At 39.8% G+C, this 72,089-nt stretch overlaps 3 protein-coding genes across 6 annotated transcripts; all 3 read right to left on the reverse strand.

The window, feature by feature from the left end:
* Positions 1-5,040: 5,040 nt before the first annotated feature.
* LOC127438422 (procathepsin L-like) lies at positions 5,041-9,486 on the reverse strand. Its single transcript, XM_051694005.1, has 8 exons — positions 9,423-9,486; positions 8,994-9,134; positions 8,638-8,760; positions 8,358-8,510; positions 7,507-7,731; positions 5,806-5,974; positions 5,556-5,673; positions 5,041-5,439 (listed from the first exon to the last, which is right to left on the reverse strand). The coding sequence occupies exons 2-8, from the start codon at positions 9,120-9,122 to the stop codon at positions 5,340-5,342; spliced, it is 1,017 nt and encodes a 338-aa protein (XP_051549965.1). The 5' UTR covers positions 9,123-9,134; positions 9,423-9,486; the 3' UTR covers positions 5,041-5,339.
* Positions 9,487-14,841: 5,355 nt separating this feature from the next.
* Positions 14,842-35,102, reverse strand: LOC127440073 (uncharacterized). 3 transcript variants are annotated; one of them, XM_051696451.1, is made up of 5 exons: positions 34,976-35,102; positions 17,331-17,651; positions 16,587-16,702; positions 15,621-15,653; positions 14,842-15,314 (listed from the first exon to the last, which is right to left on the reverse strand). In XM_051696451.1, the coding sequence occupies exons 1-5, from the start codon at positions 35,058-35,060 to the stop codon at positions 15,147-15,149; spliced, it is 723 nt and encodes a 240-aa protein (XP_051552411.1). In that variant the 5' UTR covers positions 35,061-35,102; the 3' UTR covers positions 14,842-15,146. The 3 variants fall into 3 exon arrangements, with proteins under 3 accessions (XP_051552411.1, XP_051552414.1, XP_051552412.1); XM_051696454.1 differs by lacking the exon at positions 15,621-15,653 and having other exon boundaries at positions 14,843-15,311; XM_051696452.1 differs by lacking the exon at positions 15,621-15,653 and having other exon boundaries at positions 14,845-15,314.
* Positions 35,103-35,771: 669 nt separating this feature from the next.
* Positions 35,772-59,379, reverse strand: LOC127440072 (palmitoyltransferase ZDHHC23-A-like). 2 transcript variants are annotated; one of them, XM_051696449.1, is made up of 6 exons: positions 59,044-59,379; positions 55,786-55,860; positions 55,491-55,684; positions 54,102-54,743; positions 42,945-43,112; positions 35,772-42,834 (listed from the first exon to the last, which is right to left on the reverse strand). In XM_051696449.1, exons 3-6 carry the CDS (start codon positions 55,610-55,612, stop codon positions 42,561-42,563), a joined length of 1,206 nt encoding a protein of 401 aa, XP_051552409.1. In that variant the 5' UTR covers positions 55,613-55,684; positions 55,786-55,860; positions 59,044-59,379; the 3' UTR covers positions 35,772-42,560. The 2 variants fall into 2 exon arrangements, with proteins under 2 accessions (XP_051552409.1, XP_051552410.1); XM_051696450.1 differs by lacking the exon at positions 55,786-55,860.
* Positions 59,380-72,089: the final 12,710 nt, after the last annotated feature.

The following is a 72,089-nucleotide window of genomic DNA, read 5'->3' on the forward strand; positions in this document are numbered from 1 at the left end:
GCTCAATCTTCAAAGCCAAGCTAAGCAGCGTTGTATCAATGCCTCAGCATGTAACCTTTCAAATGTTGTTGAAGGGAAGCAGCAAATCGTTTTTGTGAAATCTGATCTACAAAACATGATTTTCATAGACATATTCATGACAGCACACTCAACCACTGGAGCTTATTGTGATCTTTAATACATCTGTACTCAAGAGTGCCATCACTTGTTTATAAGTAGTATAAATAATAACCTGCTTCAGCCATTTTAACTCTCAAGCTACTACATAGTCCACCATTTATTGCAAATAAATGTAACCAATTTATTTTATTTAATTTTTTTCATAAGATAATCTTCAACTCTCCATCAGCATTGGAGGCAAATGTAACCTCAACTATTTCTGATGATGACCACTGTTCTGTTCGATGCAAAAACAATAATTTTTGCAGTTTCTTTTCAAATATTATGTGGAAGTTGACAAAAAGCTAATTAATAAATAGGCTCTTCCGTCTTCTGACATAACTTTGGATGCTCCAGCTCGCACCAAATAATGGTCGAACGAGTGTTGGCAACAGCAACGTCTAGTTTTAAATAAATAAACAATGTAACAAGAATTGTTTAATGACAATATTCTACCTGTTTTACCAATTGGTTAGATTTCACATGAACGTGCGCGTGCACACTTTGATGCCAAACGTTTCAGGTTTAATTAATGAACTGTTGTATATAAGCAATAACACACTCACAATCGTGCTATATGGCCCTAAATCAGCACTGCTGTGATTACCTACAGCCAAATCACAGCAGTGCTGATGTAGGGCCATATCGCACTCTTGCTTGTGTGATATTGCTTATATACAACAGTTCAATGAACAAGTACATTTTTAAAAATTAGGAAAAACTGAGTACGGTCATAAAAAAATGCATTTGTGCATGGAACAACTTTCTTACACGACAGATCAGAATCTGCCATTGCTGGTTCAAAACAAATGATGCGTCCAAGCCTTTTTTAGTAATTCAAAAATGTCACTTTAGAACTAGTATCATGGCTTGGGCTGTTTCTAACAAGTTATTGGAGAAACAAGGATGTGTGTGTGTGTGTGTGTGTGTGTGTCCAGGTATTCCCTATGTCGTGGGGACCAATAAAATCTGAAATTTTTGACATTGTGGGGACAATCAGTTGGTCCCCATGAGGAAAGCAGCTTATAAATCATACTAAATTATGTTTTTTGAAAATGTAAAAAATGCAGAAAGTTTTCCGTGAGGGTTAGGTTTAGGGGTAGGGTTAGGGGATAGAATATAAAGTTTGTACAGTATAAAAACCATTATGTCTATGGAGAGTCCTCATAAAACGTGTGTGTGTGTGTGTGTGTGAGAGAGAGAGAGAGAGATGGCGCGTTTGCCATCATCTGTTGCCACTCCCAAGCAGAGATACTGTCAGCTTTCTCAGTGGAAAAATAGCCATCCAGCCAGGGGTATTCCTCTCTATTTCGCGGTAGCCAGTGCGCAAGAGTCTTTCACTATAGAAACCGCAATCTCCTCCAACATTTTGAACAGTACATCCTCTCCAATAAGTTTCGGTAAGAGGTAAGCGCCTTGCGTTTGAGTAATTAATCAGTCTGTTGTGTCTCTCAGTGATGAGCCTTAATGCTGAAGTTGTTAATTTAAAGCCGTTTAAAGCTATTTCCTAGCTTTAGTAGTGTAGTAGTAATACGAGCGATCACATAGTGCTGTTGAATATAAACACTGAGTGATGCTGTCACCTAACTGGCATATATTACACACAAAAATGGTCTTTTGCCGTCACCTGCTGGCTGAAATATGTAATGTCAAAAAAACGTATGTAAAGAGACACATACAGTAGCTCTTAACACATCTGGACTGCTCTTACACTTTAGTTAAAAACAGCATAAACACATGTGGAGGGATAAACACGGTGAAGCGTCCAAGTGCTGATGGTGTCAGACCATCAGTACTCATAGAACGTCTCTTGTCCAATCAGATTCGAGGACTGGAACTAACTGTTGTATATTACAATATCCACCTTTTTCACTAGCAGCGAAATTTCTCATTATGCTTAGCGTGTTCTTCCAACGCGGATGCTACAGACTTCCGCTTCGCAGCTTATTCCCATTACCATGCACTGAAATATCACTAACAACAGTCAAAAATGAGTGAACAGTCCGTGTTTACTTAACGTAAATCCCTTTCTCACTAAAGGCCGTGTGTGGACTTTCGGTTTCGACGGCAGTCCCTGAATAGATAAGTACACAATCACACACATTTACATGGTAAAGTTACTGGCTCTAGCGCTCTCTGCACGCGCCCTGTATGTGTGTGTGTGTGTGTGTGCGTGTGTGTGTGTTTGAAAGAGAGAGAGAGAGAAAATTAACATATATGATGCGCTAGATTTAATTACGTTTTTTGTTTACTAGTTCAATATGAAAACAGCCAAATTGCGGACATTTAGGGAATTTAGAAATCCCTACTGGTCTCTTTTTACGGTTCGAAAAATGAGGAAACATCTATCAAAAGAGGACGTATGGTCATAATAGGTTCCATTTAAAAATCTTGATCTGAGGCACGTGCCTTTGCATTATTTCTGCATTAAAAAAGTGCCGCATTCTCACGCACTCTGCCGAGAACAACTTGGTCTCTCCCTCATTCACATACACTCACAAGACAACACGAGATATGAACCTTGTAAAAATGATTAATAAAACAAAGGCTTGGTTTAAATGTTTTTCATCTTTATCTTCCAAAATGACAGACAGTATTTGGAATTATGTCAATTTTTTTTTTTTTTTTTTTTTAAATGCAAGTGACGGAGAATTAGGTTAATGCAACCTCTGATTATTACATCTGGTTCAGCTTTCAGGGGGCTTATCGTTGTGTCCAGTGGTTTTTAAGCCCCTGTTACTTTTTATAACACCCTAGAACAGCGCATAATTATCCAGTCCCTTCGCTGCTCGCCATCACCAGTCACGTTAGTCTACCTGCTAACAACTAAGCGGTGTGGAGCATCCGAGAGGAAGACTCTCGCCGCAATGGCGCCACCCATGGAGAAGTCAGGAAAAAGGTGGATTTGACGTAAATTAAAATCAAGACACTACTGGCTTTCAGTACAAAATTGAATGGTCTTGGACGAAACACTGAGGTAAGAGGTAACACAGTGAAAGTAATGCTGAGTCATTAAATGCAAACAATATATATATTTTATATTTTAAATTAATAAAAAGTTCAGAGTAAATGAGATTAGTGTAAGAGTATAACAATATACTGGTCTTCCAATTGGTTGAAAACTCAATTTTGTAGGCAAAAAAAGGGTTAAAAAGTACTACTAGTTATGCAATCAAGAAGCTCTTCTGCATACAGGGCCAGCACATCCTGGAGGAAATTTCTTGGATAAATCTAAAACAGAATATTGGTGTTTAACAGTTAATTCTAGTCAGTTTTGTTTTTAAATTGCTAAACTCATTTTCCTTTTTGTAAATAGAATGGGAAAACACTGGCATGGAAGGACTATCCTAGTTCCATCCAATGAAAACAGCAACAGCCCAATATTTAGCATCTTGATTTAGTTAGCCTTAATTTGCTGGAAATACTTTCTACACTGTTAAAAGGATGGTTCACCCAAAAATTTAAATTCTCTTACCCTCATGCCATGCCAGATTTGTATGACATTCTTCTGCAGAACACAAATGATTTTTAGAAGAATAATTTAGCTCTGTTGGTCCATACAATGCAAGTGAATGGGTGCCAAAATTTTGACGCTCCAAACAGCACATAAAGGCATCATAGAAATAATCCATATGACTCGTGTTTTAATCAATATCTTCAGAAGTGATATGATAGGTGTGGGTGAGAAACAGATCAATATTTAAGTCCTTTTTTTCCCTTCTCCCTGCACAGTAGGTGAGCTGCATGAAGAATGTGAATCACTAAAAACACAAGAATGTGAAAGTGATCCATTTCTCACCCACACATATAATATTAGCGTCTGAAGACATTGATTTAACCAGTGACTTAAATTCGAGTCTTATGGATTACTTATGCTGCCTTGATTTTTGGCGCTTCCTAAATTTGTGCACCCATTTACTTGCATTGAAAAGACCAAAAGAGCTTAGAAAGTCTAAAAATCTTAATTTGAGTTCAGATGAAAGTCATACAGATCCTGCATGACATAAGGGTGAGTTCATTTTTGGTTGAACTATTCCTTTAAAGAACCAAATTTAATTGTGCACAATAGGGGGAGTTAATCAACAAGAACAGTTAACCTGCACCCACATTAAAACATGTATTTTCAGGAATGGGTTGCATTTACAGAAGTCACTGACTAAAGACAATCTTTTTTTACCTCTACTTTTCACATGATTATATGTGCAGGGACCTTTATCACATCTGTGTGGTCTTTCAAAGACACTCCAAGGAAAATCAACACTTCTAATGACATGGCATTTCTGGCAAAGGTAACCAGCTGCACCAAATACTCATGAACGGCATGTGAATGCTGCTCTGACATCAGGTCATCCCATTCAAGTTTACATTCAATCAGTCTTGCATCAGACCAAGTCTCTTAGAAATATGCCAATCAGCTAACCAACATCACATTAACCCTAAAAAGTCTTATCCCAGGGTTTACGAATTTAAGAGGCTGGGGGAGGAGCAATGAGTGAGTTGGTCATTTTCTGTGGGAGGAAACCCCCCCCCCACAAAAATGGCAGAATTTAAGACAGCTGACCTCAGTGAAAACTCTTTTCAGTGGGGATGGTCATGTTTTCTACAAGCTATAAAAGATGAGAAAAAGCAATATTTTAGAAAAATTGTGGGCCATAATTTGTTAATAGAAAAGCAATTATTTCCAGATGTTGTCCTTTTTAGGGTTAAAATGTCACAGAAATAAGTCACTTGTAACACAGCACAATGATTAGTTATGGGTCAGTGTATCCAAGAAGTGCATTGAGTGTCACGTACCCATCACCTGCTGAAAACCACATGGTTTTAACAAGTCAGTTCACACAGAGCCTCATGTCAAAACCAATATTTAATATTCATCCATTTACAGGTCAAGTAGAGCAAAAGTAGATCATTGCAACACTGTGATCCACATTTAAAAACACTGTGCATGCACAATAGAAAACGGTTTCGGAGTATTAATGTAAACAGAAGTGCACTACAAAGATGCAAGTATTTGTAGAAAAGTCTTAAAGAACAGCCAAAATTTACACTTTTTAAAGTCCTAAAAACGCATTTAAAAATTCAAGCCGCAAGTATAGTCAAACTAAAACCAGCAAAAAATAAAAAAAAAAAAAAAAAGTCTCTTCCTAGCATTTCCAGAATGCAGAGAACTGTCAGTGGTATTACACCAGGGGATAGCTGGCTGATGTTGCAATGCCACAATGGTTCTTTCGGTCCTTAGCCATGAAGATGTAGCCTTTGTCACCCCACTTCTCAGTCCAGCTAAAAAATAAAATAAAATTAGGAGGCTGTGCCCTTGTTTTTTGTCTTTATTAGACTTGCACACATGCAATTACTCTTCAGGACAATGGAAATGCATCTCTGAAGTAGGTTCATACCTGTTCTTCACAATCCAGTATTTCCTTCCTGTAACATCAGCACCTTCATATCCATAACCAACCACCAGGACTCCATGGTCTAGCTCTTCACTGCTGCACTCCTTTTCATAATAGATGCCTGGGGGGATATATATATCTATTTTTCAGGTCCTGCAAGTTGAGACATTCCTAGCAGTGCATACAAGGCTTAGCCAAAAAATGTCTTATAGATAATTTAACATCTTTAAACTTGCAAGGCCAAAATTCTCACCAGATTGGTAGAACTGGAAGGATTCATGACCAGCATCAATAGCAACAGCTATAGGACCAATAGCCGCAACAGCCTTCATCAGAGCATGCTCTTTACCTCTGGGAATGTCCACAAATCCAGTGTCATTAGCAGCACTGTAACTGGGGTCATAGCGGCAAGGCTGACCATCCTGAAAGCACGATAAAGAAACTGTGCAGTAAATTATATACCTCATATGAAGTTGCCACTTCAAATGGAGTGTAAATGTTAGAAAACAAAGCATCTGATAGACTTAATGCACAAGTTACAAGATCGTCCTTCTAATGATAGGAATCTTAATAATTCCCTGACCACAGCATGCAGCAATACAACCCATCAATCAAGGGCACACCCAGGGGCATAGCAGCCGCAGGGCAGACACATTCCCCGCACCTTTAAGAAGGTGACTTTTCTCCTGCACTTTTCCCAAGCTAAACCCATACGGAGTCCAAATGGTTGGTTGGTATGCAGTATTCTTTGCGTCGTTACTTTGTGCTGATTGAGCGACCATCCAGCAAATCACAGGGAGTTTCATGTGCCGAAACGGTTACATAATAGGCCGTCAGACAGTCTAGTCAACAGCAACTTTGTAGAAATGAACGGAGCTTCCAACAATGCTCATTTATCCAGGTTTTTAAAATCAGGCATTGATGTTGATCTAAAAATCAATCTAGACATGAGGAACACACAAATGAGTTCATTTTCAGCATATTCTTGATTGGCAGCATTATGTGAAATGCACCACAGAGGGGGAAAAAAAAAAAAACCTCCTTCCAAGCACACTTTGCAAGTGGAGTTTACATCAGTGCAGGAGTCTTTAAGTTATGCTTTTTACATCATGTTTGGAGGTAATAGTTTGATCGGTTGTTTTTGCAGACTACTAGATCTGCGTTAAATATGTAAAGCTATTTTGAATATCAGCTCCTGTTTTTTTTACCTCTATGTTGGTGCAGTTGACAAACTGTAAGAAAGATAGATCTGCTGTGTTCTTAGAACACTTAGGCATTTTACTGAAGTGAATAGATACATAGTCACGCTTCTTTATACATCTCGCACACAAATTGTACGAACCTTTTTCACCTTATTGAAACTCAAGGCTATTATTGTTGTCTTTGGCAAGTCATTCTCAGCAGCTCAAACTGTAGGGAAATTATAGATTTGCTTTGTTATAATGCTCAAAACCTCTACTAAACTCTTTGTAGGTCAGTAGACATACAAATTTTAAAAGGATTAAAAATCCTGATCGCTGATTCAGTGACTAATTTCACACAAGATACTCATTTGTCACCACCTTCTGGCATCACCAGAAGTGGTCACCGAATCATTAAATGGATCTGAACGAATTGGTGAACAAATCAAACACTCGAGCCACTTGGATACATTTAAAATCCCACAATGCACAAGCACAGAGTAAGAAAAACAATTGTGCACATGCACAATCGTCATTATTGGAATTGTCATTATTGTAATTCAATTATTAAGCTCAGGACCAGCTTGTGCGCAGTCTTTTGACGCGTGTGTGAAACAGAAGCTAGTGCTCCACAAGATGCCCTTTTTGCAAAACTTGAATCTTTAAAATACTACAATATTTAAAAAAAAAAAAAGAAAGAAACCTAATACATTAATACTGAACTGTAAGCGTTAGGTCTGTGCAAGCCACCTACTGACAGCTCTCTCTCTCACCATTGCAAGGTAGGGGTAAGACTCCTCAGAATCAAGTCCATTGTTGTCCTGTACATACTGGAAGGCCTGGTCCATGAGGCCTCCATTGCAGCCTTGATTGCCCTCTGGCCTGGAACAGTCCATCAAGTTCTGCTCACTCAGAGAAACCAGCTTACCCGTTTTACGGAACAGCTGGCCCTCCAAGGCCCCTGTAGAGCTGAAAGCCCAGCAAGAACCACACTGACCCTAGAATCAAACCAGCACCAAGTTACCATGTATGACTTACAAATATTGACAGATCCATATTTGCAAAAGGAAGCCAGAAACTTAAGTACACCATAAAGTTACCTCTAGAAACCAGTCTGATGAAGGTTCATGTTTTGAGCACACTGGGACGGTTAAGGCTAATAGCATGTACACTGAACAAAAATATAAATGCAACATGTAAAGTGTTGGTCCCATGTTTCATGAGTTGAAATAAGACCCCAGAAGTTTTCCATATGCATTGATTAGATTAGGGCCTAATGAATTTATTTCAATTGACAGATTTTTTTTTTAAATGAACCAACTCAAAATCTTTGAAATAGTTGCATTTATATTTTTGTTCAGTATATAGTTACAGCAGATGCAATTGGGTTACAAGCTAGCATACGAGTGACATTGATAAAGCCATCATTGGCTACTCTTTGAAGTTACGATTAAGTAAACACACCTTAGAGAGGAAAAAAAAAAAAAAAAAAACCCTGCACAACTCAGTATAGGCAAATTTCTCACCAACATTTTGGCAATCAGACTTTTTCCAAGGTATACAAGGTACATAAGGTATATAAAGCCATCATTGTTATCACAGGAGCTCTCTGCTGTAGTCATACCTGGTCTTTGACAGGGGTGACATAGCCTTTCTCCCTCCAGTCAACCTGTTGGGGAGCCTCAAAAAAGCTGGGCTCCATAAACAAAGAACCCCTTGATTTATGGCTGGGGTTGTGCTTGTAACCATTCATTGCCTGCCTGAACTCTTCATTTGTCTGCGAGACAAAGACAGAAACAAGAAGCTTAATGAGACAGATAAACATTTAAAGGGTAATGTTCAGAGGCAATTTAGAATGAAATTTTGAAAGAGCAATAACCCAGCCATATTATTAAGGAACTCACTAGATCACCAAACTGGTTCATGCCCAGTCGGTAGGTGTGTTTGCCCACAGAATGCTCAAGGTTGTGCAGCTCAATTTTAATAAAGTTCTTCTCCCACACCATTCTCCTCCAGCTCTCCTCTTTCTGAGAGAGAGAGAGAGAGAGAGAGAGAGAGAGAGAGAGAGAGAGAGAGAGAGAGAGAGAGAGAGAGAGAGAGAGAGCCCATCCGTCCTTTGTGCAATCATATTGTGTGCCAAGACAAGACAGATTCCATTTTTGTTACCAGATTAATGCTCGGTTTAGCTCTTCATAAACTGCAGATTAATACAAATAGGTAGCTTAAACTTGATGTTTGGTTACAGACTAATGTTAAAGACCTCATTATATTTCTTTCCATGCCAGCTCTTCCACAGGTGCCAGTGGTCTTCTAACTGCTGGTCTAATAAGCTTGGAACAGTGAGCACTGTACTGATGCATAGCGTGAGGATGAAACCAAACATCAACATCCTGGTACACAACTGTTGATAGAAGAAAACAAGACACTAATTGAAATTGTTTTTCATTTTACATTTTTCTACACCAGAAAACGTTCACATACACCGCTCCGCTTTAGGTAAAGGTTAAAACAAACTGTGGGCAATGTATATTATCATCATCTACAGAAAGAGCTGAAATCTGTGTAAATAATATTAGAACACTATGCAAGCGCCACAACTACCAAAACAAGAACAATATACTCACATCCAACCGGCGGGTGAAATGATTATTATTGTTTACAACCGAGCGGCTTTTAAAGCGTGCCTGACCTTAGATGCGGCCTCTGATTGGCTGAGGGTGATGACGAGCCACACGTTTTCAGCCAATCCTCTCTCCTATATATGACAGAGAAGAATCTCATTCACTCTTGTTATCCAGCATCACAGCTCATCACTGGAATACAGTGCTAATTTTGAATACCGAGTTTTAAATTGATCCAAGAAAAGCTTTTCCCCTTTATATTAATAGCATACTTATATAAGCTACTATACGTTTATAATATATGATGGGAAAAGTAAACTATACAATTGTACCTAATTAACATACTTAAAAAAAATATGCTCTGCTGGCATTGCTGAAACAAATCGGTCTTAATTTATTTCCTTATGTTAAGCTTATTATTTATTAATAATTATCGCATTTCTCTCTTCTGTGTTGATTTCCCATTTTTATTTTTAATGTTTGTCATTCAAGTAGCTTAATACATCAGATAAATAAGCATTGCCAATAAGTGACCAAACTAACAGTTTGAAACTAAAAATCTGGGAAATCAAAGTGAAAACATGTAACCTACTGAAAGAGAAAATTCTCCAACTAAGCACTATAAAGAATAATTGGTGGATTATGTTTCATATGACTCTTTGATTTGTACAAGTATATGACTAAATATAGCAGACACTGTGCTTCTTGGCGTTGGATAAAAGCTGCTGATATTGGCGTTGTAATTTCAGAGACCACATGTGACATTTGGGTAATTTGTCTCACATAACAGTTTAAAACCTTGTTGCTCAGTTAAGAGCAACAACAGATGCTGACTATTAACACACTGCATGAAAGTAAAGTTTGCACAGTTTGATCAGAAGTCAGATGTAAATTGCATTATGTAGGTTAATGGTTCTGAAAATCACATCAATAATCAGTCTCTCTCTGTCTTCCTTTACAAATGCTTACTTATATACAGTATTTTATATTGACTTTAAAAAATCTCATTTTCATTATCACTGTCCTCAAAATGATAGTGTCTAAGGTTTATACTGTAAGGATTGTTCTGTAAGTGAGTCATATTTACATATATAAAAGGGTTTCATACAGCATTTGGATACTGCAGGACATTACTTATTCAACATAAACCCTCAGAAGTTACCAAAACCATAACACACCCACTGATATTTCTTAGCAGACAATACAGTCAATAAAAAGGGAAATAGAAAGGAAATCTGTGGTCTGATCTGTGGTTTGATTAAGTGACAACCATTTTAATGCCATTTGTAATCAGTATATACAGTTTTTAAACAGTGATAAAACCCTTGGCTAAAAAGCACAATTCTATGTATATGTTTCTGTTGGCATCATATGTAATTCATTTTATTCTGTAGCTTTGTAAGATATCTCTGTATTCATATCTTTACATGACTGAATAGGAAGTAATGATGTGCAATGTGATTATCAGTAGTAAGTGTCAATAACTCCATTTTGTGAATAGACAGTGTATCATGATTAATCTGGTCACTCAGCAAATTATGTCATCGGGACTTGAAAGCAGCTAGAACAAATGATTTTGGAAATCAGATTTCAGGCGAAAGCTGCAGCCCTTAGAATCTTTCAGATGATGCAAATTAAGGTTTTAATAAACCTCAGTTTTACTGATGACATTTTTAATCAACAAAGAGCACTCAGAAGTCAGAAAGTGACTTTCTTGTGGTGGACTAATCAGAAATTTAGTTAAATGTCCCACATTTTATTAATTATGTAAATTATCTCAAAAGGTAAGCTCATTGTTTTCTTACAAAGTATGTTGTTAAGTTTCATCTTTATCTTCAGCACAACAGGGACCCTTAGCAACATGCTTTATTCATCAGAAAACAAAAGCATTTATTTTATTTAAATAGAAATGTATTTTATGTATTATTTATTTTATGATTGTGTTTTGTTAATGACAAATTGTAATGTTTATTTTTGTAAGAGTTCTGAAAATAATGTACCAATGTGCATGGCTTGTCATAGATGTTCTTTTCTTGCACACTGCCATCATCTGAACAACAAGAGGCAATGCAACTTTGTAGCCTGCCTAAGACCAACTCAATGACTGAAAAGAAGAAGAAAAAAAAGAATCTGTGCCTTTTAGGTAAGTATCTTGCTTTGGGACACAGTAGAAGATGTTACTTGTTACTGTGTATAGTTAGACATTTAAATGCAATATTAATTTAGATTTGGCTACATCAAAATGTAATATACAGTATATATATATATATATATATATATATATATATATATATATACACACACACACACACACACACACACATTGCAACCTATTTTTAAGATTTACGCATTTCAATTTTATAGCAAAATTCCATCAAATTAAATTGTTTAATTTTGCCAAAAATAAATTAATAACATAACAAATTTGATTACTCAATTCAGTTTGATGGAATTTTGTCATAAAATTGAAATTCATATTCAAATTCAAATTATTTTTATTATTTTTTCCATGAAAAGTGTAAGGGCCCATTTAATTGTCAGGGTTCATTTTATTGATGGATAAAGGTCACATGATCAGTATAAAAAAAGTATTTTTCTTTCTTTCTTTCCTCCAGCCCACCCCATGTTATGATGAAAAAAAAAAAAAAAAGCTGCTTAAAAGCTTCTTTTTTCTTTTTTTTGTGTAAGTGTGTGTGTGTGTGTGTGTGTCCATCAACCAGTCCACAAACATTCCCAGTTTGTGTGAATGTTTCACAGTTTCTCATAATCCAGTGATTCATCCCTTGTATGGTATTCGGGTCTGTGTTTTTTTATCAAAATTAAAATGATACGATTAATTATTTTTTCAAACTTAGACTCATTGGCCTTGGCTCATTTTCTGTGAAGAACATATATCAGAACACATTTTCAATGACCACACACTGTACACCCCCCTACACATTTATATTACATACAGGATGTTCGGGTCCATTGGACCCGGGGCTAATAAAAGTTGTAGGTCCTGCTCACTCTGTCCTCCTCCTGTCTGGGCCTGCTGTTAGTGTGTGTGTGAGAGAGAGAGAGAGAGAGAGAGAGTGTCAGTGTAAGTGTGAGTTTTGTGTTTCTACCACTGCCGTTCCAGCACAAGGTTGCAACATTGTTGCAAAATTCAAGCACCAACACTGTCTGCTCTCACATTCCCGCACATTTTACCCTCTGTCTTGCGGGAACCAATCTTTATTTTCTCATACTCAATCCCAGCTGCAAATTGGGGGCGGGACACAGTAAATATAGCTTTGCCAGTGTGGTTCCTTATCACAACTGATCAAGATGGCCAAAAGATTCGCTGCTCAGAGGGCCTTGCAATTGATTTTGGAAGAGAGAGAAGCTTTTGATGATGTAGAAGAAGAGGTTTCAGAATGTGAGGATCACAGTGTCTGACAGTGACTTTGAAGAAGAGGATGAGATTAAGCATCAGCTAGTTCCAAAACGAAGATGAGCCACAGGACCAGCCTGTCAGCAGCCAGCTCCAGGACCAGCCCGTCAGCAGCCAGCCCCAGGAAAAGCCCGTCAGCAGTCAGCTCTAGGACCAGCCCGTCAACAGCCAGCTCCAGGACCAGAACAAGCCCGTCAGCAACTCGCAAGTGAAGAAATATGGACGTCAAAAAATTGTGAAATTGAATGGTCTTCTTGCCCAAGAAATGAGCCACCCCGCATGGCTGCCAATGTGATAAGGATGCAACCAAGGCCAACAGGGGTGGCAGTTATTCATGTGCAGGACATCAAGTCTTCTTTTGAGCTTTTCATCCCAGATTCCATCCAGAAAATTATTCTGGATTGCACTAATTTAGAAGGAACACGTGTTTTTGGAGAGAGATGGAAGGAGATGGACCAAACTCATTTACATGCCTACTTTGGGTTTCTTATCCTTGCTGGAGTTTTCAGGTCCAAAGGGGAATCCACAGAATCCCTGTGGGATGCAGAAACTGGCAGAGAACTTTTCCATGCAACACTGTCTCTGGAAAACTTCCACATAAATTCAAGGATTATCCGATTTGATAACCGAGACGACAGACCAGCTCGATGGCAGAGAGACAAGCTAGCTGCCATCAGGACAGTGTGGGACAAGTGGGTGCACTGCCTCCCCCTGTTTTAAACTCTGGGCCTAATGTCACCATTGATGAGCAGCTGATGCCATTTAGGGGCCGCTGCCCCTTTAGGCAGTATATACCATCTAAACCTGCAAAATATGGCATAAAGATCTGGGCTGCCTGTGATGCCACTTCCTCATATGCTTGGAACTTACAAGTCTACACAGGGAAACTTGATGGAGGAGCCCCTGAGAAAAATCAAGGAATGAGAATTGTCCTGGACATGACTCAGGGACTAATTTTTTTACCTCGCACAAGCTGGGACAGGAGCTCCTAAAGAGGAAGCTGACCATGGTGGGAACGATACAGAAAAACAAGTCTGAGCTCCCACCCCAACTGCTGACAACAAAGAACAGGCCTGTCAAGTCTTCCAAGTTTGTGTAAACGGCTGACATGTCCCTGGTATCCTATGTGCCAAAGAAAGGCAAGAATGTGGTACTCATGAGTACACTGCACAGGGATGGGAGAATCTGTGGCCAGGAGCATCAAAAACCAGAGATCATCATGGATTATAATGCCACAAAAGGAGGGATGGACAACATGGACAAGCTGGTGACTGCCTACAGCTGCAAAAGGAGGACCCTACGCTGGCCACTGGTGATATTCTTTGACATATTGGACATCTCAGCGTACAACGCCTTTGTCATCTGGATGGCACTGAACCCAGAGTGGAACAGAGGGAAGCTCCAGAGGAGACGCCTCTTTCTCGAGGAACTGGGAAAGGCACTGGTGAGACCTCAAATCCAGAGAAGACAACATGTTCCAAGAACCCTAGCCTCTGCAGCCATCATGAGGAGGATTCAGGAGGAGAATGCTGGTGCCCCATCCACCCGACCTACAGAACCACCATCTGCAGAGCCTGAAGTGAGTGTGTGATGCTGTTGCAGTATATGTCTGACACTCATGCCTTGCGAGAGAGAGTGGTGTTAGTAAAATTCCTGATCTTTTCATTATTCTAGGTTGCAGCCAGTAGCAAGAAAAAGAAGCGCTGCGAAGTGTGTGGACCCAAGATGGACAGAAAAACACAATATACATGCATCAAGTGCAAGAAGTACATATGCAGCACACACACACAGTAAAACTCTGCCCCTCGTGTGTTGTATAGGTTGGTATGAAAAGGCAATGTGTTCAATGGGGCTGATGTGTCGTCTAGACTGACATGGTTACTGAATGTGTTCAGCTTGTGTTGTGTAAACTGACCTGAATGGGTTAAATTTCTAATGAAGTTCAAATAAATAAAAATCAATAGTTATGAAAAACCTTTGTTTCAGTAAACATTTGTAAATTTGTTGAATTTTTTCCACTCATATCTTGATTATAATTGATTTTCATTTTTTATTACATTTTATTAAAAAAACAAACAAAAAACGAGTAGCACTATAATTCATAAATGTGATCTAACAAAGGTAAAGGGCAAATATTAACCAATATGCTGTTTATATTGCTTGTAATTGGGATGAAGTAAACATCTGTTGAGTATTTTAACATAAAATTGTTTGATTGTGTTGAATTAAAAACCCAAAAATGCAGCAGGTCCACCAGACCCACGAACACTAGCTGAATAACAAAAATATGAACACCACACAAGGGTTAAGTAAATATGAAAAGCCATCCAGCTGCATCCAAATCAAATAGTATCAATTGCAGGTCCAATTAGCAAGCTTAAGGAACATTTAGGTAATTGCCATCATCATTCTCCACCTCTTCTTCACTCTGTCTGCGTGTGCTACTGGGCTGGTCTTGATCTATCTGCAGGACTGAAGGTTGACTATAAGGACGGCTTCCAGAATGCAAAGCAGTGTGCACTGGGTTTTGCACCTTACTTCTCTTCTAAAAGGAGAGACAGGGGTCAGATTTTCCAGGGCAAATGCATGAAACCTGGCTTAATTTATTTAGAGTTTATTAGTTCTTCGATTAAACATCACTGTAGGTGTGCATTCTCAACATGGTGAACAGTATTTCTGAGTAATACGATTTTTTTTCTTGATTTACTTAATTTACCATTAATAACAAAACAGTCTGCTTCAATTAAATTCAAATTTAAGTAATAAAACCCCACAGATTAAATGTTTTATTACACCTCTGCCCCCTCATAATCATATTGTACATTGGGGCCCAGTGGCTGTTCTGACTTACTTGGTGCCTAAGCGAGATCCAACGTGGTGCCCCCTTTAATATCAACAACAACAACATGAGAAACAGATCAATGTTTAAGTCCTTTTTATACTATAAATCTCCACTTTCACATCTGAAAGTCACATTTGATGCCTGACGTCTGAAAGTGTAAGTGGAGATTTAGAGTAAAAAGGGACTTAAATATTGATCTGTGATGATGAGAGAATTTTCATTTTTGGGTAAACTATCCCTTTAAATAAAAATAACTAAACAATGAATATAGAAATGAAGTAACTTATATATATATATATATATATATATATATATATATATATATATATATATATATATATATATATATATGCGTGTGTGTGTGTGTGTATATACTGTATATATATATATATATATAAATAATACTGTTGATCATGATTATCTTATGTTTGTTCAGAATATAAGAATACATTATGAACATTCATAATCTTAACCATATAGAGCCTTTAAGGCTGAGTAGCCTTTTAGGAACAACTCGGGGCATCTTTCCCTCATTGCGATCTTGCGAGCTCTCTACAGGTGCGGCGTGGCTCGATTTGGGGCACCTTTCTCACATCTCAATCTTCCAGGGGTGGGGCGGCACAGTTCGGGGTACCTTTTCCCCATGGCGATCTTGCGTGCTCTGTGTGGGGGCTGCTGGTACCCTGTTGTGCTGCCTCAGAGAGCGTTGCTGCCCTAGGCAGCTGCCTATATTGCTTGTGCTGGGATCATCTACTGTTGGGGCTTTTATGATAATTTAACTTTTATAAGCATGCATTTCAAAAGATTTTACAAAGTGCAATCCTTGCTACTACAAGATCTGCTCAAATCTGTTTGACTATGCTCAACATAGATCATAGTTCAAAGCCATAATTACATGCATCCTGCCAATAAAGTAGACGGACTCTCTTTACTTGTTCTTTAGGATGTGCATGGGGAAGTTTGCGATTTCATTACCTTATAGCAAACCACTCCAGCAATGATTCCACATAGGACTGCAAAACCTATGCCACAAGTCAAGGAGATTATCATCGTGATGGGAGAATCTGAGGGCTCTGAGAGAGTTGAGTGACCTGAGAGAAGATTAATAATCATTTACTGCCATTTGTGTCAGAATGCTGATAACTGTGTTATTATCTATCTTTTATCTTTTCTTGTCACTGCAAACAAACTTCTCTAAATTGAAATCCATCTCTTACCAATATGTCAAATGAGAACATACAAAAACAAATCTTAAAAAATAAATTCACTGTTCACACTCTTCTTTGTTCACACAATTCTTTGTATTGTATTGCACATACATTTTTGGGGGGGGGTTGAGGGTTGCATTTAACATGCATTTGATTTTGGTATATTGTATATATATAATTCCATGATAAAACAGCGATTTAAAAAAACTAAAATAGTTTCCAACAATAGTTAACTAAGTGGTTAACACAACAGAAAAGTGCTATTACAACTCTTTCTGCTCTGTTCTCACCACAAATATATCATACTCCATTCTGAACCTAAAATATGAGTGTGAACATGGCAATAGGTAAATAGACCTAAAAAGGCAATACTCCTAATTCCTTGAAGTGCCATTTGCTTGAAAAAAAAAATGGATTCATTGTGATTTAACTAACCAATAGTATGCTTGGTGTAATGCAAAGAATATTGTTTAAGAAGATGCATTAAAATACATAAAATTTAAATTCACACCATTATCTGTCTTTTTCACCAGTTTAATTTCTCCTGTCAGACTTCCATCAGGGAAAGTGGTCAGTTTATAGCAGTAAGTCCTAAAGTCACTCTCTTGTAGTTTTTCCAGTTGAAAGCTGTGATTTGATTCTACAGAAAGACGTTTCGCATAGATGTTGTCAAGGATGCTGAGTCCATACTGAGGGCTGAACACAAAAACCTTCTGATCTGGACACCTGCTCAATTCTGTCTGGGTTACTGTCATGTCTCCTGTAACCTTAAAACTAAAAGAAGCACTCCCACCCAAGACAGATTGGATCACATCTTCATCTGTTAAAGCCCCTATGAAAAAAAAAGAAGAAAAAAATAGACAACATAAGAGTGAGAAAAAAAGAGTGAATTTAATATAATATGCAACAATAAATCTCAGTAGGCTACCAATAAGGTTTTGAATCAAAAGTCTAGATTTGCAAATGTGCGTGTGTTTTCTCTAAAGTGGGTTCTTATGTTGGTTAATACACATCATCACATTTTTGCTATAGCAGTAAACAACTGCATACAATAACACAGGTCGGGGCAAGTTATCACACTTATTCATGAAAGTTACAAATTTATACAAAGTATTGAATACAACATTTGTTGGCCAAATTGCCTTACAAACTTTTACATTTTATTATTTTCATTATTTGTGTGTTTACTGTTTTCATTTTCCTGCAAAGTCTAATAAGCAGTGTAATGGCAGGGTCAGCCTCACTACTACATCTGTCCACTATTGCAGTGGTTCTCAACTGGTGGGTTGCCAACTTGCTACCCAAAAGTGGGTCACAGGTCTGTTCTGATGTCGCGGATAACAGAATCAACAGTGCTAAGTGCAAATAATAAAATTAAACTAACAATATAATGCATAGTTGTGATAGTAATTAAATAGGCTTATCAACTTTCAAAAGGGTGGAGAATACGCTTCCCATGTCTTTTGTTGTTGACATCAAAGACTGCGCGTTCAATTGAATTCGAAACGTAATTTAACTCTGATTCATCTGTCATTTGGTAATATGGTTAATATTAATGCAAGATGTGGCCTAGTTTCATTGAGTTTGGCTTGTAAATCATACTCCTGTTGTTATTTATGCAGTTCTAAAATTATAAATGTTCCTATTCAGCCTACACTGTAAAAAAAACGAAACAACAACAACTTAAAATAACGGTAAATGCATGGCAGCACAGGGTGCCAAATGTTTACCATAAACTGAAATAACAGTTTTAGACCGTGAAGTGAATTAACATGTTTCAGCTACAAAATGAAATATAATTTCAACCATAAACTGAAACAACATATTAAAATTGTAATTTCAAATAGAATGTTAACACTGCAAGTTGAAATGACATATTTAAAATGTAATTTTAAAGAACATGTTTCAACTATAAAATTAAATTATATGTTTTGACTGTTCATTTAAAAAAACAAACATTTATACTAATATTAAAAAACATGTTTTTACTGTTAATAGAAATACTATTGTTAGACCATTCATTAAAAAACAACAACAACAACAACAACATGTTTTTACTGTAACTACTGTGCCTCGCCAACAAATGCTTTTTCAGTTTTTTAACCCTAATAAGTTTCTAAGACTTAGAAACTTTACATTTCAGGAGCTTTTAAGCTCAAGCTTGACTCTTCACCAGAATGGTAACCCCTAAAACTCCAAAATTACAGAAACTCTTCTAAATCTCAACATAACATTGAACTTTGAATACTTATAAATCTCCCCATTTATTCATCTTGCACAAAAACACATAAAATTTACAGTTCACTACCATTTATATTATTAAATGTTATAAACTTAATGTATCAGCCATCTGGAACTACAAATATCTATTTTTCACTTCATCTACGTTTTAGGGTCCAAGCACCGAAGGTGCAGGAACCCTATTGTATTTGTTCTGATTAGGAGTTCAAGCACTTAGTGCTGAAACCCTATTGTAATTGTTAAGATCTTTATTATTATTATTATTCTGCCATAAAACTGATCAGGCAGAGCAAACCATAAGGCCTAGAGACTTGAAACTTGGTCAGATGGTAGTAGTATTGCTCGCTACTCAGAAACACGGACTCTGCGAAATCAGTCAATAGGGGGCGCTACAGCAATAAAAAGCTTGAAACTGCTCATAACTCCTAGACCGTTTGTCGTAGCCTTCGAATGCAACCTTTAAAGGATGAGCCTCTGAATTGGGATGCAGCTATAATTCATATCATTTGTTAGATCTCCTCATACTAAACAACTTTGCCTCAAGAACCACTGCTGTCAATCAAATCGTTCATTAAATATTCACGATTATGTAAAAAACCTACTTTTGTGAACTAATCCTAGGTTTTTCGCTCAACCTCAATAAGACCAATGCAGTACAATTCTCTGGACTCTCTAGGTCAATAATTATTAAAAAAAAAACTTTACCTTTTGGGTAGCTATAACAGTGTCATTTAGAAAATGGCCGTGGTCAAGTGTACAAATAAGCCCATAATTCCTAAACTAAAACTCAGAACTTCACTAAATTAGGTTAGCACATGCGACATGATTCTAAATAATCATGCAGACTTTTGTGGAGATCGGACCATAGGTGGTGCTATGAGCTTTAAAAAGCTTTACAAACCATGTATTTCCTTAGTAAATTGGCTGTATTGGCTGTAAATGGTCTATCCCATCTATGACCTAGGCGGTTACATGCTTGCTAAATAAAGCATAAAACCTTTTTACGCATGTGCTTAAAGGCCTTAAACCGCTGCTCGCAGCTATATTTATTATTATTATTATTATTATTAATATTCTGCCATAAAACTGATCGGGCAGAGCAAACAGTGAGGCCTAGAGACTTGAAACTTTGTCAGATGGTAGTAGTGTTGCTCACGACTCGAACACGGACTCGGACAAATCGGTCAATGGGTGCGCTACAGCGATAAAAAACGTGAAACTGCTCATAACTCCTAGACCGTTTGTCATAGACTCAAGTCTCCGATTTCATTTCCGCCTATAAAATTTTTCCGCCATCTTGGATTTTTCAGAAAACCTACTTTTGCGAACTAGTCCTAGGTTTTTCGTCTGATCGGGACCAAACCGGTGCCAAATGATTCTATGGAGACTCAATATCAAAAGTTATCAAAAAAAGTTTGAACTTTTGACTTGAGCTAGCTACGGTATGCGAAAACATCGGAAGTATGAGTGGCCAATTTTATGTAAGTGGCTATAACTCTTGAAGGAAATGAGATATCTTCACCAAACTTGGCATGCTTATGTAAGAGGTCAATCTTTGGTGCGGTTTTGCCACATGGTGGCATTATAATACCAAAAAAACATGAAATTGTATGTAACTATGAAACCGTTAATCCTATTGACTTCAAAATTTGCATACATTATTTCAGCTGCCATCATTGTCTATATGGACATTCACGTATGTTGAAAACATGGCCACCATCGCCCAATCAAATTTCAGCAGCTATTACACAAGGTTAACAATGACTGATCGGAATGAAACTTGGTGGACCTATTTGACTCTTGGTCTGAGAGGGTTGTGCAAAGTTTAAAAAAATCGGCCACTAGGTGGCGCTATCACGATTTTTGTAGTTGTTAATGGTTGTATATAATGCAGTGTTGTGAAAAACACAAGTAATATATATCATCTGATAGCTCTTCTCATTCTAAACAACTTTGCCTCAAGAAGCATTGGTGTCTGTCAAATAGTTCAGTAAATATTTCAGATAATGTTAAAAACCTATTTTTGCGTATTAGTCCTAGGTTTTTCACCCAATCGAAACCCAACCAGTGCAGAAATATACTCTGGAGTCTGATTATCAATAATTATCAAAAAAAGTTGCAATTTCGACTCACGGTTGCTAAGGGTGCCAAAACATTCGAAAATGGTGGGCCATTTTTACAAAAATGGCTATAACGGCCAAACGAAATGAGATATTTTCACCAAACTCGGTACACATGAACTGAATCTGAGGTCACAGTAAAAAAACTGCAGAATTTGGCCACTTGGTGGCACTATAACAGGAAAAAAACATGAAAACATCTCTAACTACGCAACCGTTAGTCTGATTGAGTTGAAAATTGGCATGCAGTGTCTTTGTCCAAGGTGCCATGACTTTCTATGAGGACATTGGCATATCTAAACAAAAATGTCTGCCATCGGCCAATGAAGTTGGAGCACCTATTAGACAAGGTTATCGGAGGCCGATCGGCACAAAACTCGGTGGGCCTGTTCGACTCCTCGCCCTAGAGGTCTGTGAGAAATTTGAAAGAAATTGGCCAATGGATGGCGCTAACAAGTTTTACAAATCTGTAATCACGTGGTGTTTCACACATTCACACAATGGCTGTGTCCCAGTTCAAAGGCTGCATCCTTCGAAGGCCGTGAAGGTCACACTGAGCATTGTTAATTGGGACAGTCTAGCCTACAGAGGACTGTTCTTGTCGCCTAACAACTGTGACAGCTGCCGAGTGACTAATGTTTGTACTGGACTTTTTTGAAAGTTATATTAAACTGTCTGAAAACAAAACAGGGTTCACAAACTGTTTAAATATTTTCACCATGGTCCATTTCTGAATATAATAAAGAGAATAAACTATATATAATCGCATCTTAGTAAGATATAAGTCAACACTTGAACCACTTTAAAGTTGTTTTTAACATTTGTATCATTAGATATTTAAGTGTAATTCAGCAATTTCTCTCAAAAAAAATCCTGTCGTCACTGTCACGCAATTAAATCTGGGGTAGGCAAGCCCGTGAAGGATCCATCTGTTGTATTCTTCATTTAACGGGAAACGAAGGACGCATTCGGAGGCCAAATTTGAAGGAGCCTTCGAATTGGGACAGCCTTTGTCACACAGCAGTGCACCAATCAGCCTTCGAATGCGACCTTTGAAGGATGCAGCTATAATTCATATAATTTGTTAGATCTCCTCATACTGAACAACTTTCCTCAAGAACCACTGCTGTCAATCAAATCGTTCATTAAATCATCAATGACATAAATCATTCATGATTATGTAAAAAACCTACTTTTGTGAATTAGTCCTAGGTTTTTCGCTCAACCTCAACAAAACCAATGCAGTACAATTTTCTGGACTCTCTAGGTCAATAATTATAAAAAAAAAAAAAAAAAAAAACTTTACCCTTTGGGTAGCTATAACAGTGTCATTTATAATATGAGCGTGGTTAAGTGTACAAATAAGCCCATAATTCCTAAACAAAAACTCAGACCTTCACGAAATTAGGTGAGCACATGTGAGATATGATTCTTAACAAGCATGCAGACTTTTATGGAGATCGGACCATAGGTGGCGCTATGAGCTTTAAAAAAAATTTAAAAACCATGTATTTCCTTAGTAAATTGCCTGTATTGGCTGTAAATGGTCTATTCTATCTATGATCTAGGTAGTTACATGCTTGCTAAATAAAACATAATACCTTTTTACACATGTGCTTAAAGGCCTTAAACCGCTTGAAACCCGTTAATTGCTGCTTGCAGCTATATTTTTTATTCTTATTTTTTTTTTCTGCCCTAAAAGTGTCTGGGCGTCAGAGACCATAAGTTATAGAGTTTCCAAACTTGGCAGGATGGTTCCAAATCCCCCCCCATTACTCAGGAGTACAGACATACATCCTTCAGACACTAGGTGGTGCTATTGCAAACAAAACAAACAAAAAATCACATTTTGGGCCATAAATCTTGAACCGTAAGGGCTAGAAACAAAATATTTTTTTCTTCTGATTCCTTGCGCCATGCCAAAATGTTTTATTCTTACAGAATTTTGCTCTGCCCTTTCGTTTTCCTGCTATTTTGGATTGTTTGAAAAGAAATTCAAAACACACTCATCCTAGGCCATTTGCCCGATCGGAACCAAACCAGTGGAGAATGATTCAGCAGAGTCCCAATATGAAAAATTATCAAAGGAATTTTGAAATTCTGATTTATCGTCAAACGGTATGCCAAAACGTTGGTAGTGGGCATGTCCATTGTACTAAAATGGTTATGACTTTTCAATGGATTGAGGTATTATCACCAAATTTGGTAAACAAATGTATGGGCTAATGCTGAGGTCACACAAAAAATATTGTATACTTTGCCTCTTGGTGGCGCTATAATAATTATAAAATTAAAAATGGCTCAAACTATGGAACCGTTGGTCCGATCGACTTGAAATTTTGCATACACTGTCTTTGTCCAAGGTTCCATTAAGGTCTATGAGCACAGTCGCATATCTTTAAAAACATTGCTGCCATCGACCAATCAGCATTCAGCAGCTTTTATATAGGGTTAAATAAGGCCGATCGGAACTAAACTTGGTATGCCTATTTGTCTCTTGGCCCAAGAGGTCTTGGCAGAATTTGACAAAAATTGGCCACATGGAGGCGCTATTGCGTTTTACATGCATGTAAATTGTTGTATATACCGCTGTGTTTAAAAAAGATACACGTTATTCAGACCATGCTGTAAACCTCCGTATTCTAAACAACTTTGCCTTGAGCACAATTGGTTTGAAACAAAACGTTCAATAAATACCTGAGATTATTTTAAAAGATCACATTTTCGAACTAGTCGTAGGCCGTTCGCCCGGAACCAAACCAGTGCAGAAACATTCCACTTTTACTAAAATGGTTATAACTCTTGAACAGATTGAGATATTATCACCAAATTTGGTACACATATGTATGAGGTCATTCTGAGGACACACACACACATATTGCACACCTCTGCCTCTTGGTGGCGCTATAATTGTTAAAAATAAAAATGGCTCTTACTTTGGCACTGTTGGTCTGATCAACTTGAAATTTTGCATGCAGTTTATTTGTCCAAAGTGTCAACAAGGTCTATGAGGACAGTCGCATATTTTGAAAAACATGGCCGCCATTGACCAATCAGCTTTCAGCAGCTTTTATATAGTCAATTTGTATAATTTGGCATCCACTGGATCATTTCTGTCAATTCTGATTATATTGTTTATTTCTTCACGATGTGCTTGGACCCTGATGATTGCTGCTTGTGGCTATATTCTATTTTTTATTTGTATTGTTTAACACCATAGTAACAACAGAAGGCAACATGATGACTTAAAGTTCATCAAAAGTGGCCTTTCCAGGAGCATCAATGAATGCACTCACTGTCTTACTCACACAAACACAAAACACCATCAGGGTAAAACATGTGCCACTAAAATCATGTAATGAATATTAACTAAACTTCATAAAATATAACATAACACCCCAGAGTACATAACTGATATATAAAAAAAAAAAGAAGAAGAACCATATCTATTTCCATAAAATATAATGAAATGTGATGGCTCACGTAGGGACTTCTGCGAATACTCTGTTATTATTTTTCACCATAATTTTAACAATAGTTTACTGTAAAAGTACATGTATTCTCTTGTTAGACATAATATACATTTTTACCTTTAATTATATTGTACTTCTACATCAAAAAAATTTTAACAATATTTTAGTGAAAAAAGTATTACAGTATGCTTACTGTATATGTTAAGGTTATCCAATTAATGTTTGTTTGTTACTGTAGAATTTTTTATATTATTTGCTGTTAAACTATGGAAATTTTTTACAGTTACAGAGATCCCAAAACAAAGAGATTAAGTAAACTTACATTTACATTTATTCATTTGGCAGACGCTTTTATCCAAAGCGACTTACAAGAGAGGAAAACATAAGCGAATCATCTTAGGAGACAGTGGTATGAAAAGTGCTGTATTACAAAGTATCACTAGCATCATAATAGTATTCAAAACAGAATAAAGTGCAACAGATTTTTTTTTTTTTAATGACTGGTTAAGTGCTCATGGAAAAGATGTGTTTTTAGTCGTTTTTTGAAGACAGAATTTAAAACTTACATTTTAAATTTCTACAGTAAGTATATTTCACAAATTTAAATTGTGTTGCTTTCATTTTAATTAAGTAAACTGAACGAGCAGCAAAAATTCATTTTACTTTGGAGTGTACTAAACTCCAGATTAATTTTGACACTTAAAATTCTTTGTTAAATACCATGCCTCACACCTGTAAAAATCAATCAAGTTACAAATGAAACCCAGACACAGCTTGGGATCCGCCAGTGAACTTGAACCATCTCAGTGAGTCTGTAAACAAATTGTATGACAAATGCTGAAAGGGAAGCAGTTTCATTCTCAAAATCCAATGATGACATTGGTTGCATAGATAAACTGTAGTTGACCATTTCACTAAAAGACACTACTGTTGCACGCACTTACCAGCCAGTACCTAAACCCTTTTACAAAGAAATGAAGGACTACCTGCATGATCTCATTGCACAAGGATGGGTGCAAAAGTCAAACTCACCTTATGCCTCACCTGTGGTATGTGTTTGTAAAAAGGATGGCATCTTACATCTGTGCATCGACAATAGAGAACTGAACTGGAAAACAAATTCTGACCGGCAGCCCATTTCCCATATACAAGATATTATGGACAGTCTTGGAGGAAACTCCTGGTTCTCACTACTCGACCAAGGAAAAGCATACAATCAGGGTTCCATGGCCAAAGAGAGCAGACCCTTGACAGCCTTTGTAAAGCCATAGGGTTTATATGAGTGGATTCACGTACCCTTCAGATTAATGAATGCCCCCGCAGCCTTCCAATGCTTTATGGAAGATCTGTGTCCCAAACCTTGATGACACATTAGTGTTCAGTAAGTCCTTTTAAGATCATGTCATTGATGTAAGAAAGGTGCTGCAACATTTGAGATGGTATGGAATCAAACTAAAACCTAGTTGTGGTGATGTGGGTGTGGCTGAGCGACGCCTGTGGAGAGCGAGGCCTGGAGAGGAAGAATGGTAAGGATTGACACCTGTGGGATATTACCTCTAACAGCTGTTCTGTGTTGCAGTGAGAGCTGGAGAGGGATAAAAGGGCAGTCCAGACTGGCGGAGGAGAGAGAGAGAGATGCATGCAGCAGTGATCGTGTGTGCCTTTGATACGTTGTGCTGAAAAGCAAACTTATGTGTCAGACTGAAAAGTGCAGAATAAAGAATTATGTGGACTGTTCACCTGACCCTTGCTTCCTCCTTCATAGTAGAGAACTAGTGATCTGTCACACTAGTAAATGTGAGATGTTTAAACGTTAAGTGCATTACCTGGGAAAGATTGTGTCCGCTGGAGGAAGTAAGATGGACCCTGCCGATACTGCTGCAGTAAAAGGTCTAAAAGAGAAAAGACGATGCACTGTTGGACAGTTGAGAACAATCCTCGGTCTGTTAAGTTACTACCGACAATAAATTAAAGATTTCTCATGTACTGCTGGTCTGCTTTATAACCTGCTGAAAGGGACAGCTGAGACTGACATAGAAGGATGTAAGGAGACTAGAGTCAGACACACTAAAGGGAAGAATAAAGGAGTGCCATCTCACAAGTCGATAATCTGGACAGAAAAGCACCAAAAGATACTGGAGAGACTGATAGACTGTTTGGTAGAGCCACCAGTACTAGGGTTCCCAGACTTCTCGCAACCTTTTATACTTCACACAGATGCATCAAACCAGGGACTTGGTGCTATGTTGTACCAGAAACAGGATGGAAAGCTCAGAATAATCACCTATGGTTCTCAAACACTGACAACTTCTGAAAAGAATGATCATCTCCACTCAGGGAAATTAGGGTTTTTAGCCTTGATGTGGGCTGTTATGGAAAGATTTTGTGATTATCTGTACTACACACCTACATTCATTGTATAAAGTGAAAACAACCCACTCACCTACATCCTGACAAGTGCCAAGCTCAACATGACTGGATGTAGATGGGTAGCAGAACTTACAGACTTTCATTTCACCATCAGATACAGCACTGGTAAAGAAAATTTAGATGCAGACAGTCTATCCGAAATGCCCATGGACTTTGAGACAATAATGAAGCAGTGTACAGAAGAACTGTCATCTGATTGTGTTGAATCAACCATCCAGGCTGTTGAAGCTCAAGACTTGAATGTGTCATTGTAATGAGGAGGGCGTGGCCTGGCCGTGAGGTTGCACGGCCGATGCTGAATCAGATAATCAGCAGGAGAGCGAGATTGTAACATAGACTCAGGAGAACCAGAAGTTAGATCCATTTGCAGCTTTACTTGTAAAGTCACAGAGGATATACAGCAGGCAGAGGTCAGTATTCAAAATACACAGCAACGTAGGCAAATCCAATAATCATGGTAAAAGACAGGCAGAGGGTCGAGGCAGGCAGAAAACAATCACAAAGAGTATATCCAGGAACAGATCAAAGTCAAAAGGCAGGCAGCAGTGAATCAGAATGATGATAACAGGCAGAAGTTCAAACACAAGCAGACTAATATGGAAAAACGCTCAGGAATGTTAGCCGGGGCAAAAACAAGACTTCGCACTGAACCCAGTGTTTGCAGTGCTTAAATAGTCAATGAAATAAGGTACAGGTGTGTAGTAATCAGTTCCACTGAGGATGATGGGAATCGTAGTTCGTGAGAAACTCACATTTCTCTGCCTTGGTGTAGAGCTGGTGTGAGATTGGCTCTGACATGTCTGATGTGTTCCTCCAGGGTATTAGAATAAATTAGAATGTCGTCAATGTATACAATCATCCATCGGTTTAACATATCTCTGAAGACATCGTTGATGAAGGACTGGAACACTGAAGGATTGTTAGCAAGGCTGAAGGGCATAACAAGTATTCATAGTGTCCACTGCTGGTGGAGAATGCTGTCTTCCACTTGTCCCCCTCTCTGATGCGAATGAGGTTGTAAGCGCTGCGCAGATCCAGTTTGGTGAAATACTTGGCGGTTCGTAGTTGTACCAGTGCTGCCAGGACTAATGGTAAAAGGTAGCGAAATTTCACAGTGATATCATTGAGAGCACGATAATCGATGCAAGGTTGGAGACCACCGTCTTTCTTACCTACGAAGAAGAATCCAGCCGTAGCAGGGGAAGTGGATGGCCGTATAAAACCCTTGGCCAGCTGCTCCTCGATGTAACTTTTCATGCCTGGGCTTCAGGCTCAGATAAAGGAAAATCCTGCCTTGTGGTGGTGTTGTGCATTGTAAAAGCTCAATAGCATAGTCGCTGGAATGATTAGGGGGAAGTTGTGATGCTTTGGTCTTACTGAAGGCCTCCACCAGATCTGTGTATTCCTTTGGTAATTTGGGTACCTCAGTGATCTTCTCTGTGACTGACGCAGCTCCAACAGATAAAGGAACTACTGACCTCAGGCAGCTGGAAAAGCATGTGGAGCCCCATGGTGATATCTGTCTCTCACTCCAAGAGATTTGTGGGTTATGTTGCTGAAGCCAGGGTAGTCCGAGAATGACAGGATGGTGTGGTGAGTGAATGACATAGAGGCGTGTGATTTCAGTGTGTATGATGCCCACTTGAAGGGTGATGTCTGCGGTGGTGAATTGAACATGGCCGGTCCCCAGAGAGCCTCCATCTAGCGCTGCCACTGCCAAGGGAGATTCACAGGGAATTAGTGGTATCTTAAATTCTCTGACTAACTCCTCATCAATAAAGTTGTCAGCCGCCCCTGAGTCGAGCATAGTGTGAGTGGGAAATAATTTGTTTGTGAAGGAAATTGTTATCGGAACAATGCCTGAGGTTACATGGAGAGGTAGATATTACTCACCGCCGATTGAGATAATCGTGCTGGTCATACAGGACAGGCTGCTCTTAAATGTCCGGGTTGACTGCAATATAAGCATAGGTGTTGTCTGACGTGGCGTTCTCTCTCCTACGAAGTCAAATGAGCAAGCTATTTGCATAGGCACTGATTCCTCTGCGGTGCATGCTGGCTGATAATTCTGCAGGGGAGGTTTAACTGGTCTCCGCAAGCGAATGAGATTTTCAATACGGATGGCAAGATCAATGAATTGGTCCAAGGTCCTCCCTTCATCACGACATGCCAACTCCATTTGCAATTCGATGTTTAATCCTCTTCAAAACAGCACCTTGAGCGTGTCGTCAACCCACACAGTCTGTGCAGCGAGAGTGCGGAAGGACAGGGCATATTCAACGGCTGTGCTTCTTCTTTGTTAGAGAGAGAGTAACTGATCGCCCGCACTTCTTCCTCCCTCAGAATGTTCTAACACCTCGCTAAAGCATTGTTTGAAGCTGGTGAATGAGGTGAATCTCGAACCCTCGTTAGACAACACGGCAGTAGCCCAATCCAATGCCCTCCCGGTGAGCAGTGAACATACAAAGCAAATGCGACTCTCCTCAGTGGGATAAAGTGTAGGCTGCTGGCCCACGAACATCGAGCGTTGCATCAAAAATCTCTTACATTTAGAAGGTGTACCATCAAACTTATCTGGGAAGACAGGTTTGGTGGTGATGGGATTCTGTGTTGTTGGATTCTCCACGGGAATTGGTTGAGGTGTTGGCGGAGATGGGTTTACCGCGGGCACCAACTCCTCTGTTAACAAGGTAAGCCGTTGTAATTGTTGCTGATGAACTGCCAATACACCAGCCTGAGTGGAGAGTTCGTTGGAGAGCTGAAAAATAGCTGCTGGATCAGTAGGTGGTGAAGTCTTCTGTAACATAGACTCTGGAGAACTATAAGTTGGATCCATTTGCAGCTTTACTTATAAAGTCACAGAGAATATACAACAGGCAGAGGTCAGTATTCAAAATATACAGCAACGTAGGCAAATCCAATAATCGTGGTCAAAAACAGGCAGAGGGTCAAGGCAGACAGAAAACAATCACAAAGAGTATATCCAGCAACAGATCAAAGTCAAATGGCAGTGAATCAGAATGACGATAACAGGCAGAAGTTCAAATGTTTCAACCAGACTTTACTCCAGATGTTGAAGACCTTGACTGAACAACAGAAAACAAATTGGAAAGAGTCACTGAATAAACTTACCTTTGCATACAACAGCACACAATGTGAAGTTACAGGATTTTCACCATTCTATCTTCTGTTTGGAAGATCACCAAGGTTACCTGTTGGCTTGGTCTTTGGCCTGACTCCAGAAACAGGAACCACTGACCACAAGGAGTATGTAAAGAGATGGAGGCAATAAATGCAGGAAGCGTATGAAATCACCAGAGGGAACGTTAAGAAGTCAGCAGAAAGAAATAAGAGAAATTATGAGGGAAAAGTGAGCAGCTCAGTGTTGCATCCAGGAGACTGTATCCTTGTGCGAAACTCAACACAAAGTTGGCCCGTGATGACCTTTGATTTGGCCCACATTGAAGTATATGACAAGAGTGGAAAAAAAATGCTGTTGATGCAGCCTTTCATTGAATTAATTTAGCAGATTGCAGAGTAATGTTTTGTTTTTGTTTTTTGTATAATGAAATTATAAAGGAGGGGAACCAGAGAAACTTTAATATTTTAATATAAACAGTTTGCAGTGCCTGAAATTCGGCATGGGATTGTGGCTATTGCGCACAATTTTAATAATTCCCGCAATTTCCACGTTGATAATGTGGGAAATTCCTGCACACTTTTATCCACTTTACAGTGAAGCTGCAAATTAGTAAACCAATAGATACAGATGAACAAATCAAATCAATAAACTTGTTTTTGTATCAAACTGTAATTCCAGAAGCTGCGCAAATAAATCTGCTCTATCTCCCTCTCTTGCAGCTGTCAGCAGTGTGAGTGCGCGAAGTGAAAAAGTGCTTTGTCGCATAGATAATAATAATAATAATAATAATAATACATTTTATTTATAATGCACTTTTCTAGTACCCAAAGCGCTACAAACAGATGCAAATAAGACAAATAAAATACAAAAGTTCTGTAATACAGTACAAAACAATAAATCATTCTTAACAATACAATAGAACTAATCAATACAATAAAATACTAGTGATCTCAATCTATATAAGCAATTTTAAAAAGATTTTTAACAACTTCTTAAAACTGTCTAATGTGGGAGTATCTCTAACAGCAAGAGGAAGTGCATTCCATAATCTAGGTGCAGCAACTGAAAAAGCTCTCTCACCCATAGATTTTAGTCTACAAAGAGGCTGCTGAAGAGTAAAAGAATCAGCAGAACGAAGAGAACGAGAGGGCATGTAAAGGGTAACTAAGTCACAGATATAAGAAGGGGCCGTTCCATGCACAGCATTGTAAGTTAGAGTGAGAGTTTTAAAATCAGTACGCGACTGAACAGGAAGCCAATGCAAACTATAAAGCACGCCTGTGATGTGCTGATGTGATGGAGTAGAAGTGAGAACACGTGCTGCTGAATTCTGAATATACTGTAACCATTTGATAGATTTAGCAGGTAGACCAACAAATAGTGCGTTACAATAATCAATCCTGGAAGTAACAAATGTGTGAATAAGCCTTTCAGCATCAGGCAATGTAAGGAAAGGCCTAATTCTAGCAATGTTTCTAAGGTGATGGAATGCAGATTTTCTGATACACTTAATGTGTGAATCTAATGTCAAATGAGCATCAACAATTACACCAAGGTTATGAGCATGAGTAGATGAAACTACGATACTATCATCCATAATCAAACTGAAATTGCTACCTTTGTGAATAGCTGCTGGTGTGCCAATGAGAAGAACCTCTGTCTTTGAACAATTCAGTTTTAAAAAATTATGGTGCATCCACATTTTTATTTCCTGCACACACTCAGAAAATTTGTCATCAGCATAAAAGTGGTACCCAAAGCCATAATTCCTAATAATTTGCCCCAGAGGAAGCATATAAATGCTAAACAATATAGGACCCAAGACAGATCCCTGAGGAACACCATGACAGACTTGTCAGATGTCAGATTTGTTGTTTCCCAAAACAACAAACTGGGAACAATCAGTAAGGTAAGATTTAAACCATTTAAGCACAGTACCAGAGCTACCAAGCCAACTCTCAAGTCTATTAAGCAGAATGGAGTGGCACACTGTGTCAAATGCTGCACTCAGATCTAACAACACCAAGATGGTAGAGGCTCCAGAGTCTGTGTCCCTTTCTAAACCCAGATTGGAAAGGCTCAAAAAGCTTGTTGAGTGACAAGTGTAAGTATAGTTGTGTCTCAACGACACGTTCCAAAACCTTAGCAAGAAAGGGAAGATTTGAGATAGGCCTGTAATTTGATAGATCAGACTTATCACATCCAGGTTTTTTAAGGACTGGTGTAATAGCTGCAACCTTAAGAGCTTCTGGAACAATACCAGTAGTAAGCGAGGTGTTCACAATGTTCAAAATGAGGGGACTTATTGATGGCAGACATTCCTTAAGAACAACTGTTGGGATAGGGTCAAGTGTACATGTAGTTGTATTCATTGCTATTACTAATTTCAGAATACAATCAATAGTAACTATTTCAAAATTAAAGAATGTAATTTCAGAGGAACTAGGTGAATAAGGCACAGGAATTGCAGAACAGGTGTCGAACTAATAGGCTTATGAATGTTCTCAATTTTTTCCATGAAGAAATTGAGAAACTTGTTACACTCATGTACAGAGGAAAAAAACGGTGGCTTAATAGGTGTAAGAATTTTGTTAATTGTTTTAAAAATCATGTTGGGGTTTGTAGCACCATCACTAATAATGGCCGTACAGTGCTTTATTCTCGCCGCTTTAAGTGCTTCAGTGTATTGACTCAAATGTTCATCATAGATGATCTTATGGACCGTCAAGCATGATTTCTTGTACTGGCGTTCAAGCTGCCTACTTTTAACCTTAAGTGCTCTGAGCTTAGTAGTGTACCATGGGCATGATTTAATAAATGAAACAATATGTTCTTTCCTAGGGGCGAACACGTCCAAAGCAGATGATAAAACAGAATTATAGTGATCAACAGTTCCAACTGTTGGGTGCTCTGAGATCCAACATGAAAAACTATCAAAATTAATATTCCTGACATTTCTAAAACTAATGACCCTTTTTTGAGCACATCTTGGAGAAGGAACAAGTAGCTTAAAAGTGAGAAGCTTATGACCACTAATACATAAGTCACTGCTGTCTAGCTGGTCAATATCCACCCCCACACATACTGAAAGACTTCACAATTTTATCCAGGTAGCAGTCAATATAATCCCTGGGACTGGATAGGTCTCTCTCCTCTTTGTGTTTGTTGATTTCCTCATGCATGGAGGGATGAAGTTTAGAGATGCAGGATCACCGATCACATGGCGTTGAACCACACGTACTGAAAGACTCCTCGCGTTCAGACCAGAATCATTAAAAGAAGTGCAAAAACAACTAATAAAATCAATTAAATAATAAATAAAATTAAACGAAACGAATGGAGAAGCGGCAGCCAACGTGTGCCAGCGTTCTCTCCACCTGAAATATACAGATACTGAACTTAAGATGTTACAGATGTATAAACCTTTCTAAACCTGTGAATTCGACATGCAAGTGGTGTTATGCCACGTCTCCGTAAGCAAGCGACGCAATAAAAATACATCGTTTCTGTTTATAATCAACAAAGCTTTTAACAATCCAAGCGCGTGGGCCTTTCATATTTTGGTGCTCCCTCATTATTCATAATGCAGCACATTTGCAAGAAAGACAGAAATAGCAAAAATACTTTGTGTAATGTACCAGCTACATGATGAAGAGAGATATTGTTACATCTCTCATCTCCATCTCTAGTTCCATCCAGGGTCGGAAATTAACAGAGGCTCTGGGCAAAAAACCAAAAAAACCTGCAATCTGATATAGTTCCAAATTAATATATACATCACAATCTTCATTTGAATTTTCACTTAACATTATTTGTTTCCTGCCGTCCATTGTGCAGATGTTGCTGTGTAAGTGGCGGATGCTTGCACTATAAACACGCACAGACGGGCACTTCATTTCTCACGTTACGCATCAGTTCGGTGTCATGCTCACGCTCTAAAATGATCAAATGCTACAATATAGTTAATAATAATATTAACAAAAATAATATCTGGGTGTGTTAAATAGCCTTGATGTAAAATAAAACGTTATTAATGATACAATAATAATTTTATAGAACATTAAACACCATATCTATGACTACTGTTCATTGTTTTATTAAATTGGCTTGAAGGAGTTGCTAAGTTCTTTTTTTTTTATAAGCTTCTTATCCCAAATCCGGAGAAATGTTGTCATCTACATCTACTGTGTCTGTGCATTTATTTTGTAGGCTGTTAATTTAATAGCCAAAATATTTGGAATTATGTGAATGAGAAAACAAATAAAAAATTGTTTCAGTAACAATGCACGTTATGCAATGCCCCACATACGAGCCATGTAATACATTTTCAGAAATAAATTCCAGGCCCTGAGTTTGTTATAATGCAATGTTCCCTTTTGGCCCACGGCCATCAATCTAGATTGCTTTCTGGCCCTTCCTAGGAAAAGGTTTGGGAACCTCTGGTCGATACAGAGACTGGCAGTGAAGCAGCAGCTCCGTGTTTTGTGTCTTCCTATTTAACATTAATATTTCCCCTCATCAGGCAGTGAGTGTGCTTCATTAACTTATATTTGCTTTCTCTTCCTGTCCCTAACTACCTCAACATTTTTGGGCTAAATTCCGAATGGTTCAGTTGAGCTGAATTCTTTTATTAAAGTATATATCAAATGGTTAAAATATATAAAAATAAACATGTTAAGGCTAACAGCAAAACCTCTCTCTCTCTTCCTCCATCTCACAGTCACACTCTCATGACACACACAAAAGGTACCTGTTAGAAATGTTATGAAGAGTATCAAGTTATGGGTCCAGTATTGTTCAGTTAAGACAGATGGGTTAGTTTGTCCGATCCTCATGGTGTCTCACTCTATACAGGATGAGCTTTTCTATGCATCGGCAGAAGGTCACCACCAAAACAACCTGGCAGCTCTATAACCCACATGATGGAGCAGGGCTTCAGCTAATTTAATCTACTGAAACAAACATAACTTCCTGTACAGAATTATCGTATCTTTGAACTGTATATTATGGGTGGTTTGTAATGAAGAATTCTATTTTGTCCTATATTGTTTGTATTGGACAGATTGATTTCAAATATTTTGTTGTCTTTGTAAAATGTAATTTGTTTTTGTAAACATGTAAAATGTACATTGTTTTAATAAACTATACTGTATTTTATTGCTTTATTTTAGATTTTTCTGTACTGCTCTGTGATAGATGTCAATGATGAGAACCAGGGAATGTGTTTCACAACTGAAACAGCAAAATCATGTCATAACATCACTTCACTTTGCATATCTGTAGGAGAAAGCACACTCTAAAGTACAATCATGCAAATAGATTCTTTGTTTTTTCTACTGTTTCTTGATCTCAGTCTGCCTTGTGGTCGCACAGAGGCGAAAGGGCTAGAACCGAAAGCTCTGAAACCACTTCCTCTTTACCCATCATCTTTGACTCCTTAGGTAGGTCACTCATGACCTTTTCACAGTAATCAACAGAAATAGAATGCTTTAATTTAATGTAACAGTTTAACACAGATTTAACATGAACCAGAAAACACAATTGAATATGTGATCAGTACTTTAATATAGATGATCAAATACATTTATTGTGGACACCTCTACACATTTTTGTTAAATGAACACTGAAACAGAAATCTGTCATTACAAGAAAATGTATAACAATGTTTGTGTTATATCCTGAGAAAGCACACTACAAAAGGTAGCAGCATATTTAAAATGACAAGAATTTTAAATTTGCTGTAAAAATGTATATACATATTGATTTATTAACCTGACAATAGAATAATGTGTTTTAAAATGTTCATTATCATGGCAAGTAATCTTTTCTGATTAGTTTGTTTCACAGAAGTGGCACACCCACTTATTAAAATTATTCTAAGAAATATATTGACATAAATTTTATACAAATGTATGCTTTTCCCCACTGAGCTTACTCTTGTCCCCATACCACCTGCCGTAACAGTAATATTAAAAGAACTGCCACAAATGAGACACAATAGCAAATCAAGATGCATTTATAAACAAGCACTCTGTGAAATTATACAATTCAAATGTGCAATTCTACCACTGGGCATTTTACACTTAAGTACTAAGGGAAGCTACCAAGGCAAAAGAGATGACTGCATCACTCTGTGATCATGAATGTAAACCTTAACAGAGAAATCAATACTAAATATATCTAATAATCGCTTATTAATGGACATTTCTTAATATTAAAAAGGATACAAACTTTTAAGGGGCTGGGGAGAGGAGCAATGAGTTTTCCTGTCAAATTTCTGTAAACAAATATTGAAAACCCACCCTGCAAATACTGAGATCATGTGACTGTTTATAAATTCTGGTATCAACTCAAAATCTTTGTCTAAAAGTAACATGGTAAATTTTTTTGAAAAGGCAGCTGACCTTCGAGGTAAAATTATCTTTTCAGTGTTATTTTCATGATTTCTACAAGCTTTAAAATGAAAAAATATAAGCAATATTTACAAAAAAAAAAAAAAAAACTTTGAAATGTACACTCAAAAAAATATTTTAGCCTATTTTTAAGATTTACGTATTTTCATTTTATAACAAAATGTAATTAATGAAACTTTTAAATAAATAATTATTAAAGATAACAATTCAATTTGATGGAATTTTGTTATGAAATTTAAATGTGTACATCTTGAATTATTACTTTTTTGTGTTTGTGTGTTTGTGGGTGGGCCCTAATGTGTTGGAATAACAATTAATACATTTTCAAGGATTCCTTTATGTTATTGCCCTTTTTAGGGTTAATTGCAGTAATTTTGGGAGACTTCACAGTGTTGCATTTTATTTACTGAGGCTTTTTTATCATATTCATAACATTAAGCTCACATTTTCTTAATACTTTTTACATTTCTTATATCTGTCACTATGAAAACACAAACTTTTTGATTCTCTACTCAGCTTGCAGAATCCAGGCCCAGAAGGACTCTGAGTGGTGGTGGTGTAGTGGGCTAAAGCACTGAACTGTTAACTAAAAGGTTGTTGGTTCAATCCCCACAGCCCCCACCATTGTGTCCTTGAGCAATGCACTTAACTCCAGGTTGCTCCAGGGGTATTATCCCTGTAATAAGGGCACTGTATGTTGCTTTGGATAAAAGCGTCTGCCAAATGCATAAATGTAAATAAAAACACAAGTGGTGGGGGATGAGTAGAACTTTGTGAATGATGGGTGTTCTAATTCGGTGAAAATCTGTAGCATGTTTTGTGGGTAAAGATCCCGTGTGGGCCTACATATGGCTATTTATGTAACTTATTTGAATTAGTGTTGATTTATGCCATAGAGTTGTAACCAAGGATGGATTATGAACTGAGAGGCCCATGGGCCAGTACACCATGGAGGCCCCCCATGACGTGACTACTGTCAGGGTTGTATGTGTTTTTGTTCCATGCCATGTAAGTTCCTCTTTTCTTGTCATGTGATCTTGTCATGTGTTTCCCATGTTCTTGTGTCTTGCCCTCATTGGTTCATTGTTTCATTAGGTTGTTAGCAGTCTTGTTACCTTGTTTAGAGTTCTAAGTGTTCATTGGTTTTCATTGTCATGTGTTCTCCATTGTCCAAGTATTTAACCCTCTTGTTTGCCATTGTCCATTGTCAGGTATTGTTTGTGTAACGTTGTGTTATTGTTCTAGTTAAGTTAAGTCAAGTCAAGTCAAGTCAAGTTCATGTTCATGTTCATGTTCATGTTATGTTTTTTTAGTCAAGTTAAGTCAAATTCATGTTTGTTTTGTTCAAGTTTGGATTTACGGTTTTTGGATTTCACTTATGTAAATAAACTGCACTTGGGTTCTTCACATCATCATCATCTTCGTCAGCCTGTCATTGCTAAGCGTGCGTTACAGAATACCTGACCAGAGACAAAATGAACACAGCAATCCAGCTTCTTCGTTTACGCCAGGGGAATCGTCCCCTGGAAGATTATGTCACTGAGTTTTGTGGTCTTTGCTACCTTGTCGATTTTAATGAGACTGCCCTCAAGGACTGTTTTCGCTTTGGACTTAATGAGCCAATCTCTTCCCTGATGCCAGGCGGTCAGAGTACAGCCTGGCTCAGTATATCGACCTTGCCCTATTAATTTGTGATTCATCGTTCACTGTGGGGGAGGTGGACGCCGAGCCAGAGTTCCATGTCATGGCCGACGAGCCAGAGTTCCTCATTATGGCTGCTGAGCTAGTGCCATCTTTTGCCCCAGATCCTGAGTCTACTCCATGCCATGTCACAGTAATGCCTCAGCCTGCTCCATGCCATGTCACAGCAACACCTCAGCCTGCTCCATGCCATGTCACAGCCACGCTTCAGTCTGCTCCATGCCATGTCACAGCCATGCCTGAGACTGCTCCATGCCATGTCACAGCCAAGCTTCAGTCTGCTCCATGCAATGTCTCAGGCTCACCTCTGGTCAATGAGCCAATGGCCAAGCCTGCCACGGTCAACGAGCCAATGCCCACGTCTGCCACATCCAACTAACCAGCGTTGCAAGCCTCGTCCGTCCCAGAGCCAGCGTTGCAAACCTTGTCTGTTCCTGAGCCATCTCTCACTGGGCTATTTGAGTTGGAATTGGTTCCCGCCCTTGTGCCCACCCTGAGTTCTCCTGATCAGCCAGTTCCCCCCAAGCCATCGGCTCGATCATCGTCCTCTGAGAAATCCTCCGACTCCGCCTAGACCCTCCGAGCCCTGGACTCCACTTTGGCCTGTCGATCCCTCGACATCTCCTCGGCTAAACGTTCCCTCGCCTCCACCGTGGTCCTTCAGCCTGTCGGCTTTACCGTGGTCCCTCGTCCCTCCAGCTCATCCTTGGTCTGTCAGTAACCTGGCTCCGCCTTGGCTCTCTGATCCTCTGGCTACGCCTCGTCTCTCCGATCCTTCAGCTCCACCAGGGACCTTCTTCCCTACGGCTCCGCCTTGGTCCTCAGCCCCACCGGCTCTGCCTCAGTCTTCTGATCCCCCAGCTCCGCCTGGCTCCTCCAAGCCTCCGGCACCACCTTGGTCCTCCCTGCCTCCAGCTCCACCCTGGCCCTTCGAGTCTTCGGCTACTCTCCGGATATCCAGTTCTCCGTGGTTTCGCCCCTCGAGCCTCTCATGGCTCTGCTTTCCATGGCTCCACCCCTCGAGCGTCATGGCTCAACTCCTGTCTCACCAGGCCATGCCCCACACCTTGTTTCACCATGTTTCCATGTCATGCCACGTAACCACGTCAAGTTGCGACGGCCACCACCCAGCTCCCTCTTGAACTATGTGTTTTTGTTTTGGGGCATCGGGAGCTGCCCCTAGAGGGGAGGATATATCAGGGTTGTATGTGTTTTTGTTCCATGCCATGTTAGTTCCTGTTTCCTTGTCATGTGTTCTTGTCATGTGTTCCCTATCTGTTACTCACTCGACATTGTGTCGAAGTAGTGACACTAGGGGTCACTCTTGGGAGCCTGAGACACCTCTGGTCTTTGATAAAAGGCCAATGAAAATTGGCGAGTGGTATTTGCATGCCACTCCCCCAGACATACGGGTATAAAAGGAGCTGGCATGCAACCACTCATTCAGCTTTTCTCTTCGGAGCCGAACGGTCGATGTCTACTGAGCTGACTGTTCATTCACCTCTGCTGGATCTGACGGCACATTTCAGCGGCTTCTCCCTCGGGCTATTGAGACCCGACCGGGCTATGTGCCCAAGGTTCCCACGACCCCTTTTTGGGACCAGGTGGTGAATCTGCAAGCACTACCCCAGGAGGAGGCAGATCCAGCCCTGTCGTTGCTGTGTCCAGTGTGCGCTTTATGCATCTATTTGGATCGCACGCAGAGCTTTAGGATCTCTGAGCAGCTCTTTGTCTGCTTTGGTGTACAGCGGAAAGGAAGCGCTGTCTCAAAACAGAGGATCACCCACTGGCTCACTGATGCCATAGCTATGGCATATCATGCCCAGGACGTGCCACCCCCGCTAGGGCTACGAGCCCATTCTACCAGGGGTGTAGCGACCTCCTGGGCCCTGGCCAGGGGTGCCTCTCTAACAGACATTTGCAGAGCAGCGGGCTGGGCAACATCCAACACCTTTGCGAGGTTCTACAACCTCCGGGTGGAACTGGTTTCGTCCCGGGTAGTGGCACGCAGTACAAGCGCTATGTGCAAGCAGGTGTATCACTTGCACATAGCGCCTTTCACCTCCTCTGAGCTGAAGAGGTGCACCATTAATTCCCAGTAGTGTTCACAAACTATGTTCCCTGGTTGACTTCCTCCGAGCCCTGTGGCAGTCGAGTTTACAGAGAGACTCGCTCCTGGCCCAGTACACGTGCTAACTAAGAGCACTGTTCTGGGGTAGGTGCTCCGCATGTGGCAGTTCCCTGTAAGGTAACCCCATGCGATGTATATCTTCCGCTAATTCGTTTCACTGTTGGCAAACCGCATCTTCCTTGGGCAGAGCCCCCTCTGCCACAGTCTCTATGTTTGTAGTAACTCCTCCCCCGTTGGGTAGGATCTACCATGAGATTCTCCACATGGTCAGCAAGACCATGTGACATATTTTCCACTTAAATATCCCCCCCTCTCTCTGGGCGAGGTGTGGTCTACGCGGTGTCCTCCCCTTTGGAGGGACACCCCCCGACTAGACCTGGCGGCCCAGTCGGATAATCCCCCTTCTTTTTTAGGGAGGGGAAAAAAAGAAGGGGAAAAGAGGCCACGACTGGGCTAGCCTGTCTCTATCTTTTGGGTAGCTGACTTGTCTCCAAAGGGCCGTTCGACACTCATAACTATGTTGAGGGAGGTTACATATCGGCCTGGTGTGCTGGCTATGAGGCACACAGTTGTCTGCCCGTCACAGACCGCCAGTTCACGTAACACAGTTCAGCCAGTTGCGGCGTTTTGTATAGGGACCCCTAGTGTCACTACATCGACACAACGTCGAGTGAGTGACAGATAGGGAATGTCCTGGTTACTTGCATAACCTCCGTTCCCTGATGGAGGGAACGAGACATTGTGTCCCTCCTGCCACAATGCTGAACTACCTGCTGAAATGGCCGGACCTTGTCTCAGCTCCTCAGCATAAAACTTGAATGAGTGGTTGCATACCAGCTCCTTTTATACCCCTATGTCCGGGGGAGTGGCATGCAAATACCATTTTTTTCTTTTATTAAAGACCAGAGGTGTCTCGGGCTCCCAAGAGTGACCCCTAGTGTCACTACATCGACACAACGTCTCGTTCCCTCCATCAGGGAACGGAGGTTACGCAAGTAACCAGGACATTTCCCATGTTCTTGTGTCTTGCCCTCATTGGTTCATTGTTTCATTAGGTTGTTAGCAGTCTTGTTATCTTGTTTAGAGTTCTAAGTGTTCATTGGTTTTCATTGTCATGTGTTCTCCCTTGTCCAAGCATTTAACCCTCTTGTTTGCCATTGTCCATTGTCAGGTATTATTTGTGTAATGTCGTGTTTTTGCTCTAGTTAAGTACAGTCAAGACAAATTCATGTTTATGCTTTGTTTTTTAGTCAAGTTCATGTTTGTTTTGTTCACGTTCGGATTTACGGTTTTTGGATTTCACTTATGTAAATAAACTGCTCTTGGGTTCTTCACAGCATCATCATCTTCGTCAGCCTGGCATTGCTTAGCGTACGTTACAACTATGTTCACCTTGATGTGCTACAGGACGTTTAGCAGATTTGGTTGGATTTTTCAAATTGATGGAAGAAATGTTTGGAGCATTGTCTTACATGGCGAATTATAGGCTATGTACTTTTTAATATGAACTGATCCAAAATCGATTTATAATAAATATCTCAAAATAAATAAATAATTGATTTAGAGCTTGGGGCCCTTTGGGTTTAGAGGCTTCTGGGCAACGGCCCAATTGGCCTAGAGGTTAATCCATCCGTGGTTGTAACCTTTATGGGTAAAACTATGTTTGATGTGAGAGTATGCAGTTTAATTTCATGAAAATCCTGCTGTGAATGCACACATGTATTGAATCATGTAGTGACCTAATTCAATGCGCCCATTTTAATTGCCACTAGTTGGAGTACATATGAAATAAAGTACAATGTGAAAATGTACATGATAGAACATTTAAAATTCATGTTTTCATCTGTCTAGACTGACTGCCTCAAATTTGGCTGGCCAATTTCAGACTGTCCATTACTAACAATACTAGCATCCTGGTTGATACAAACGAGGTAAATGAGTCAACCAACTCACGTTTCAAACATGATCAAATGAGGTCTCGATGTTTTCAGATGAGTTACTCTTAAAGCCAAACCATACTTTCAGGTGTGTTCTACATATCACATACAGATGCAGTACATATTTCATTTGATTAATACCGTTCCTATGGGTCATACCACATCTGTGAAGATCAAGGGGGATACATTCTTATCTGCACTCATGGTGAGGAACTGGATCCAGTTCTGGAGGACGCCCTGTGAATAGATGCCAGTGTCCACAACCAGGCCAAAGTAACGCCGTCTGCCAGTTTTGTTGCGTAAAGCAATCTGAGCTTCACGTTCTGTTACGTTATAACAGACATTGATGATCTGAAGGATGAACAGGTACAGCAGACCACCTGTTATGATGCTGCTGTACCACACACATGTAAAGCACAGTGCTGTGCTACACACACACGCACACAAAAACAAATGTGTCATATTAGGTCGTGTTGATAAAAACTGTCTATGTGCATCTATATTTTCAGTATAAAAAGTATGTGAAATTGTGTGTACCTGTATTGGTTGTAGATTCCAGGGCAGTACAACATGGCAGTGAATAGACTCTGGTGTGGACATATACTCCTTAACACCAAAATGATCCCATAGAATGATGTCAACAAGAAGAGAAGCAGAGTCAGAATGAACTGCTTGTGATTGGCTTGCCCAACACAGCTATTTATCCTGTCATAATGTGGACGATCAAACACACACAAAAACACAAAGTAAGCCAGGGAAACACCTACAACCTATAACAAGTACCGCTATAACATTTTCTCTGTCACATACACATCTTAAAGGGATAGTTCACCCAAAAATGAAAATTCTCTCATCAGTTACACACACAGGTACAAATAAAAACATGAACATGGGCCACGTAATGCTAGGTAAAACAACATAGCGGGGTGTAATATGAAAGTTAAAGGGATAGTTCACCCAAAAATGAAAATTCTCTTATCATTTACTCACCCTCATGCCATCCCAGATGAGTATGACTTTCTTTCTTCAGCAGAGCACAAACAAAGGTTTTAAGAAGAATATCTCAGCTCTGTAGGTCCTTACAATGCAAGTGAATGGTGATCAGACCTTTGTAGCTCCAGAAATCACATAAAGGAAACATAGAAGTAATCCATAAGACTCCAGTGGTTAAATCCATATCTTCAGAAGCGATATAATAGGAATGGGTGAGCAAAAGATCTAAATTTAAATCTGAATCTAAATCTCCACTTTCCCTTTCACTTTTACATCTGAAAGTCACATGTGATACCTGTTTAGTTTCACTTTCACATCTGAAAGTGAAAGTTAAGATGGAGATTTAGAGTAAAAAGGACTTTAATAGTGTTCTGTTTCTCACCCACCCCTATTATATTGCTTCTGAAGATATGGATTTATACACTGGAGTCATATGGATTACTTTATGTTTCCTTTGTGTGATATTTGGAGCTACAAAGGTCTGATCACCATTCACTTGTTGCATTGCATGGACCAACAGAGCTGAAATATTCTTCTAAAAATCTTTGTATCCTGCAGAAGAAAGAAAGTCATACACTTCTGGAATGGCATGAGGGTGAGTAAATGATAAGATCATTTTCATTTTTGGGTGAACTATCCCTTTAACTTTCATACTACACCCTGCTATGTTGTTTTACTTAGCATTACGTGGTCCATGTTCATGTTTTTATTTGTGCCTGTGTGTGTGGTGAAGCAGCATGTAGACAGATTGGCCTGGTGAGAACTCTCTTTACTGTGCTGAAGGCTGCGTTCCTGTGGCCTTTGCACGTCTCTCGCCAGCCTGCCCTGCTCCAGTGACATCTTCTGGGAATCAGTTTGAACATATGGGTGTGTCTGTGTCTTTGTCTGACTGAGTAGTGTTTATACATGCATAAAAGGGTGGCAAGGAGATCATAAAAAAGAATCAAATGTTTACCATGAGCAGTTTATTACCACGTGATGCTTCATCGTGAAATTATACTACCTTCATATGCTATCAGAATTATCCTACTTCCCACTTCTGAAATGGTAATTAGGAGTATGTCGCGTTCAAGTGCTTTGTTGTCGGAAAGAACAGGAAACATGGCCGACGCCAGGTTCATTCATACATATTTTTGAGGAACTTTTATTTTGACAGCATAATACATTACTCAGTTAACCTGCTGACGATACTGGAATTTTGGTCAAATACAAGCTATTTTCACGGTGTAAAAATTTACAAAATGCATCAAATGGTTGCTGATATATATAAATGAATATGACTGAAACGGCTTAACAATTGAGTTAACAATAAGCTGTATTTTGAAAAATGTATAAAAACTCATTCACTACAGAAACCGTACTCTCCTCCACCATGTTAAAAGTTTACGACTCCTCTCATCTCAGAAACTCGGGTATCAAAATTATCTCAGAGTTTCCCAGTCATAATTACGACTTAAGTGGTTGTTCCCTTACGACTCAGTACTCTTGACATTGCGTTTATTAACGCATATGGGGAGTGCCTTCCACACGACCTAGTTGAAATCTCTCTACAATAATGCCAATATTCTAATATTGGCTATGTGTTTGAGCCCCGCCCATTTTGGCGCAAAGCTGTCTGCTATAAAAGCAGGTGCACAAACACCATTTCCTCAGAATTTCTTCCTTCAAGACAGCGATCATCTCTTCTCTAGAAGCCCTCTACCTTCACTGTCGATATACACGCGTCAACGGGCGGTATCTTCAGGGGAAGACTTTCCACTCCCCTGCAGTGCTCCGGTGAACATCATGCTGCCTCGCCATTTGACGCTCCGCTGGTGAACAGGCCTCAGCATCCTAATTCCCCGTAACACTTCAGCAGGGTTTGTGTATCCTTACAAAGCAATTGTATATTGTGTATTGTATTTGGTGTGATATAAATATATATTTATTTATATATTTATATATATAAAAGATTCATTTACGTGTTCGCGTCATTTTAAAGATGTTGTTCCGTAAGTGTTCCTTATGTGAGAGGCACACCCCGCCGTCAGATCAGCATCAGAGCTGCGTTTACTGTCTGGGCCGTGCCCACGCAGGGTTAGCTCTCATGGAGACAGACTGTCCTTACTGCGAGGACATGAGTCTCAAGACACTTCACTCGTGAATTATTCTCGTTCTGAGGGACGATTCAGCCTCACGCGCCCTCCCACCCACCTCATCTGTGGTACCCGATTATTCACACGAGGAGGCATGGCGGGGCTGCGAAATCGAGCAAGATGACTTTGAGGTGGCCCCTCAATCTCTACGAAGTGCATGTTTTCTGATACGCAATGTGCGAGATGAGCTCCTGCCTTCTGAAAGAGCGGGCAGCCTCGTCTCGTTCAGCGGTTCTTACACTGGGGATAATAATGACAATGTCATGTCTCTCGCAGAATCAGGAGAGTGGTCAGTGGGTGATGCTGCCGCCCCTCGCCCCAGCAAGGGCGAGGAACGTGCACGCGCCACTGACAGGGAGATGCTCTGCTTCTTACAAGGGCAGTCGAAGGGCTTCACCTTGAGTGGTCTCCCCCAGAGGAACCTGAACAGTCTTGCCTCGATGAATGGTTCCTGCCGTCTGGACACCGTCAAACGGCAACATCCCGCAAATCTGCCCCATTCTTTCCCGAAGTTCATAACAACTAAGTCCTGGCACGCGCTGCCTTCTCGGTGCAGTGACACCATCCTCTCTAATGTGGATCATGGGGAAGAAAACGGTTATGCCCAACTACCCCCTGTGGAGGAGGCAGTAGCGGCACACCTCTGCCCAGTGAGTAACAGGCCATGGAAATCACGCCCCAATCATCCTTCCAAACCGTGTCAACAAATGTCTGCACTGGCGGGAAAAGCTTACTCAGCAGCAGGACAAGCTGGATCACCACTCCACGCAATGGTGGTCCTCCAGGTATTTCAAGCCAAGCTCCTCAAGCAAATGCACAAGCACGGCTTCGATCCTGAGACATTCAAAGAGGTCTGCACCGCTACAGACTTAGCGCTGCATCCCACGAAAGTCAGTGTGCAGGCCATCGGCAAGTCCATGGGCAACCTGGCAGGTCTGGATCGACATATATGGCTGACTCTCACAGAAATGAGTGAAAAGGTAAAAGCCAGACTGTTGGATGCTCCAGTGTCTCCATCCAACCTCTTTGGCAGCTCTGTGAATAAGTTTGCTGAGCGTTACATTGAGACTCAGCAGCAATCACAGGCTATGAGACACTTTATGCCCAAACGGAGTACATCACAGCCGGTTCGCTCTCGCTCTGTTTCGAGTCAGTGCCCGACTAAAAACCCCATACCTGCTGCCTCACCAACACCTGCGTATTAGCGCGCGCAGCAAAATCGCTCCTGACGGGCACAACCCTTTGAAGCGGAAAGCAAAGCCCGTGGTTCCCTCTGGGTCTGCTCCAAAAAACGCTCAATTGAAGGCACAAAATACTGTTCCCCATCTCCCCACTACTGTTTGTTGGGAAAGGAATATTGTTGTTCACAATATTGTTCAAAATTATGTTTCTGTGTCTTGCACTCAAACAAATGCAATAAAAAATCCAATATGTGCAAAAAAAGAATACAGCATTTGTTGCAAATGCATGAGATGCTCACACATTCTCAATAAAGAGTCCTTTTCCTCTTGAAAGCACACACATTATGCGCAACCGCTTCCCTATAGTGAGCGACACATTATATCATATGGTAAACAAACCAATTTGCCCTCTGTCCCATTACACGGACACGTGGCGAGCCCTAACGGGTATTTCAGAATGGGTGCAAAAAACGATCGAACATGGTTATACAATCCAATTTGCATGCCGGCCACCCTGTTTCAATGGTGTTCTGTCTTCCACGGTTCCTTCCGAAGACATGCTAGTGTTACGAGCCGAAATACACAGTCTCCTCATGAAAAGCGCGATAGAGATTGTGCCAAATTGTCAACCTCTAAAAGTGTTTTACAGCCGTTATTTTCTTGTCCCAAAGAAAGACGGCCGGCTTCGGCTGATCCTGGATCTGAGACATTTAATTTGCGCACTCACAAATCACCCATTCAAAATGATTACTCAGAAACTGATCTTATCGCATGTACGCCCACACCATTGGTTTGCATCGATAGATCAGAAGGATGTGTACTTTCATATCCAAATTGTACAACATCACAGAATGTTTCTGAGATTCGCGTTCAAGGGAGCAGCGTATCAATTCAAAGTCCTGCCCTTTGGACTGTCTTGCTCCTTGCACATTCAAAAAGTGCATTGATGCGGTTGTCGCCCCTCTGAGACTGAGCGCCATGCGCATCTTGAACTACCTCGACAATTGGCTGTTACTGGCACAATCAGAGGCTCTGTTATGCCAGCACAGAGACTTACTGCTACAGCATCTAAACAGCTTGGGCCTCAATGTGAACTGGGCGAAGAGCACACTCTCCCCCAGCCACCAAATCTCCTTTTTGGGTGTCCGCCTCGACTCCACAAGCGGGCACGCACACCTCACGAGTGAGCGCGTTCAGGCCATTCTACAGTGTCTGGTTCAGTTCAAACTGGGGAGAAAACTTCCACTGAAGCTGTTTCAGAAAGCATTGGGATTTATGGCGGCGTCATCCCATTCCATTAGGTCTCTTACCATGAGACCTCTTCAGTGCTGGTTGAAGCACTGTGTGCCATGACATGCTGGGGCCAAGGTGCATGCACATCACTACATCCCGCTGCTGTATAGCTGGTTTAGCACCACGGACAGCTCCTGTGTTTTACCAGCGAAGTGTCACACTGGGGTAAGTTGTCAGGCGCAAAGTGGTGACTACGGATGCTCCCAACACAGGTTGGGGGCAGTGTGCGATGGACACCCGACTTTCGGCACCTGGACAGGGGCGAAGAAAGCATAGCACATCAACCGCCTAGAGCTATCGGCTGTATTTCTAGCCTTAAAGTCTTTTCAGTCAGAAATAGCATTACTGTCATGTCCTGGTTCACTCAGACAACATGACGGTTGTGGCATATATAACCCACCAAGGCAGAATTCATTCACTGCCACTGTTGAGACTGACGCGTCACCTCCTCCTATGGAGTGAGCATCATCTCATCTCCCTGAGAGCGACATATGTCCCAGGCTACCTGAATTACGGCACGGGCTTACTGTCACGCCAAGGGGTGATACCGGGTGAATGGAGAATTCATCCTCAAACTGTATTGAGGATTTGGGAAATATTCGGCAATGCAGAAATCGATCTATTTGCCTCAGTGGGCAATACCCACTGTCCCCTCTGGTACTCGAAGTCACAAGCCCCGCTGGGAGCAGACGCAATGGGATACAAATGGCCAGCGAAACACAAATATGCTCTCAAAGGGCCCCCCCTTGAGCCTTTGGACTCTGTTGATTTTCACATGCTCTCCGTTAAGACCGCACTACTGCTGGCTCTGGCCTCAGTAAAATGGATTGGTGACTTACAGAAAATCAGAAATCAGAAAATGCTATGTGCCTAAGGTCCTAACCACTCACTTCAGAGCGCAGGTGGTTCACCTTCAGGCCTCCTTCCCTCCTCCATTTAATTTGGATGAAGAACAATCACTGCATTTGTTATGCTCTGTGGACTACACGCATACGTTGAGCGTATTCAGTTCAGACCATCTGGTCAGCTCTTTGTTTGCTATGGAGGATGCACAAAAGGAATGTCCATCTCCAAGCCAAGACTTTCTCACCGGATTGTCGATGCAATTGCCTGGCTTATGAGTAACAGGGTAAGACTTGCCCAATTGGTGTTAAAGCACACTCAACTAGAGGCATGGCCTCCTCGTGGGCATGGATGAATGGTGTGTTCTTACAGGACATATGTTTTGCAGCAGGATGGTCCTCTCAAAACACATTCACAAAGTTTTATAACCTAGACGTAACGTCTCTCTCTTCACAAGCCCTCTCTGTTTAGAGCACTTGCTATCCATTGGCCAAATATATATATACTTATGCTCCTTTCTTTTAGGATGAGCTCCCCATCTTTTACACAACTGCCTGCATTAGGCTGTTGTAATTTACCATATGTCACAAGCACTTATATTATAAATAAACTCCCTTCTCGATTGGGTTTGTGAAGGAGTTAATTCATTCTGTATGACTATAGTTCATATATTCATCCTGAGTGCTCCCCTCCTGGCCCAACACGAGGGTCACTCACTGCGGCATACTCATGTCGGTCACCGTCCCACGAGACTGCGGTGTCATGCTTCCTTTCTGGGAGGTTATGTCATGTAGTGCGGCGTGATGGGATTCTGTTCCTCATATGCGTTAATAAACACAATGTCAAGTGTACTGAGTTGTAAGGTAATGTCTCGGTTACGTACATAACCTCGGTTCCCTGAGACAAAGGGAACGAGTTGTTGCAAATGCTAGCCGCACTACAAGTCTCCGAGTTCTTGAGGTACGAGCGATGCGCTCCATGTTCTCAGTCACAAATTCTGAGGAAATTGTGTTTGTGCACTTGCTTTTATAGCAGACAGCTTCATGCCAAAACGCTCAAACACCATAGCCAATATTAGAATATTTGCTTTGTTGCAGAGAGGTTTCAATTAGGTCGTGTGGAAGGCATTCCCCATATGTGTTAATAAACGCAATGTCTCGTCCCTTCCTCTCAGGGAACCAAGGTTACGTACGTAACCGAGACGTTCATGTGTAACTTCCAAGTGGGAAACTCGAAGGCAGCATTACTCTCCTATTTCTGTAGTTTCTAGAGTGTGTCTATAGTCTTTAATGTTAAATTTACCCTGTGAATAAAGTACACTATATGTGCTCTTGAGGAGCTTTCGCATGACTTGCATCGTGGCAGATAGTGCCACAAAAGGTAAAATGATTTATGAATAAAAAGAAATTATGAAACATTCAATATCTTTTCATGAAATTTTACCATTTTTTAATATTTATTGTTGCTATGTACTCTTAAAGTTTAAAAAAGTTATTATTGGGGTGAAAATATGTGTGAAAATCACTACAGTGTTAGCAAACTTGGCCTATATGCAACCAAAGTCCCTTTTAAGCAAGTCAGTCCACTCAGCGGTCATCTTGGGAGTGCTCATGGGCAGCTATTTTTTATAGATTCAAGCAGCATGAAAGTACAGCTCCTAACTCATTGAATGGGGAAAGACCGAAATCTCCAAAATGATTGGTCAAGATTATGGTCAAATAATCAGTAAAATCTGACAACAATGGTTTCATAAATTGTGCTTCTTTTTTGATATTAACAGTTTTTATTCATTCCATCCACAAGACAGACAAACACAACATAAAATAAGGAATCAATTATATACATTAAACCCCTCATCCCGAACCTCCCAGCTGTCTTCCACCCCCTAAGGACAATTTGTCTGTCAACCATAACTCCGGCTAGGACCCAACTTTTTAAGTGACTATCCCCAAAATAATGACTGCCCCATCACCTAAGATACAGAGTCTGGGGCAAAATGAAAATAAAGTGTCCAATACATCACACATAAATCTCTGAACCCTCAATCAAAATTATTGGATCTTAACACATCCCCAAAAAACATGGGTTATGTCTTCGTCTTCTGATTGGCATCGCCAGCAGGTGGGTGTGTCTTTAAGACCAAGCCTATACAATCTAGAGGGTGTCCAATATGCATCAGACGCACCCTTGAATCTCTAGTAAATTGTGCTTCTTTAGTTCAGATCATGCTATTTTTTAGACTGATCCAGCTAATGTGCATACGCGTTCTTGAGTTGACTGACAGGCGATGTCTGTAAAAGGTGATTGACTCTTGGGCATTCCCATTTCTCCCATTCATTTTAAAACAAGTGCTTCGTCTCAAGCTAACATTGGCGCAATGTGGCCCTGGGAGTAACACTAGGCTCATTTGAGATGCCAAATACTTTGCCTTGAAAGTAGACGAGAGTAGACGGCTATGGCAGGTGCTTTTATCATTTAATATTCAGATTTGACTATCCATAATTTTGTTTGGACTAGTCAAAACTCCAATTTCAGATATCTGTTGTGCATTTCTGACTAGTATAATGCATAATGAAGAGTCATTGCATGTCACAACACAGCAACTAGGGGTAAGGGCAATTTAGATAACTGAAAATATCATTTTGACAAATCAAAACTGAATTACAGATATCTCGAATTATATTTGTGGATGTGTGACGTGACAAATGACGAAATCTGTGCCGTCATTGCTTATGGAATTTCGACTAGGCAAAATATATTAACAGATACTGTATCTTCACTGTTCTTTCTTACTAGTCAAATTATAACTGCAGATATCTCAAATTAGCATTCTGACTAGTCAAATTATAATTGTGACTCGTCAAAATGCAATTGTAGGTTTCTAAAATATAATTACAGAAAGTTAGACAAAAGCTTTAAGAGCCAAAACGGCTTGCGATATGCAGTTTGCGCAGCTGGAAATATCCAACTGAGCCGCCTAACTCTTACAACTGCACGTGCCTCGATCTCACGAGACTTTTTTGGCATACGTCACCATGACATCACAGCAGATGTCTAACAGATTTCTAACCGGCATGCGCCTGCCACTGATCACCGGTGATCGGTTCATTGCAGAACTTGCTCATCTCAAACGAGCCTACCGAAACTGATGCTTCACTCCATAGAGTTAAATGTATTCAACGCTGACACAATGCTGACACGAGTCATGTGGAGGCGCTTTACTCAATTGTTAAAGTCAGGGCTGGACAAAAAAAATGGCCATGTATATCCAGCCCATCTGGCCCAGGAAATCTGAATTGCCGTCTGACGAGGGGAGGCAGGGGGGTTAAGGCCTTTAAATAATAATCAAATTAATAATAAATAATAATAGAAAATCTGAATCGCAAATGCAGTTAACAATATTAATATTGCATATTTTTCGTCACATTGAAATGCACATTTGATAGTAAAGCATTGACTTTGAGCTGGAACACAGAAATAAATGTACTGATATTAATAACAATAAAATCTGTTAAAAGTTAGAACTGAACATACAAATGAGAAAAAGTTATATTTGTCCTTAATTCATGGGGTCCAGGCTTTAAAGCTCTTTTGTTAAATTGTCCTTTGTAAATGCCCTTATGAAAATGTACCATAGTTCTTGCTTAGTATCCAGAGTTAAACTGTAATATTAGTTAGATCATGGTTGTCACAGGTAAACCATACTCCTCATTATTACCTTGGCATGGCTTCAGCATGGACCCTTTAAGGTTACCAAATCATACGGGAGTATTATGGGGCTTTTCCACTGCATGGTACAGCTCGACTCGACTCTGCTCTCTTTTTGGGGTACTTTTTTAGTACCACCTCGGTCGAGGTTCCAAGCGAGCCGAGCCGATACTAAATGTGACGTCAAAACCCTGCAGATCATTGATTGTTCAGAGAGAATCGTCACTACCAGCGTTACTGGATTTGCGACAAGGGACATCAACCCGCTAGTTTTAAAGTTAGCAACAGCGATAGTATTATCATTTGTTCACGTGACTTTCAAATTGTAAAAAGAAATGGCTGTGCGCAAAACCACGCCGTGGTCAATAAACAAGGTGCATATGTTCCTCTCGTTAGCGATGAACAAAACGACACAAAACGAAAAAGTATTTCAGGAAGTGTCTCAGCTGTTGGCTGCACACGGCTACCACCGGATCTACCAACAGTTTAGGGAAAAGTTAAAAAAAAAATTTAAAGTGACTACAGAACCATCAAGGACCACAACAGCCAGAGTGGTTCAAATAGAAGAAAGTGGAAGTGGTTCGACTAAATGCACGCTATCTATGGCAATAGACCATTATTGGGATGCAGTGGGAGGGAGAGTGCCCTGTTGATGGTACGTTAACTCTATATTCTGCTTGAAAGCTTCACTTTATTTAGTTGACTAGCTACTGGAAAGCTTGCTTCTAAAACAACCAGGCCAGTTTAACTGTTACACTTGTGTAAAATCACCATGCAACAACTGCTTTATGCAGCACAATGAGCTAGTAGCTAACAGCTAGCGGTCGTGTTATTGTTTATGGTCAGTAATGTTTGTGTTACGGCAGTAGATGTGGCGCAACTATGACAATCAGCCTATAATCCCACCCACGTTGAGGCGGTACTAAACTGCAGTGGAAAAGCAAGCTCAGAAAAGTAAAGCGAGCAGAGTCAAGTCGAGTCAAACTGTAACGTACAGTGGAAAAGTGCCATTAGTGTAACAGAAAATTCTGTGTCAGATTCAAATTGGTTATGCGACAGAACGAGGTCGTCAGCGCTGCACGGGTGTGCAGTAATCGGCAAAACAATCAAGTGCTGCCATTTACTGCTGTGCATGTGAAACACCAAAACCCAAATACTCCAAAAGTGTGACGAAACAGCCGCAGCACTACTCGACCGGCCCCACAATGCCCAAATGGAATGGCAAATATAGCAATTGTTTTCCAATAGCTTTCCCAAACACTTCCCCTGTCTGCCATCTTTTGTCAGAAAAAAGATAATCATGGTCCAAACTAGCACTATTTACTGAGCCACTATTGTTAAGTTGTGCCACTCAAACAAACAAAGCAATGTTTTGATAGTGCCACAGTGCCAGAGTGCGTACACTTTTGGGAGAATCAACCTATGAATGGCTTATATATTAATGAATGGATCTGTATAATAAGTTTGAAAGAACGTATTTTAACATTGAAAAATTTACACACATCACCTTTAAAGATAAGAAGTAGGAGTGAGAAACCCACCAGACACAGTGGTGGTCCATTCGAAGGACACATGCCCCACAGATCCTGCAATGACCTGCTCTTGGTGGACGCACCAGTCGGCACACAGGGCACCACTTCTTCTTTTCTTCAATCTCCCCCTTTGACAGATTAATTCCATAGCAGGGGGCGGAGTCTTCGGTTGAGTTTTTGCTCTGATTGGTTGTAGAGCTGCTGTTGAGAGCTAGTGAGTGGGATTTGACGAACCCTGGTCCCTGTTTGGTGCGCACAAGGGAGATGAGCGTCAGCAGTATACCTGTTGTCGCAGTAACCACCTGCAGACTGCTTACATCTCCTCTGGGAAGGATCTCAGTGAGGAAAAGGTAGTACATATAGGCAAGGGAGAAAAGTGCCAAACAAAGGAAAAACAGTGTGCGCCTTTTCCTTTTGTGAGTTACATAGTAATACCAAAGCACCAGTCCTGGTAAGGCAGTCAAGGTTACAACTCCCAGCATACAATTTATTGCTGCCACCCGCAACAGGCCAGGCAGTAATACCATGGGAGGCAGGACAGACAGCTCCAATCGGAGGGGTCCTATGGCACAAGGCAAACCCAAACGATTAGCAATGCGTGAGACGAAACGAGAGAAGATGTCTGGCTTTTCTGGCTCTCTTCTGAGTAATCTAAAGAGAGGAGATGACAGAAAAGAGGGATGAATTTGTGGGTATATCAGTGAAAAAAAGCAATACAATGAAAAGTATGTCATCCTTTTCTCACCCTCATGTCATTCCAAACCCATGTAACTTTCTTTCTTCTATGGTACACAAAATCAAAAGTTTAGTAAAATATATTGGCTGTTGTTTTCCGGATTTTGAAAGTGAATGGGGACGGGTGCTGTCAATCTCCAGAAATTATAAAAACAGCACCATAAAAATTTCATGTAAGTGGTCCGTATGAGTAATGCACCATATCCCGAGTCTTCTGAGGTCACACAATAGCATCGTGTAGGGAACAGACAGAAATTTAAACAAATATTTGTTGAAAATCTTCTCTTTTACTTTAGCTCTCAAATCTTATTTGTGTGTGTGTGTGTGTGTATGTGTGTGTGTGTGTGTGTGTGCACGCATTCTAACATGGTGCCTCAAGACCCATGGTGCCAGACACACAAGAACCAATGATCTTTAACACCATTCACGTGTTACCATCCACTTTCATCGTATGAAAAAGAGCAGCTCGGACATTCTGCAAAAGGTCTTCATTTGTATTCCACGTAAGAAATGAAAATATGGGTTTGGAACAACATGAGAGTGAATAAATAATGACAGAGTTAATTCAGAGAATATTCTTGAGTGAACTATTCCTTTAAAAGTGTAGAAATGTAATGACAAACAACCTATGCATGCCATGACCTTAAACGACTGTCCCCTGACCTTTCACAGGCATCATCAAGTTCTTCACAATCACAGCAGCAGTACTCTCTTTGCTGGTCAATGTCTCCACAGCAACATAAAGGGTCATCTGGTTCTGGTGGCTTAAAACGTTCTCTTTTCATTTCCTTATGTCAGACACGGCCTGCTTTCACTGTGAGACCAAGCTTAATCCAGGTCAGATCACAAGTATTCACCTGTATGAAAATGGATTATAAAAAATAAAAAAAAGGAGATGCTTCATGGTTAGAACTGCATGTAGTTTTTGTAGTTAGGTGACAGAAGATTGACAGCTCACTGCTGGTTTCTTGTTGAACCTCTTTATTGGTCATCTGCTGCTTTGTACATCAGCAGCTTCATTCTTGATGTTGCACTGTGAGGAAAGAATAGCAAGATTATACCAGTTCTATACCAGATTATACACACAGAGCAGTGAGGGAGGCAAAGCGGCGCTACGGGAAGAAATTGGAGTCACAGTTTCAACAGGGTGGCTCTAGAAGCCTGTGGCATGGACTGAGAACGATAACGGACTATAAAACACAATCCCCCAAAATCGCGAACGCTGATGCTTCTCTCGCAGACGAGCTGAACACTTTTTACGCTCGCCTCGAGGCTGCAGTTTACTGCGCTAGAGGTGCTGACAGCGCCAATAGTGATAACGGCTGCTTGTATGCGGAGAGCATTAACACTGGAAATGCATTCACCATCACAGAGTGCGACGTGAGAAAGGCTTTCCGGAGAGTGAACATCAGCAAGGCAGCAGGACCAGGTGGAATCTCAGGTCGGGTCCTCAGAGCCTGCGCTGACCAGCTAGCACTGGTGTTCACAAAGATATTCAACCTCTCCCTGGAACAGTCAGTAATTCCAACCTGCTTTAAACAGTCCATCATTGTTCCTGTCCCATAGAAACCCCAACCTTCCTGCCTTAATGACTATCGTCCTGTAGCACTGACCTCAACTGTGATTAAGTGCTTTGAAAGACTGGTCAGAGACATCATTACCTCCTCACTACCTGACACCCTGGATCCCTTACAGTTCACTTACCGTCCAAATCGCTCAAAGGACGATGCCATCACACATGTCCTCCACACAGTCCTAGCTCATCTGGACAAGAGGAAGGGAAATTATGTTGTTTGCTGATTACAGTTCAGCTTTTAATACTATAATTCACTCTAAACTCACCACCATGTTGGAGGACCTAGGATTTAGCCCATTTCTGTGTCAGTGGATCTCCAACTTCCTGACTGACAGGTCACAAGCAGTAAGGGTGGGCAGACATGTCTCAACCCCCTGCTGTACTCATTGTACACTTATGACTGTGTGGCCACTTCCAACTCCACCACCATTGTCAATTTGCTGACGACACTGTTGTGGTGGGCCTGATCTCTGATAAAGACGAGAGGGCCTATCTGCAGGAGATCAAAGGCCTGGAGAACTGGTGCCAGGAGAACAACCTCCTTTTGAATGTCAGCAAGACAAAGGAGCTGATAGTGGACTTCAACACAAAGCAGGCGAGGGACTACCACCCCATTATGATCAACTGGGCCACAGTGGAGAGAGTGGACAGTTTCCGTTATCTTGGCACACACATCTCACATGATCTGTCATGGACCTGCCACATTAACACCATGGTGAAGAAGGCCCGTCAGCATCTTTATGACCTCAGGTGCTTAAAAGACTTTAAACTGCCCTCTATGGTGCTAAAATCCTTTTACACCTGCAACATTGAAAGCATCCTGACAGGAAACATCACAGCCTGGTTTGGAAACTGCACAAAACAAGATAGTCTGGCTCTACTAAGAGTGGTACGATCATCTGAGCACATCACCCACATCAAACTCCCTGACCTGCAGTCCATCTACAGCAAACGATGCTGGACCAAAGCCAGGAAGATCGTGAAAGACCTCAGCCATCCTAATAATGGACTCTTCTCTTTGTTGCAGTCAGGGAAACACTTCCGCTCCCTGATGGCCAAAACAAAGAGAATGAGAAGGAGCTTCTTTCCCCAGGCCATCCGTGTCCTGAACCAAGGAGAACACCAGGACTAGGTATTATTCAACACCACACACTTGAAGCAATATTACACTCTGCATTATCATTTTATTATATTATCATTATTATACATCTACAACATGACCGCTATAACATCAGCCTGTTGCAGGTCAACATTACTGCACAATTGCACTTTACCATGCACAGTGTACATATTGCCAGTCAAACTGTTGCTGCTACCACCTCTACATCTGTCATTATGCCCTATTTCATATTCATATGCATACTTTGTACATACAGTATATTTCTTCTTTCTCCTGTATTTTATTGTGTTGTAAATTGTGTTTTTTAATTATGTTTTTTTACTTCTATTTCTACTCCTTATCTATCTAGCTATATATATATATATATATATATATATATATATATATATATATATATATATATATATAATTTTATAATTTTATCATACACTGTGGGGAGATAAGTCGTACCAAGAATTTCCCTACATGTCGTACTGTGTATGGTTATGTATGTGACCAAAAAAACTTTCAACTTATCAAAAGAGTCACATCATCATGTTCTTTATAATATCACTTAAAGGAATATTTGGGGTTCAATACAAGTTAAGCTCAATTGACAGCTATTGTGGCATAATGTTGATTACCACAAAAAGTTATTTTGACTGGCCCCTCCTTTTCGCAGTGAGACACTTGCAATGGAAGTGAATGGGGGCCAATTATTGAATGTTAAAATACCCACTGTTTCAAAAGTAGAGCCACAAGACATAAACAATATGCATGTAAATATGATTTTAGTATGATAAAATCACTTACTAACCTTTTCTGTGTAAAGTTATAGCCAATTTTACAATTTTGTTGCCATAACGATGTAATGTCAACGAACCCTAAAACCCTAAAATGACTGTAAAAATGACAATTTACAGCTTTACAGTTCAAATAATACATGAGTTTTAACAGAAGAATTAATGTAAGTGCTATTGTAAAATTATAAGCTTCACATTTCTGCCTTTAAACCCTCCAAAAATTGGCCCCATTTACTTCCATTGTAAGTGCCACACTGGAACCTCTATTTTTACTCTTTTTAAAGAAAAGGATGGACAAGTCAAACTTTATTTTTGTGCTAATCAATACTATGCACAAATGCTTCCGATTGATCTTCACTTGTTTAACACTCTACAATAAGGTTCCATTCGTAAACATTTGATTAGTCAATGCATTAGGTATCATGAACTATCAATGAATAATATTTTTTTTACAGCATTTATAAATCTTTGTTAATCTTAGTTAATAAAAATAGCCTACAATTGTTCATTGTTTATTCATGTTAGTCAATAGTGCATTAACTAATGTTGATGTAATATATATATATATATTAACAATGTTTTAGATTAAGTTGAAATTAACATTAATAAAGATTAATACATTCTGTAAAAGTATTGTTCATTGATAGTTCATGTTAATTAAAGCAGTTAACTAATGTTAACAAATGGAACCTTATGGTAAAGTGTTACCAAAAAAATCTTATAAGCTATTTTTGTTACCTATAACAGCCTCCGTAATGTCCAGTCACTGTTTTCTACATATTATTTTCCATGTCTGTGATGTTATTCAAGGAATTCCACCTTCACTGTCCACTTTAATCCGGTTTTTCCAAATATTTCCCGTCTAAAAAAGTAGGAGGAAGTCCAAGCTCCTTTGTATTTCATTCGAAAATGTTAGTTAATTAATTAATAGTAGGCTATTAAAATATATTTAATAGTCTAATATATCCAGTACCTCCAATAAATAGAAAAGCGCCTCATGTAGAGTATAACAGTTTATGAAGTGCGGCTGGAAAAGACTGTCTGGACTGTAAAGGCAATGAGAGATATTCACCGCGCGCGCGCTCAAGGCGTTCTGAGAGGGATCTGTTTACGAGCATTGTTACCGATTAGGGTTGGGTGGCGGCGTTGAAAAAGGAAGTTGGCAGGTGCCGCGCATAGCTACCCATACGGTCCGGACACCACCGACACCCTGTTACGTCATTCTTTCAAACATCGACGACAGATGGCAGACATATATTTGTAATATTCTTTTGTCACATAGGCTAAATAGCCTACCTACCTCTAGATCTGTTTAGATATCTAACAGGCTCATTTCATATGTGCAGAGACACCCCAAATAACTGTGTTGTGCAAACCTGTTCTATTCTATTCTATTCTATTTTATTATATTATATTCTAAACATTTTCTAGTTAATAATTAAACAAACAAACACACAAACAAATAAATAAATAATCAACACTACAGAACAGGGGCATAATGCACCTATTTTTGACGGGCCACAGTGTCCTGCCTCACTTCGTTTCCCTGGCAAGAAAATTCATGGCCAAACAAAAAACAAAACAAAACATGAAACGCATAAGAGGCTTAATAAAATAGAATAAACAAATTATACATTAGGAAATTTTATTATACAGTGCATATGTATATGAACTTGTTAATGTGGTAGAATAGCTTGAGTGCGAGGGATTCAAATCCAGACCAAACATAGTCTACACATTTAGTAGAGTAGAACACGGCTAGGCCCCCGGTATAAAAGGTGCTTTTGATTTTATTTTCTCCCAAAACACTAAATAGCAACAGCAGCCTACTTTCTTCAACAATTGTTTGTCACTATACACTGCAAAATTGTCCTGATCCATGAGATCATTGCGTGCAAAGTCTAAAGGTTGATTTTGAGGTAATTTGATCTAATACTTAATAATTTGTCAAATGTTGCAAATGAATGTAGCTTATAAAAATCCCTGAATTTATCATTATTTGTCATTTTCAGTTTGGTTCAAGGTGATTAAATCAAAAGTTTTTAAATAACTGTCTAATAAATGAAAGAATAGTATTTGGGGTACAAAAGCCCTGCTGTTGCAAGGGCTAAAGGCTTCCATAAAACACAGTTTTTCTTAAGTTGGGGGAAAATATTTGTTATTTAAAAAATTAAAAGTGAACTCACATTAACTGATTTAATCACAATGGAGGCTAATTTGTTTATGGAATACTTGAGATGTTAGGAAATACATATTTATATAATGCATTTTATTTTAGCTTTTCTGAAGCAGAATCCTTCATGTCTAGACCAGGTGTGCTACTGCTCATCCAGCACGATTCTTGCAAGTCAACCATTCATGCTTCCTTCTGGTGGTCAGCAGGTGCTACGTGATTGAAAAGCCAGTGGCCTCTCTTGGGGGTGACGCTGGAACATGTTGGAGTCCCTTTCCGAAATGAAATATCAGGCTACCCCAAGTACAGAGCAGGAACATAATCATATCACTTACAATATGCATGACTAGGATTCATGTCGACCCTCCTCCACCCCTAACTAGGTTGTTTCTATGCTCAAAAGTTCACGTCTTTAGTGGCGACATTCAGAGGTTAGGGTCAAATCATGGGCATAGTGGTGATGATATGTGACCTACTCGTACGACAGTTCAAACAGATGTGAATCATTTTGAAGCAACCGCTCCTTCTGATATCAGGTTTCCTCAAGTGGTGACCTGACCCCTACTGCCTTTCCAACAGGAGGACACAATGTTCCCTGAGTATGCTGCTACTTCATAACGTACCAGACACCTGTCAAAGCCAACATCAGGCTTCAGCTACAGTATAAAATACCCCCAGCACAAGTCTCAAGCACCTGGTTTAATGAGAACTTGCCTTCCACAAAAATGCTAAAAGTGAAAGCACTCCCCCCCCCCCCCAAATAAACAAATAAACTGTATGTGCAGGGCTTTTGAGATGTCTGCAAGGGAAAAATGGGGTCATTTCAATTATTTCTGTCTTGCAATGGTATAAACATAAGGAATATGGCTTTTAAAGAAATGCAATGGATGGCAATCTTCTGTATATAAAATACACACAAAGTGTGATAATGTATGATTTTCACTGATATAAAAAGTAACATTCTTTTACATATATGCAACTTATATCAAAATACTACATAATGGAAGAATAATAATATAATTTGAATATGTACTGATACTGAACATATATAATTTATAATATAATTTTACATGAATACATGGCCATATATCAGATTTCTGTGCTGGGCAGTACCAGTCAGAATTGCATATAACTCTGCACTGAATCACATGAGCTTTTATAAAAGAGCCTGCAGGGCATTCTCCACAGGCTTCAGGAACAGGGCGACAAATATACTGTAGGAAAAATGTCTGAAGCACACTTTGCTGATAGAACAGTCTGTTCTGCAACAGGTGTTCCTCTGCTGTATCCTCATCATTTGAGGCAAGGCAAAGTAAAGAGATTACATAAGCAAAATATGAATATTTTATCCTTAGAACTGGTCTTTATAATCTGTTGATTTGGGCTCCATTCCCCCAGTTGGTAAGCAGGACCTCAGGTGTGCTTTTATTTCATCTGAGAAGAAAATTAATCACACAGCATGTTTGGTTACACAATGAAACAGAGACATGATCACAGACAAGATTAAATGAAGCAACAAAAACAACCACAAACACATACTCTACAAAACATGACATGATCAATTTAGTCATTTAACAAAAACTCTGTGTGCAAAAATATCTTACAGCACATACTTGAGGTCTTATCTAGGCTCAGTTGTGATAGTGCAGCTCTTACTGAAATGCCTTACAGTAATGCAGTTGGTATTGAGCTTCTTGCCGGTGTAGACTAAAAGTGAACAGGAACCAACTGGAGAAGAGTGTTAAAAGCCTGTGTATGATTAAAGCTCACACTGTCTCCTTTAGGTTTAATGCATTTAGTCTAATGTAGTCTTTGTAATGCATCTATGTGTATACCCTGTCGTCTTTGTCTGAGAGAAATAGCTTATAATGATCTGAAAATGCAGTTTATCCATCACAGTTATGTATTTTATGTTCAAAGGAGACAGCAAGAGAGAAGAATTGTGTGTGCTTATTTTTAAACACAACTGTAATGAAATCAAACTGCAGATCAACAGACAGAGCAGGGTGTGGCATGTGACCCTATGGCATGTGGGCTATTGGGTCATGTACTATAATAGGCTGCACTGCACATTAAAATAGGATGAGCCTTATGCATAAGTTCATAATGACCTTCAGTAAAATGTTTGAGTCCTTGTCCCGGAAAGACACGTATTGTATTTGTGAACAGCCAAACAAAGAGCTATCAATATAGAGTACTTCAGCACTCAATAAGCATGTCTTAAAATGCAGCTCCAAAGTTTTAGTATCATCTTGGTTTCTGCTCTGCAGAACAGGATAGAAGCACTGGAGCCTGCAGTGGTTTTGTTATTGGTTTAAGTAGATGCTGCCATCATTTTTAACAATGTACAACAATGTAACTGTTTATGAATTTTAAGGCCTACCTTCAAACTCAGTGCCTCTTTGCTTGACACCATGGAAAAAAATAAAAAATAATAAATCAGCAAAGACCTCAGAAAAAAAAGATTTGGACCTCCACAAGTCTGGTTCATCCTTGGGAGTAACTTTCAAATGCCTGAAGATACCACGTTCATCTGTACAAGCAATAGTACGCAAGTATAAACACCATGGGACCATGCAGACATCATACCGCTCAGGAAGGAGATGCATTCTGTCTCCTAGAGATGAACGTAGTTTGGTGCGAAAAGTGCAAACCAATCACAGAACAACAGCAAAGGACCTTGTGAAGATGCTGGAGGAAACAGGTAAACAAGAATCTATATCCATAGTAAAACAAGTCCTATATCAAAATAAACTGAAAGGCTGCTCAGCAAGGAAGAAGCCACTGCTCCAAAACTGCCATAAAAAACCCAGACTACAGTTTGCAAGCGCACATTGTAACGATGTGCACTGGCAATGACGAAGATGTAAAGAGAACCCAAGTGCAGTTTATTTACAATGTGCAGTATCCAAACGTGAGTATAAAACAAACATAAACGACTTGACTACAAAGCACAAAACACATCCACATTCAACAATACTTGACAATGGAAAACATGAGGGTTAAATACATGACATGGGAGAACATAAACCAATGAACGAACAGAACTCTAAACAAAATAATTAAACAATAAACCAATGAAAACAAGACACATGAACATAGAGGGAAAACAGGACATCACATGACTAGGGAATAGGAACTAGAATTTCAAAATAAAAGATATGAAAAACATGGATAAACAAAATACATATGACACACATGGGTACAAAGATCTTTTTGGAGAAATGTCCTCTGGTCTAATGAAACAAAAATGTAACTGTTTGGCCATAATGACCATCATTATGTTTGGAGGAAAAAGGGTGAGGCTTGCAAGCCGAAGAACACCATCCCAACAGTGAAGCATGGGGGTGGCAGCAACATATTGTGGGGGTGCTTTGCTGCAGGAGGGATTGGTGCACTTCACAAAATAGATGGCATCATGAGGAAGGAAAATTCTGTGGATATATTGAAGCAATATCTCAAGACATCAGCCATGAAGTTAAAGCTTGGTCGCAAATGGGTCTTCCAAATGGACAATGACCCCAAGCATACCTCCAAAGTTTGGGCAAAATGGCTTAAGGACAACAAAGTCAAGGTATTGGAGTGGTCATCACAAACCCCTGACCTCAGTCCGATAGAATATTTGTGGGCAGAACTGAAAAAGCGTGTGCGAGCAAGGAGGCCTACAAACCTGACTCAGTTACACCAGTTCTGTCTAGAGAAATGGGACAAAATTCCAGCAACGTGTTGTGAGAAGCTTGTGGAAGGCTATCCAAAACATTTGACCCAAGTTAAACAAATTAAAGGCAATGCTACCAAATACTAACAAAATGTATGTAAACTTCTGACCCACTGGGAATGTGATAAAAGAAATAAAAGCTGAAATAAATCATTCTCTCTACTATTATTCTGACATTTCACATTCTTGAAATAAAGTAATGATCCTAACTGACCTAAGACAGGGAATGTTTTCTATGATTAAATGTCAGGAATTGTGAAAAACTGAGTTTAAATGTATTTGGCTAATGTTTATGTAAACTTCTGACTTCAACTGTATGTCCCTTTTGGACCTTCAAAGTTCTGGTCACCATTTACTTGCATTGTGGGGACCAACAGAGATTTCTAGAGATTTGTTTGTGTTCTGCAGAAGAAAGAAAGTCAAACACATATGGGATGGCATGAAGGTGAGTAAATGATAAGAGAATTTTCATTTTTGGGTGAACTATCTCTTTAATTACAGTGCCTTTTGACTGCTCGGGTAACATTCGAAAGACTGTCCAGTCAAAGGTAAAGGGCAAATTTTAGATTTCAAGAAAACAGCAGTAAACTTTAGATTTCAAGAGGACCTTTCTCAGTGGATGTGACAGATGTAGTCCTACACTGGGTGACCCTTTATCAGTGATTCTAAGTATCATTACAGTAAGAGTGGACATTTTCCATTTCAAATGTTCCATTCTCTGATCTGTCCATCCTTCTTCTGTCACAGTTGAGTGAGGGAGAACTGAGTTCTCAGGTTGGATTTCTACTTCAACTGTTGGCTACAACTCAACTCAACACCACAGACCACATCATCCATTTGTGATCCATACTGATCTCACAGTAATAGACTCTGTTGACACTTTGTAGGCACTAGAGGCTCACGGATCTGGCCAGTGATTTTAAACCAGTACGGAGAGAACTATATAAACAACCAATGACAGAGACATCTCAGTTTCACCCCAGTGCATGAAGGACAACAACATTTAACTAACTGCCACATTGTTAACAGTGGAACCCATGCGATTATTGAGGTCACGTGATGCCATGCAAGAAGCAGACGTGTGAACGACGAGCTCTGCGCACTTTGCTATATTTTTTATTATTTTCATGTTATAATCTGGTGAAATTCGTTACACCCAGTTACACATTTGCTCTTTGAGGTAAAACATGGCAAAGAAGTCAAAATCATCGGGCTCTGGAGATATTAAAAGACACTTACGTGTTCAGGATGAAAGCCCCAACAAGCCTACAGACCGGAGACTCGATTTGGATGGCACGGCGGGAGAAGGAATCCAGCGTCAGTTGTCTAACATATTGGTGATGATGACGAAGGTTCTTGCTGACTTGGAGGATCTCACTGTAATACGTCGATCGATTACGGCGATGGAAATAAAATTCTCTGAGTTAGTTACAAGAGTGTCGGATGCTGAGAAATGAATAAATTATTTGGAGTCTTCGGAGAGGGAATTAACCACTAATCTGCCCGTGACCAAAGTTGATTTGGAAAATCTCCTCGAAAGCTTGAAGATCTTGAGAATAGAAGCCGCAGGAATAACGTCAGAATTGTTGGAATTCCTGAGCATGAGGAGGACAGAGATATGGTGAAATTCCTAGATGAGCTCTTCCCGAGTCTGCTCATCATAACAGGCCACAAGCTGGAAATCAAGCGAGCTCACAGAGTCCCTGCTCGGAGATCTGCTGAGGGAGATAGGCCCCGATCGATTCTGGCCAAATTTCTGAGGTCATCTGATAAAGATCTCGTGTTGCGCCAGGCGAGGAGCAAAGGGAAGCTTTCTTGGAGGAATCATAATATTTTCTTGTTCCCAGACTTTGCGAGTTCGACAAGAGAGAAACGCAATGGTTCAAGGAATGCAAGAAACTCTTACATCGGCGAAAGATCACTTTTGCTCTGATGTTCCTGGCCAAACTGAGAATAGAAACGAAGGACGGTCACAAAGTATTTACATCTCCCAATCAGGCAATGTCTTTTATTGAATCAATGGGTGAGAAAACCATTGGATGTTTCTCATGTGAGTGGGTCGACTCGCTGTACTTAATCTGGCTTTTGAGGAAGCTGGGCATCATTTTGGTTTCTTTTTGCATTGGCTCCGCCTAGTGGCTGGAGATTGTTTTGTGAATAACACTTTCCTTAAAGAAGCTTTTGCATTGACGGAAGATTACGTTTGCATGGAAGTTCCCGGCCAGTTTGAAAGTGGACACTACGGATGACCGTAAAATATCTACATGCTCACACAAAGGATGACTTTTAGAAAGTTGATGGATTGAGTAAATCTTGGTATATACTTTTATGCGGCCTCCGAGTGAATTGACTCGACCATCCGGGGAACCGGAATGTCGGTTTTGTTTCTTTTTGTGTTGGCTCCGCCTAGCGGCTGGAGCTTGTGCCGTTTACGGGACACTGGAATGATTACGTTATCCACTGAACTCATAACAGCTGGCTCACTGAACATTCGTTTATCTATCCGTGAAACTGAACGGTTTTATATCAGCTGAAATATGTTTTGTGGAGGATCACACCTTTAAAACAGTTCTGTGAATTCATCTACATGTTCTTTGTGTTCATTCTTCCTTTTGGCTGGGGGTTATTTTACAAAGTATTTTCTGTTATGTAATTTTGCTTCACAAATTTGTGAGGCAAAATTGTGCAATCCGATGGCAAAGTTGTCGTGGGGGCTCGTGGGCGTTCATGGACCTTTTGAGTTTAAAGGGATTGTCGCCGGTTGGCGCTTTCGTGCGCAGGGTTAATGCGCACATCTTTTTCTGTTTGCTTTGTTCAGGGGGGAAGTTCGGGGTTTGATTGTTTCACTAATGGGGAATGTGGTCTGTATAATTTTGTTTTTGACACATAGTTTATTTTTTTTATTATATCAATATGTCAGTTGTTAATATGAGTGTACTACTGTATCTCTCTCCACATGGAATGTGAATGGGTTGGGGCACTCCATAAAAAGAAGGAAGGTTATTACTTTTCTTAAACGTAAGAAATATGATATAGTGTTTCTTCAAGACACACACCTTTCTCCGCAGGAAGCGGAACAATTTGGGAAGATATGGGGTGGGCATGTTTTCTTTAGTGTTGGCTCAAGAGCAAGGGAGTCATTATATTGGTAAATAAACATTTACAATTCAAATGTCTCAAACAGATTAAAGATAAATTAGGAAGAGTCATTATTGTTTTAGCTGAAATTCAGGGGCAAAGGTTGATTTTGGCTAATATTTATGTGCCTAACGCTGATGATCAGGGCTTTTTTATAGATCTTGAAGGGTTGTTGCAAACCGCTGGCACCCCTCATGATATAATATTGGTAGGAGACTTTAATCTTTTGATGGACTCAGTGCTTGATCATAGTGAAGCAAAAGTGTGTAAACCCCCTAGAGCAACACTGACGCTTCACAGGATGTGTAAAAATCTTGGTCTTACAGATATTTGGAGACTTTTGAACCCATCTGGTAGAGACTATACATTTTTTTCATCAGTCCATAAGATTTATTCTAGAATAGATTTTTTTATTTTTATATCCAAGTCCCTCATTTCATCTGTTGTGGATTGCTCAATTGGAAATATCTTAGTCTCAGATCATGCCCTGGTGAGTTTAGAGGTGGTGCCACATACGGAAAAAAATAAATCATATAGTTGGCACCTTAATGTGTCCCTTTTGCAAAATCCTGAATTCCAACAAATGTTAAAGACTGAAATCAATGTTTATATGGAGACCAATTGGTCCTCAGTATCCACTGTGGGCGTGGCTTGAGAGGTACTTAAGGCAGTTCTTAGGGGCCGGATCATACAGTATGAATCATTCATCAAAAAATACAAAGCACGAGAACTCGTGGAGTTGGAAGGAAATATTAAAAATGCCGAAGCAGAGCTGAAGTGCGGTTTGTCATCCGATGGCCTCTGAGAATTGACTCAATTGAAATACAGATATAATACTATTTTGTCGCGGAAAGTGGAGTTTTGGCTATTCAGGGCAAGACAGTCATACTTTGAGTCGGGGGACAAAGCAGGAAAACTTTTGGCTAGATATATAAAGCAGAGAGAGTCTTTTTCTACCATTCCCTCAGTGAAATCTGCTGGTGGTGAAATATTTACCTCAGTCATTGATATTAATAATGCTTTTAAACAATTGTCTTTGAGACTTTGATCTCTATAGTTCCACATCTTCGTCTACTGATGAAGATATTAGAAAATTTGTGGAACCATTAGATCTCCCTAAACTGACGACTGAGCAAAAAAATTATCTTGATTCTGAGATAAACTTGGAGGAGCTTGGCGAGGTTATTAAGGCCTTGCCTACAGGCAAGTCTCCGGGGCCTGACGGCTTTGCTGCTGAGTTTTTCAAATCTTATGCTACAGAACTGGCTCCACTTTTGTTAGAAGTTTATACTGAATCATTAAAGAATGGAAAGCTTCCGCCAACCATGACACAAGCCCGGATCAGTCTGATTCTTAAAAAGGACAAAGATCCAAGCGAGTGTAAAAGTTACCGTCCAATTTCCCTGATCCAGTTAGATGTAAAAAGTTTGTCAGAAATTCTAGCTAATCGATTAAGTAAAGTTATGACATCTCTTATACATATAGATCAGGTGCGGTTTATTCGGGGCCGTAGCTCTTCTGATAACATTAGGCGTCTCATCAATATCATGTGGTCAGTAGCGAATGAACAATCTCCGGTCGCTGCCATCTCACTTGACGCCGAAAAGGCATTTGATATGGTAGAATGGGATTATCTTTTTAAGGTTTTGGAAATATATGGGTGCAGGAGTACGTTTATTGGATGGATTAAGTTACTTTATAGACACCCAGTAGCGGCGGTACAAACAAATGGACTAATTTCAGATTATTTTACTCTGGATAGGGGCACCCGGCAGGGTTGCCCTCTTTCCCCTTTATTGTTCTGTCTTGACCTGGAACCATTAGCAACCGCGATAAGAAAGGAGGATGATTTTCCAGGGGTGGTGGCGGGAGGTATGGCACATAAACTTTTGCTTTACGCAGATGATATTTTATTATTTGTCTCTGACCCCAGTAGATCTATGCCTTGCCTCCACAGAATTATTAATTCCTTTTCTAAGTTTTCAGAATATAGAGTCAATTGGTCTAAATCCAAAGCTTTGGCTCTGACAGCGTACTGCCCAGAAACGGCTTTCTAGCCGGGTGCTTTCCAGTGGCCCAAACAGGGCATTAAGTATTTGGGTATTTTATTTCCAGCAAATTTGTGTGATTTAGTCAGAGTTAATTTTGACCCCTTAATAAAACGGTTTTCGAGCGATGTGGGCAGGTGGGCTTCATTACATTTATCTATGATTGGGAAGGTTAATGCTATTAAAATTAATTGTATTCCAAAATTCAATTACTTACTGCAGTCTCTCCCTGTAGATGTCCCCCTCTCTTATTTCAAGCAATCTCTTTTTCCACAACGAACTGATTGTAGTTCAGGAACTAGTTCCACAATTGTGTAGAGAAATGCCAACCCGATCGTACAAATCCTGACGATTTCGCCGTGAGAGTGTGTTGCAACTGCCTATAGATAGATAGATAGATAGTTAGACAGACAGACAGACAGACGCATTCTTTAGAAAAGTGATTTTGTCTCCCGCACTTTTCCAAATGGTGGATTTATATACAGTATTCTTTGCATGTTGTTACTGTGCTCTGATTGAGCGACCATACAGCCAATCACAAGTGAGTTTCATGAACCGAAACAACCGTTACGTAATAGGCCGTCAGTCAGACAGTCTAATCAACGCGGCTCCGTTTATTCCAACAAAGTTGCTTTCAATAATGCTAATTTATTCCATTTTTTTATTTTTTTATCGGCATTGATGTGGATCTAAATTAATAATCTAGAGATGAGGAACAAACAAATGAGAGCTATTTATCAGCTTATTATTCTTGATAAGCAGTATTACGTGAAGTACACTGCAGAAAAAAACAAAAGACAATCCTTCTTTTAAGCACAGTGGAGTTTACATCAGCGCCTGAGCCTTCATTAAGTTATGCTTTTTACATCATGTTTGTAAGGTAAGTTTGTTTACGGTTGTTTTTGCCAATTTAAGCAGATTACTAGATCTGTGTTAAATATGTAAAGCTATTTGTAATATCAGCTCCTGTTTTTTTACCTGTGTTGGTGTGCAGTCGACAAACTGTAGGAAAAAGATAGATCTGCTGTGTTCTTAAAACACTTAGGCATTTTACTGAAGTGAATAGATATCTAGTCACGCTTTTTTATACATGAAAACGTACTCATAATTATTATAAGACTATTATTGTTGTCTTTTGATAAAAGTCATGTCAGCAGCCCACAGACTGTAGGGAAATTTTAGATTTGCTTTGTTCTTATAATGCTTAAAACCTCTACTAAATTCTCTTTGTAGGTCTGTAGACATGGATTAAAAAGGATTAAAATGATTTTGATCGTTGATTCAGTGACTTGCTAATTTCACACAAGACACTCATTTGTCACCACCTTCTGGCATCACCAGAAATGGTCACTGAATCATTAAATGGATCTGAACTAATTTTGGTGAACGTAATCAAAACATTCGAGCCACTTGGATACATTTAAATCCCACGATGCACAAGCACAGAGTAAAAAATAAAATTGTGCACATGCACAATTGTCATTATTGTAATTGATTATTTGTTCAGGACCAGCTTGTGCTCAGTCTTTTATTGTCGTGTGTGAAAGAGAAGCAAGTGCTCCACAAGATGCCCTTTATATTTGCAGTTAATTTGCAATTAATTTGCAATACTTGAATCTTTAAAATGCTACAAATATTAAAACTAATAATACGTATATATTAATACAATACTTATATCATACTTGTATATTAATATACTGTAATATATTAATACTGCACTGTAAGTGTTGGGTCGAGCAACCTACTGACTGCTGTGTCCCCACCCCACATACACACTTCTAAAATGACTGCTACGCCCCTGAAATGTCCTTGTGTCACTGGTCCGGGACAGAAATGGCTCTCTTCAGTCTCTTACCGTTTAGATCCGTAATCACTCACCTTTTCTACTCCACCATCACAGGTAAGAGTAACCTCTTTCTTTCTTACCATTTATCACATTCTTCATTTCTACTAACTACATTAATAAAGTAATCCAAAAGTATTATGAAACACCCTATTTTATGTTTTCCCTCTCTCTTCCTATAGCAAATCAACAAAAACATCACACACCTAGATTTAAACAGGGAGAAGCTAGACTTCCATTAACACACACATGTATACATGCAGACAAACATGTAGCCAAAGAGTAAATTCTTGTTCTATTGCCAACCTGGATTAACCTAATATTTTTGGTCATAAATAATGTGTACTAAACAGACTGTGTCATCATCTATTAAAAGGCATTATACTACTCTCAATTCACATTTTAACTTGAACCCTTGAAATGCTGTTTGGCCATTAAAGCAGCATTTACTGGTCATCCTTTCACAGTAAATGTATTTCTAATTCCATGTGCTTGTGGAGGCAGCACTTACTGAGACATTAACTCAATGAGAAGAAGCTAAATATGAAAGAGAAACATGATACACTAAGGCAAAGAGGTTATGATTTTGAAGATCTCATAGTGAAGAAACAGACAGATAACTGCTGCTGAATTAGCATTAAAAACATTGTGTTTACAATATAAGAAGCATATTAGTTTAAAATATTTGAGTTGATTGAGTTGAGTTATAATGTCTGTTGGTAATTCATTGTTGATTAAGAAAATCTGAGGAATTCGTTCTGAACTGATTACTGTTGTTGACTGAAGTGATTGGACTGTTTCCTTCGTACTTAGCAGGACTTTTGATATTATAATCCTTGTGACTTTTGCATCTCTAATTTTAGT

Source organism: Myxocyprinus asiaticus, chromosome 4, assembly GCF_019703515.2.
Source record: "Myxocyprinus asiaticus isolate MX2 ecotype Aquarium Trade chromosome 4, UBuf_Myxa_2, whole genome shotgun sequence".
Lineage (NCBI taxonomy): Eukaryota > Metazoa > Chordata > Actinopteri > Cypriniformes > Catostomidae > Myxocyprinus > Myxocyprinus asiaticus.

What these genes read in the sequence shown, in the direction of transcription:
- LOC127440073 (XM_051696451.1), bottom strand. Translation starts at nt 35,060, where the DNA reads ATGAGGATCGGACAAACTAACCCATCTGTCTTAACTGAACAATACTGG. An exon ending in GGTGAAAAAGACAGATAATG is followed by an intron (nt 16,703 to 17,330) that starts GTGTGAATTTAA and finishes ATCTTCTCTCAG; the next exon opens with GTCACTCAACTCTCTCAGAG. An exon ending in GGATCTCGCTTAGGCACCAA is followed by an intron (nt 15,315 to 15,620) that starts GTAAGTCAGAAC and finishes CTCTCCTTTTAG; the next exon opens with AAGAGAAGTAAGGTGCAAAA.
- LOC127440072 (XM_051696450.1), bottom strand. Translation starts at nt 55,612, where the DNA reads ATGAAAAGAGAACGTTTTAAGCCACCAGAACCAGATGACCCTTTATGT. An exon ending in ATGGACCACCACTGTGTCTG is followed by an intron (nt 43,113 to 54,101) that starts GTGGGTTTCTCA and finishes ACATTATGACAG; the next exon opens with GATAAATAGCTGTGTTGGGC. An exon ending in GGAATCTACAACCAATACAG is followed by an intron (nt 42,835 to 42,944) that starts GTACACACAATT and finishes GTGTGTGTGTAG; the next exon opens with CACAGCACTGTGCTTTACAT.
- LOC127438422 (XM_051694005.1), bottom strand. Translation starts at nt 9,122, where the DNA reads ATGTTGATGTTTGGTTTCATCCTCACGCTATGCATCAGTACAGTGCTC. An exon ending in ATGGAAAGAAATATAATGAG is followed by an intron (nt 8,761 to 8,993) that starts GTCTTTAACATT and finishes TCTCTCTCTCAG; the next exon opens with AAAGAGGAGAGCTGGAGGAG. An exon ending in CTTACCCCTACCTTGCAATG is followed by an intron (nt 5,975 to 7,506) that starts GTGAGAGAGAGA and finishes TCGTGCTTTCAG; the next exon opens with GATGGTCAGCCTTGCCGCTA.